The 72,089-nt window shown below is 32.5% G+C and overlaps 1 protein-coding gene across 1 annotated transcript; it reads left to right on the top strand.

The window, feature by feature from the left end:
* The first annotated feature begins 36,689 nt into the window (after window positions 1-36,689).
* Window positions 36,690-68,263, top strand: LOC123562523 (endothelin-converting enzyme 1-like). Its single transcript, XM_045355154.2, has 15 exons — window positions 36,690-37,046; window positions 40,733-41,181; window positions 50,294-50,371; window positions 50,903-51,020; window positions 51,508-51,612; window positions 55,064-55,218; window positions 57,110-57,229; window positions 57,792-57,926; window positions 62,304-63,054; window positions 63,396-63,515; window positions 64,039-64,169; window positions 64,982-65,047; window positions 65,350-65,445; window positions 66,126-66,211; window positions 67,436-68,263. The coding sequence occupies exons 2-15, from the start codon at window positions 40,750-40,752 to the stop codon at window positions 67,533-67,535; spliced, it is 2,493 nt and encodes an 830-aa protein (XP_045211089.2). The 5' UTR covers window positions 36,690-37,046; window positions 40,733-40,749; the 3' UTR covers window positions 67,536-68,263.
* The last annotated feature ends 3,826 nt before the right edge of the window (window positions 68,264-72,089 follow it).

Here is a 72,089-nt window from a genome sequence, read left to right as displayed (position 1 = left end):
TGTACCCACAAGCTTTTAGTTTTTCTCCTAGGTCAAATGTATAAATGCATTTTTTTAAATACTTCATCCGCAACATTCAACCTCGCCTAATCCATATTCAAGCCTTGGTACTCTGAAAACTACGAACCTTTTCTACATTGTTAGTACATGTATCCAGTCTGAGTATCATATTCTTATTTGGTTCGATAATATTCTCATCCGGAATCATTATGGTTACTTGTTATATAATGTTAGTAGTAAAACAATGATACGTTTAAATTCAGGACCGGGAACGAAATTACATCACGACGTTCCAATCTTTGAATATACTTAATGTTAAGTTGTAGTTCTTCCAAATGTAATTTTTTATCATATGTTTGACGCCGCGGGATAAAATAAAGTCATTACATAAACATAAAATTAATAATACACTGGTGTAATAAAGCTTTGACGTCGACGTTGGTCAAATGAACTTATTTATGATAGTTAAAGAAAATAGAATTCTTTATGTTTCGGCAGGAAAAGCTGAAATGAGATAAAAGAATATTACATTTGTGACTTTCACATTGAATTTATTCAACTCGTTTAATAAATTTGATAAAATGCTCGCCAGAGCCGCGTATTTTATTATTCAATTCAACTTGTTTCACAAATTTAATGTGAAAGACATTCATGTAATACCCTCTATGTACTGGACTTTGAAAGTGTGGGTCCAAGAACAAGGGTACTTAGTCATGTCTTCCAAGTGATAAATACTAACTTAACAGGCTACTTTTCACGTACCAACGAGAATAGAATAACACATTCTTAATTTTTCTTCTCAAAATATGAAATCACATTATTTGTTTGTCATTTCCTGTACGAAATTTTACGCACGTCAATGGCACGGATTAGAGACGGAAAATGCTCAATTTTTCCAGGCGGAATTCAGTTTTTAAGGTATCTAAATAAAACGAGATTCCGCACGTCATCGGTCAGGAAAATTGACACGGAATATTTAAATTAGCAGGAAAAAATTCCGTGCGGATTCCGTGCGGAGCAGCTTTACGCACGTCATTGGGCAGGAAAATGGGCACGGAATATTTAAATTAGCAGGAAAAAAATTCCGTACGAATTCCTTGCGGAGCAGCTTTACGCAAGTCATTGGGCAGGAAAATAGGCACGGAATATGTAAATGAGACGGAATTCAGAACAAAATTCCGTTTGGATTTCGTGCGGAAGTATTTTACGCACGTCATTTTTCTAGACAATTGGCATGGCCCATAATTATGCTTATTGAACTGACAGTAGGACCTGACCGTGGCCAAGTAGTTAAGTTGCTGGCTTCAAATCACTTGCCTCTCATCGATGTAGGTTCCAGCCTCACTCAGGGCGTATAATTCTTTATATAATATGCTATTTATAATATATTCTAACACGGCAGCCGAATAACCTAAATAAAGGTGGAGCAAAATCTATCTCGAGTTATTTAAGAAATAATTTATAGCAAAGCAGTGCTTTATCACTATTTGTACACGATGGGTGGTTATACGTCGGTCGCAATAATTTCACGAGGGCGTAGCTATAAATTATTTCGATTCTTTGATATGTTTTTTATTGTAAAATTTATATCAAATATGATGGAACTGTTTCATCGCACAAGCATGGCGCCAATAGTAGGTATTTGTTAAAACACGCCAGGACCGGAAACGGTAATACTTCTTGCGGCAGAATTCAGTTCGAGCAAAAATCATTGTGAATTATTCAGCAAAGCGAATAACTAATTTAGTATGAGTATAAATTAAAACATTTGTACAATATGACATTTCGTTTAAAACATGTTATTAAGTAAAATATTTCATGAAATTTGAAAGCGCTATTTCTTGATGTGTACATGGCGCTAAATATCACGCTGACGTGACGTCAACATAACATCGTTGTGATGATTAAAGCATTGTTAGCCATATTAGAATCTGCAATAAACCACTCGCGTACTCCGATCCAGGTGTGTAGCACGGTCGAAAAAAAAATAGTTACCTTTTTTTCTAGAACTGTTGATACTAGAATGTCGTGTTAGAATTGAAATAACAAGTTCCCAAGTGTGATTTATCTTAGAATAACCCTAGTTTTTTGTCCTTATAAATGCGAAACAATATATCACTCAGGCCTACAGGCTTATATATTTTTATGCATTAAAAACTCAAAACACCTGTTATTCTAAGATAAACCACACTTGGGCACTTGTAAGTTCTGCAATCAATGCGGAATGCTGAGTATTGAGCAGAGGAAATCTGCAGCAATTAATCAGAATGTGAAGAAGCTGCGGAAAATTAAGAGAATTTTCATTTCTAAATACGACAAGCTTTAATTAGAATGAAAGTTTGATGACGGACATGGGGTGGTCACAATAGCTTGCCAAAAACATTTCGCTCTAATATGAGCTTATACAATCATATTCCAAAATCTTTAAAATTATGTTTTTTATTCAATTTTAGTTAAATATATTTTCACACACAAGCTCATACAGTGACGCATATTAATGCCTGAAATTTAATTAATTAAAACATTAAATGAATTAAAAATAGGCACAATTATGCAAGTGGACATTAATCTGATGATAAATACAGTAGTCTAAATTTAATTTATCTGAAACACAATCTTATTCTAAGCAAACGTTCCAGCTGTATACACTATCAAACTCGGCAAATGCATTCATGCTGCTTTGTAGAACAAACTTCACATCCTATTAATGTCAGAACAATACGAATACCTCCAATAATTAAGTTGTTGTTATTCGTAAAAATGGTTGCATCACTGTTAACATAATTAATAGATGATCGACAAATTGAACTGAAGTACTAAAAGGGTCAAGTTATTTTCACCTTTTAATTATGATGAAGCTGATACCGGTGGACCTACTTCCGATGATTCACCGTTAATTGTCAGATTTATCTTCTTGCATCATGGCAATAGGTTGCATTTCCACTACTGTCCATGAACACTGGCTCAATCAAACCGTACAATTTCGTCTGAGCTTCCTGTGGATTTCAAATTTTCTATTTAAAAATGTCATTGACAACAAGTTTTCTATTGATCTTTGCTGGATTTATGTCGACATGTGGGAATATATCCAGCACTGTGAGTTATCTGAAAAACAAATAAAATTTACATAATCAAAAGTGTTAAATATTCCTTAGAAAGCATTTTAACAAACAGAGTAAGCCTGAAATTGCAGTTACAGATAAGATCATGTTCAGGGTAAATTTAAACTAAATTTGTAAATTTCAATCGTGCTTAAAATTTTGAGAAGAGTTCAAGACTGGGGAAAAGGGACACTTCCAGTTTAGCGGTCCCCGGTCGGAAATACGTCATGACGTCAGGTTACTTTGGGGCTGCCGCCCTCACACCCCTGTTTTTTCCATTAGTGCTACTGGCCCCATACCAACGCTATGTTATTTTAACAAGAATTTAAACACAATCCTCCTAAAATAGTCAAAATCAGTGGGGACCGCTAAAATGGAATCTACCCGGGGAAAATACTCAAAGTTTTGTAGGGGCTACAGCCTGTATTCAGAGGTAAATTCATTAGTAAACAAAATCAATGTGTACTTTAAAGGAAATTAACTAATAAAAAAAGACCTAATTTATCATATTTTGATTTTTTCTTTTTTCAAAACCCAAATACGTTTGAAAATGGGGAACGAAATGACCAGAAATCGCCAAGCGGGACGAAATGACCAAATCGGGGACGAGTTGACTAGGGGAACGTGTTGACTGCAAATGCGTGGTTCTGGGGCTTTGTTTTTTCCAAAGAAGTCTACCCTTACCTATATTCTTTTGCTTCCGGAATTAAGTAGCAGGATTTCTCAACGATTGAATTGTTTGGTCAGCGTGGTATGCTACTACAGAACCACAATTTGGCACAACATAGTCACAGAAAAACATCTCACAAATTTTAAAGATGGCGCAAAAACTGCAACAGCTTTGGAAACCAATAGAAATACTCGAATCATTTGACCCTCGGTCTTACAATAACCAGTCAAATATGCCAATACAAAAATGGTCTCCTGCGATGGCCGACTTTTGAATAATGCGACAGGAAACCAGCAACTTCCCGTAAAAGCTGATTGGCTGAGGTATCTTCGGTAAACAAACATGGCGGCGCATGGGATTTTATTACCAATCGGGAGACTGTACTTTCTCAATATTTAGGCGTTTTCAATTAAAACTGGCAGTAACATATATGAAGTTTCATTTTAAATGGTATAGTTTTACTGGTCTTGATTGTATTTATATGTAAAGTTGACGCAAGTCCGAAAAAAAAATACACGTAAATGTTGTCTTACGGTTCATTCGTCCCCATTCAGCTCGTTCCCATTTTACAATTGGTCCGACTCTCCATGTAGAAATTTACACATACTGCCTTTAAAACATTGTATTTTATACAATGTGTACAAATTAGTTAAAAACAAATACATTGGCAATTTTTATTGACTATCTTAGCTTTTCTACATGATCATTGTTTGTACATTATTATTTAATGTTCATTTATTTTATATTTGACTTTCAGCAGACTATGAATTTGAAGAATAATTAAAGCTAAGTCATACTCACCAAAGCATTGGCATATCACACATAAGTCTGCTTTTTAAAAAAGAGCTTATGAGATTTATAATTAGATGTGCCCCAACATTTACTCCAAATGTTTTTAATATATCTTGTAATATCTAATTGATTTACAAAAAAGTATTATCTGAAGAAATGCCAGATTGTATGCTTTATTAGATTTTTTTTAAGCGAAAACAAATCCTAAGTCAGACTTTTTTCTTGGGGTCTCCGTGGTTAAGGTCGCTGACTTCAAATCATTTGCCCCTCATCGATGTGGGTTTGAGCCTCACTCCCGGCGTTGAATTATTCATATGAGGAAGCCTTAGCTGGCGTACGGAAGGTTGGTGGTTCTACCCAGGTGCCCGCTCGTGATGAGATAATGCACGAAGGGGCAGCTGGGGTCTTTCTCTGCCATTAAAGCTGGAAGGTCACCATATAACCTATCATGATTTGTCAGTGAGGCGTTAAATCCAATAAACTTTTTTTCTGGATTTAGTTAGAAAATTTCAAAGTCAAACTTTCGCCTCTCACAGCTCTGTTTGTCTTACATGAATTGGTTATGCCTGATATTTTAAGGAATATGCCTGATTTTCTTGCGATTTACGTCCATAAGTAAATTAGCATTACCAGTCCTGCACCTTTACGCCTGGTTCTTGTCAAATAACAATCCATTATCGTCACGGCCTGGTTTATGCTTCAAAACCAAGTGTAGTATGTCTCATTATTTCATAAAGGCCACTGGGTCTGATTTAAAAATGATTTGTTGGAGAAAAAATGGATCTTGGAGTAAAATCAATTGAAATATGCCTCTTCTTTGGAGCCTTTCACACAGCACCCATTTGATAAAAACAGCACAATTGCAACAACATCTACACCACACATCAAAAGAAAGTATACGCATTAGAAAAAAACTAGCCTTAAATTACAAGGTATATCTAAATTTTTAGAGAGATCTGTGATATCTAAACAAAGAAAAATATTCAAGTGACAATTTTTTAAATCTTGCTAGCCAGATTTTACAATAATTTACAAATGGTCCTTGTGTGACCCTCTACCAAGATTGTTCAAAACAATTTCATTAGTTAGCATTAACTAGTCAAATTTATGTCACATTTTTTTTAATTTCTGAAAGAAAATTAATGAAACTCTTTTCATTTCTAATTAAGGTATTAGATCACTAATAGAGAACCTCCGTTTTGAAGAGTATTTAATTCCTACCATAAACCTACTTTTACTTCAATTCTTAGGGGGGGGTAGGTTCAAGCCCTACTGGGACCAAATTTTTTTTTCTTAATTTTCCTTTTTTACTAGTATGTTTTTACTTCTTTCAAGACTTATTATTGATGTTTTCTACAAAAATGGAAAAAGATGAATCTTATAAGCGATTTTTTGGTGTTCAAAGAGAATTTACTACTTAAACAGAAGGGGTAGAGTTACACATCTTTAAAAATACTGAGTTACGCACGGTGAAAGTTCTCTATTTTGCTTTCACTCTTAGATTATATATTGTGGAAGAAATTTAGGTAGGTTTTACGTCTTTCCTAAGGTTATTTTTAAATGGAGTAAGCAAAATTCAAAACAGAAACACATCATTTGACCATATTTTTTAAGTATGAATTCTGTCTCATTAAATCTGTTTACTTGAGGCACCATAGAAAAAATAATATTAACATTTTTGCTTTGTGTTTTATAATTGGTTACCAATAGTTTGATGTTTCTTCTATTGAAATTAATGGTAAAATGAGTTCTCTGCAAACGTTTTGGATAGTGGCTATCACTTTGAAATTTATCTCTACTTGAGCTTGAGGAGATACCATAAGTTATTCAAAATTTATAAAAAACGGCACGGTAAAAGTTGTTTAAAATTTGCAAAATAGTGCAAAACAAGGTTACCTTTCAGAATATACCAAGCAAGGGCCATTTTGTAAACATTACTATTAGTGACCTAATACCTTAAAGAGGTCCGCCAACATTTACTGCAAAAATATCTTGTAATATTTAATTTATTTAAAAGAAAAACCAGAAAAAGTCAAATTTACCACTAAGTTTTTTCAAGGTATAATGTCCCTATCATATGAAATAGTCAAGGGTCAAAATTTCCGCAACTGAAAATGTCTAAGTAGCAGTAAAACTTCTCCGCATTATGAAATTGTTAGAGTCAGAATTTCCGCAACTGAGAAATGTAGTGTCATTATTTTGCATGTTTTCCGTAAAAACAAATATCATTTTCTGCAGAAACTGAAGGTGTGCGGAAATCTGAGCTAAGTGCGATCAAATATAGACTAAAACTTTACTAGATTTCAAAGTAATGTTTTTCATCATTCCTTTGTATCCATACTTCGTTTTACTCTTGTTTTGGGGCTTGTAGGAGTGTAAAAATTTCTAAGTGGAAAAAGTCCGTGTTGTAAAAATTACTAAGCGCCAAAATTCCGCCTACAAAATTTGACTAAGTCGAAAAAGTCCGTGTCTACCAAAATGACGTGTGGGTTGCAGCAGAAAATAATGAGGTTCACACGGAAACTAAATTTATCCGCACGGAAAAATGAAAGTCTCCGTACGGACTCCAGAAAAAATCCGTTGTCCGTGTCAATTTCAACGGAATACTGCAATTCCTGCTCAATTCCTGCCCAATGACGTGCCTTTTCCAGGCGGATTCCGTCTGGAATTTTCGTACAGGTTATTACAAGCAAGCTGATATCACAAACATGTATTCAAAAAGACATTAATTACTAAACGTGGTTCTATCATAGCATTCTTAGAGGACCCGCTTGTTAATTGTTTTTCTACAATATACAGATTCACTGCTCGGAATTTGCCCGAAATATCGCTCTTTTTGAGCCAGGTAACCTCAAGGGCATGCATATTAATAAATGATTATTAGTTACATGCATTCTGCTCTGTGGCAGAAAAAAAATCAGCACGATAGTAAGCATGATTTAGATAATGATCTGTAGACTGTTTATGATAAGGAGAACAAATTTCTTTTATATGAGTTTGCAATAGAAAATTATTTGTTTTTATAAGATAGTAAAGTAGATAAACATTTTTCTTTTTAAAACAGTTTTATTTTCCATTTTAGTATGATAATAAAAATATTATTAAGAACTGAGTAATAAATTGAAACAAAGTTTTATCTACATAGAAATGATTTAAAAAACTATTTATTAGAAAACAATTGGTTAATGCCTAGATAAAGAAAAGACTTATTCTTAAGCATGAAATGCATGAATACATGTAGTTAATATAAGAAGACACATTTTTTAAAATGAAAAATGATAAGAATTTCTTATAAGAATTTCATTTCAATTGCTAAAAGTAAGATATGTGACATGTGTATGGCATCGATAAATACATATAAAATATTACAAATTTTAAACACCCGGACCTATATGTCACCTTTCATAAATATTCAACATTATTTACTTTATACTAATTTGTTTTAGCTCGATTGTGATGAAAGCTTCAAGCTTATTTGAACCACTTTTGAGTCCGCTTCTGGAAAAACCAGTACTGGTGTCATATGAGAAATCATGGTCGTGACCCTAGTGGGGCTCGAACCCACGACCCTGGATTGAGAGGCCGACACATTATGCACTAGATCATCGCTCCCCTTTTTGTTAACTGAAAACATGATTTCACTGATACACACTACTTAACAAAATTTACAATAGTGAGCAAGGGCATTTCAAATTAAAGTGCTTAAATAATTGTTAGTTATTTCGTATTCTATATTATCTGATGAAGAATGTAATGATATCTGTTAAGAAAGCAGGGTATAAATGTTCTTTTAACATGATATTTTGGTACACCCTGAAAACAGCTTTGTAAGTTTAGCGAAGAGTATTACAATATATTCTAATTATTCTCCAGTTAAAAGTTTTAAAATGATGTACTTTATGCTGTACTTTAGGATTACAAACTTAGTAAATAATGTACAATTAATCATGCCACTCGTTGAATACATTACGAGAATACTGTATTAATTTACACCCTCTTCTTAGAATACAAAATAATAAACAAGACAACATAAACAAGAATAGTCAATTGCATTGCAGAATTTTGTTAACTGAAAAGTGCGTTGTGTAATACTACAGAATAATTAAACCTGAGGTATAAAATCAAGGTAACAGAAAATCAACTTATATAGAGCAAAAAATTATATCTTGTCACTTTGCAATAATTTTGAAATATTTTCAATCTCAAAATATGTTTATATTAAATTAGTTTTGGCCGTGTGATTTTTATATAAAGTCTAATCTTTTTCATTCGCTGATGGTGGTTATTGATACATAAACAGAATAAAGGCCAGCCTGACAATAATGTGATATCATAAGATAAGATTTAATTGTATAGTTGCCGAGGTGCTGACTTTATAATCTACTAATTGCTAGCAATCATATGCCTCAGTAAGAACCTAATTAAAACCTTGGTGTAAGAGGAAAGAAATTTTGTAGTATTTTTGCTTTCCCTGGGCATATTCCATGTACTGGATTGTTGTTGTTCATTACTCACGTCTCATTACTAGGTATTATACTCTAAAACGGTCGATATATTTGAATAACGAAATCTGAAATAATTTTTTTTCTAAAAACACTGATATAGATGAACACTAGACCCGTGAGACTTTGTCAATGCTCGATATTTAATCGCTTAAAGGATTGCAATGTCTGTAACATCACATGATCAAATAACATTAGTTGTGGTTCTGTATTCAATTTAAAGACAAGTTACGTCTTATATTCTATGCAATTTATTAGAATTAATGAATCTTAAATTTCCCTTTTCCCCCAAGGACTTGATTTGCCTTTTAGCTAATTTTTAAAAGCGCTAGACCTTGCAATGCCTTTATTTAAGCCTACGAAAAAATAGTAGACTAATCAGTATTATTGTAACTATTGCCTGTTTAAATGTCGTTGGATTAAGCCTTCAATATTACAATAAGTCACACCAGTTGCACTTGCGTAATCAAATAAGCCAAAGTAGAGCTAGTGCTTGTTTGACTAAGCCGTTTACAAATGACATATATCGCAGCGCAGGTTTTACTCTACTCTGCTTAAAGCGACAGAAATGACACTCATTTTCTTGTAAGTTATGTTGGTTTCTTCAGTATTATTAACTTACTTAAAAATCATTTTCTTTCTTATGTGTAAATCATGTGTATTAATACAATGGTGCTAAAGGATAAACAGTAGGCCTCTGAGCAGTCTTTCTTTCTTTAATATGACAAATATGTGATAGTTACGCGAACAGAACAATAAACCATATTCACTTCAATGTTACGCACTGTTTTCCAAGTTCCAGAGTAATACAAACAAATAAATTATAAAAATGAAACAAAACATAGCAAAATCCAAAAATATCACCTGTATTGCCAGGTAAAACGCAAATGGCCGTATGTCATATCAAACAGTTTATTCACACGTATAGTCAAACGTGCATATTTTATTTTATACTAAATTGTTGTAACACTGTGCGTAAACGTCCATATAGAATAAAAAAGTCACGTCATCATATATTTGGCCAGGGTTCTGCCCGTTCGGTAGATGTATATTTTTTTGTAATGATCATCAATATATGCATATATTTGATTATTTATTCGTTCCTGATGGAAACAAAACATTAATGTTCCACTTTGTATTAGTTCGACCAGATGTAAACACTTTGTATTAGTTCGACCAGATGTAAACATCATTTTTTGTTTTACCAATATACTCTAAATCGCTCTTAAGAGAAACGGACATATTTTTCAAAAGCATGTCCAGTATTTTGTTTCTCTTAGACAACCGCTATCATAATCAGAGTATATTAGTAATACACCCGAAGGAAATTACCCCCATCTTGAGGGTAAGTTTATAAGACTTTTTATCATTACAAATGATATGATTAGTTTGATACTAAGCTCTAAGGAAATCGCCCCATCTTGATGATAAGCTTACGAGATTTTACTTTCATGACAATTTATATTATTACCTTCATGTTACACCCATAGGGAATTACTTCAGCTAGACTGGTAGCTTATGGGGCTTTATTTCCGTGGCAAACAATATTCCAAAAAACTTTCTCTGATGTGTTTATGAAACTTACTTGCATTAGAAAAAAAAATCTGACTGTATCAATTATTTGGTAGTGTCCAGGACAGTAGCAGTTCTTAACATATACACTGTAGAGATAAGACTTTTTTCGACAAAAGTACATCAAAATTCCATGTATAATCAGTGTTATATCCAATGGTAGCCATACAGGATATAATTTATTGTTATCATTTTTATAATACGCCATTTCTACGTAAGCATGTGTTTAAAGATTTTATTCTGTGTTACTCAGTGATTTATAAATATTCACTGAGCATAGTTATTTTCCTGTGAAATAAATTATAGTAGACAAAATGTTTATATTTCTGATACTCATTGCAGAAACGATTAACTTATACGTGAAACTAAATACGGATGATTTGTTTATATCATTAAAACTTGGAGCATATTTAAAACACTGTGTATCTAATCCCTTAAAGCGTTACAAAATTAACTTATTTAATAAACGTCTTTTACGTCTGGCGATCAATTATCATCACTAACTTATTTTCAGTTTCTGTCAGTTTTAAGGGAAAATGCACTTGATATTTGATACAATGATTTAATGTTAAATTAAACTCCAGAATTGCTAATTTCCCCCGGGGTCGCGATGCCGCGTCTAATTGCGCTTGATTTGATGTCAGAATTTGCATATTACAAAATTGTAATAAAACGTGGTAACTATTCAGCAGACTGACAAATACTGCAAGTTGTAATATTCTAACCAATCATTGATCTCACACTTATTCACAATAAGCCAACTGCCTTAAGAAGATTGACTGAATACACCATTTAGCAAAGTCTTACTTAAGTGAGATTCCTTCGGAAATCAAATTTATTTTCTAACAGTCTGATTCCAAAGTAGTTCCCTTTGTTAACTCCTAAAAGTGTCATTTTCATTGTTTTATGATTATTTACTTTATATATGTTCAAGTGTAGTTTCTGTCAAAATACTATCAATACTGATAATAAAATACATTTATTAGAATTTCAGGAAATCTACCGCAGCGAGTAAAAAGTGCTCGCTTAAGCTTTGTCTGACAAAATCGAATTATGTTTTTAACCTGTCTCAATGTTAATATGACAAATTTTGAGTAACTCACGACAATAGTTCCATCTTTTAAGGCGTTCATCTGAAGCACTTGTGCTTTCAGTCAAGAATATCGCTAGAGTTTTGCTCTTTAAAAGTGGCAGCCCATTGAGGGAGAACTAGATGCATGCTTCCACAGAAACTTTTTGGGCGCTTTATTTGAGAAAGTAACATCGAGGTAAAGAACACAGAAAGCACTTCTTCGGTGTGTCTCAATGTAGCTAAGCCACATATTATAATAATTAACTTATGTCTGGCACTAGATCTAACTGATTAGTCATGTAAATGATTATTAAAAAATCAGTTTCAACTCGTATTAAAAGACATGTATTACTTATAACATATTCTAACACATATTATGTAAGTCAATAGATATTCAAAGGCAGCTACACTGGTCTTATTTCATTGCTGTGCAGTGCAAATACAGGGCTTATGGTGGGTGTTTATTTCGGTTTTGGTTGTGATAACATACACCTGCCCGTAAAATAATAAAAACATTTCAGACATTACGTAACAAAATAATAAATTGTGAGAATCGTCAAGAAACGCCGTCAACAATCAAGATTATTTGCAAGTTCATAAACATACAAGTAACATTTAATGTACATTTGATTTTGAACAGACATGTTTTAATCACAAATAACTTAAACGCAAGCCTCGCGCCGCATCGGCGATAGAATAATTATATTCCATCAAGGCATGCTGTAATTGCTCAACTGTTTATTCCGAATGCATCAGACTTAGTTCTTCATATATTTTCAGGCCAGCACTCATCTTTATGACCACACGGTATAGACATAAAATGGCCTTAAAGTCACGTTTATAACCTAACAAGATATTATATATTACCCAAGTTCTTTAGATTCTAGACTGATATCGGTATCATTGAACCAAGGAAAACTCATTACGATAAATACGAGTAGAAGATATATCAGAACTAAAGAGACAAATTTTCAGTTGTCGTACACCTTGGCATCTTAAACAAATACAAATAATTTCTAAATTTTTTAAATTCTAAGTAATTTAAGAATAATATTTCAAAACGATTGCGCACAAAATATTTTCCAAGAATGTACGACATATTATCGTGTGCGTTTAGCATATTACATTAAGCTCTCATCTTAATATCTAAAGGATCAATAAATATTCACTTTCAGCGAAATGTATTATATATGTTATCAAAATGAAAAAGAAATAAATGGCATTTGGCACAGAGAGAAAACACCACAATATTCTGAAAAGTCAATAAACGAACACTTCTGTCATGTTATTATATGTAGCAACCCTTCTTCCTTATTAAACCTGATATATTATGTATCGATCATAATGTATGAAAGCCACAAAGTTTAAACATACTGCTAAAAGGCGACTGACCGTCCTTAAACAATGTATTGAATAGGGAATACAATCTGTAATTATCAGCAATGGAAATACAGCGAACGGTAATTAAATATTAATGAATTTCTCAATTAAAGTTTGAATAAAAGTGCCAGTCATATCCATCATGGGTAATTCAGCGCTAATTAAGTACCCAATGTGGCTGTGGCGATTTTTGTCAGTCGTTTGCATGTCTGGGAGGTAGAACCTCTTATTCATTAAGTTGTATATATAGATAAAACTTTAATTTTTCTTAACAATATTGTTTCTGAATTACAGTGTAAACAAAAGCACACACATAACACCGCTTTCACCCATAAACATTGTAAACAAAACCACACACAAAACACCGCTTTCATCCATAAACATTGTAAACAAAACCACACACAAAATACCGCTTTCACCCATAAACAGTGTAAACAAAACCACACACATAACACCGCTTTCACCCATAAACATTGTAAACAAAACCACACAAAAAACACCGCTTTCACCCATAAACACAGTAAACAAAACCACACACAAAACACCGCTTTCGCCCATAAACACTGTAAACAAAACCACACAAAAAACACCGCTTTAACCCATAAACATTGTAAACAAAGCCACACACAAAACACCGCTTTCATCCATAAACACTGTAAACAAAACCACACACAAAATACCGCTTTCACCCATAAACATTGTAAACAAAACCACACACAAAACACCGCTTTCACCCATAAACATTGTAAACAAAACCACACACAAAACACCGATTTCACCCATAAACATTGTGTAACAATATTTTGGTACTTACCTATTATCAAACAGGTCTAACGTAAACTTAAGGTCATCAAATGTAAAAAAATAACGTTAATTTCATAATTATGTTTTTCACATTCATGCCACAAAATGGTTTAAGTGATATGATTAGTTCTTTAAATTTGGCTTATTCTGCTAGACGTCTGGTCTTTTTTTTTATTATTATATTTTTATATTCAATTTTATATGACTAAAAAAACAAGACGAATGTTAAATACAACATAACGTATATGCATGTCGATTGACAATACCACTATTATATAGATTGGAAGATAAGCGTTCCTTGCTGTTACGACCCGGAATCAAACTGTTTGATTCTTTTAACAAATTCACGCAAGCTTACAAATGTTTTGAAACAAACTGTTAAATCTGTACATAGTAAGGGTAATAAAATGTTGCCTGGGAAAACTTTACTAAGTCTTACTGGTTTGTTTACCTTACTTTGAAATGATATTATTTTGGATGCCACCAGTATGCCACTTAATGTACATTCTAACGCAACACCTACGTTTCTGCAAATACTTTTGAAATTATTTTATTAAAACATTTAAAATGTTACACACATTTAGAAAACTATATTGTTATTTAGTTTTGAAAGATTTTTCATTAACTATTCAACTACTACTACATTTTTCACGCTATCGCCTTGTTTTAATTAACACAAACTGAGAACTTTTTGCTGGTACAGCAATCGTGCATTTATTTGAATCCTACATGATTATGGGCATATCTCCAAATTGATATAGGCGCTGTTGGAACCAGGTAGAACTTAACTTTAAAATTTATTTCGTACTATAATTGGGATGCAGAAAAGATGAAATAAATTTGAAAAAGGGTGGAACAATGGTGCTGGGATAACTGTCTAGAAGTGTTATATAGTCAGTGTTCTGTAAATGTTACATCGTAGACATTCGTTGATAGCTTTTCTCCCCAATCAAAGCATTGTCTGTAATATGAAAGATACTGAATAAGATTTCGTTGACAACATTAAGTAGAAAGCTTTAACATACGTGCATATAAATACCTTTTATAAATACAACAGTGACTTGAAGATGAATAGGAGTATATAGTTGATCTACAACACGTCAATATAGATATGTGCAGCTACATTAAGATTAATTGCTATAATTTGTAACTCTCATGTAACAAATGTTAGTAATTCTTACTATTTTTATTTAAATCATAAAACTAAAGTCAATCCGTTGAAATTGTACTGTCACATGTGAATATTTAGCATTTACTTCACATTGGCTCATTATAGATGTACCTGTATTTAATTCCCTGAAACTAGATCTAGTACTAGTAGATCTTAATGTAGTTTTTCGACGTAGCTGTCTAAGCCAACTTTTGACCTACTTAAAGAACCAATAAAACTTATCAATTTATAATTCTTCAACCAATACAAACATGCATACTTTTAATTGGTTGAAATTAATACACTGTTAATGTACTGTTTCACAAAACGTTTCATTATAATTATATCAAGTATTACATAGATACAGCAGATACTGTCTATAATGAAGGTTATCGGAGAAGCAGAAAAGATCACTGTAGGCAGAAGGTATTATTACACGTAATATTGGAGTTTTACTTTACTTGAATGACGATTGGTTTTTAGTACAAGAACCTTGGAACTCCAAATTATTTATGTGTAGTGTAGTTGACGGTAGTGGTGACTTCGGCTATCTCCGTAAACGCGGATTGATATGACTTTGAATTTCAAAATGCAACCATTTCCTGGTAAGCATCATAATTTTGTTTTCCTTATGTAAATAACACAATCCCCACCAACGTCGATTATCTTTTTTATAGATATTTCTTGTTCATCATTTGTGAAATGTACGCATTGAAATTTTTTTTTCCGAATAATAAAACAATTTCACATTGCTCTACATTTGAAACAAATAGTTCTTATACTCGGAGAAAAGCTGTCAGCCTCGACTCCACCTCGGTTAAAACTATTCTCATCATTTGACTAAATTTACTATCAATTTAAAAGCAATATGTTATTTATGTGTAACTGTTTTTGCTGTTTTACTTCTAAAATTAATGTTTAGTTTTTGATATTTTTATCAAATGTGCATGTATTATCTGAGTCATGTTTATGGCAAGAAATTGATGTAAAGGCCCAAATTTCATATTTATAACATACAGTATTTGGTTTGATAACCTGCATCCTTTTCAATGGAAAGATGTACGAAATGGCATATCGCATTACATCCCGAGGAAATACCTTAAATTCTGTAGTTATATTTTTCTGTGCACGACAGTAGTCGTTTTAAATTCTGCGAAATTTTATCAATTATTTATAAATCTATAATGTGCGCGAACAGATGCTCTTGTTCTTGCTAAATTGTTACATGTAGTTGTCTGCTATTGTAGTGTTCAAAAAGGAACACTTCACGTTTTATTTTTTCTATTTCTTCTCCTATTGCTTTATAATTTTCATTAAGTTTAAGAATTACTTCAGCTAAATCATCAACTCGTTTTGTTGTAGCAACATTAGAAGCAGACAAATTGTCAACAGTATTTTTTTGTTCTGGCTAATCGTGTTTCTTGTTTTAAAAAAAAACATTTTTTACTTTTGTAATTTCTTCAGCATTAGTGGTAATTGCTTTAGCATTAGAGGTAATTGATTCTCATTGTTTAAGTTTAACTGATTTTTCAACTACAAAGTCCAGATCATTTTCAATTTTTTCAATTTTAGCATTAAGCTGCGCTATATCCTTTTTTAATAGACCTGTAAGTGTAATTAATTCCGCGTACTTTAAATTGTGACGTGTGTCGACAGTACTAACCAAGTCCCGAAGTTGTTTATCAATTTTTTCTAAGTTAGAATTAAACTCTTTTCTAAGGTTAGTTAATGTTGTATCATGGTGATCACCTCTTTGTGAAGCTGCCTGTTCAAGTTCAGATTTATATTCTGCAAGTTTATTTGAAAATGTGTCAAGTAAATCTTGATTCTTTTTTGTAAGGTCAGTATTTAGTTTATTTATTTCTGTTTTGATTTCTTACTAATACATATTTTGTAACTTTTTCTCAGCTTCAGTAATCTTGTCTTTTAGTTCTTCATGTTTAATCATACTATCTCTTAATTTCTGAGTTTGCTCATGTAAAATTTTTTAATTAACCCGAAATACTTCTTTCAACTGACTATCTGTCAAATTTAATTTCTTTTCAAGTTCTTCCATTGCATCAGACATAGCTTTCATTTCTTTTTCAATTTTATACTGTAACTCAACCATTAATGTTTCATTGATTTTTAAGTCTTTTGTTAATTCTTCAATATTCTTTACTTCTGCTTCTAGTATCTGTTTAATAGATTTGATGTCTTCAAGATTATAGTCTTCTATTACACTTTGAATTTTTTTAAACACAAACCGTCTTGAAACTGCATCACTGGGTTTATCTGGATTTCCTAGGTTGATTATTTCATTACCTCCCATATCTAATGGTCTGTTCATAGTGTTATCAAGTTCCTTATTTTTATGAAGAACGAGTCCATGGCCTTTTTAAGCTTTTTTTGAATTGTTTTTAGTGGCATAATCACTTAATCAATATCAAATTTAACTTTACTTATACTGTCGGGTTCACTTATTGTTTTACTATCATTAAAAACTCCCTTTTTATAATTATTATACAATTCCCGTAAAGTTTTTTCTTAAAAACTTCCTTGGTTTGTCAACATATAAGAAATCATATTTTTGTTTTGTTGCATTAGCAAAAGAATCGTAATCTATATTTTGTTCATTACAAATCATATTATTTTCCTTTTTACCTGGACTTTCAAATAAAATATAATATGAACAGTTAATTCGAATATCTTTTGGTGTTTTATAGTAAAAAACAAAGACAAATATCAAACAGGGAATGCCACGCACCAAAAACGCAGCCTCCTCAAAACGAAACCCATAGCACGCAGACGCATGCACCACACACACACACACAGCCAACACATTAGGACAAAACGAACAAACAAAGGAACACACACACACACAAAAGGCCAACACATCAGGACAAAACGAACAAACAAAGGAACACAGTGGGGCACCGCCTTGGAACGGTCAGTGGCAAAAACACCACTGGGGAGCTTAGTAAGACTGACTTAAATAAATAACAGACCAGTTTTTGTGACGTCCTTGAATGAAATTATTTTGTTATTTTTGTTATAATTTATCATAATATATAAGAGGTTGTCGAAGCATATGCATTATTTTTTTGTTTTTCCTGATCCGGAAGATCCGCATATTAACATTCTAAAACATGAATCTGGCATAAAAGGATAAAATTGCTTAAAGTTATTAGATATATCGTTTTTTGTATCATAATTAGGAATTTCCATTACATTATCTTACATTATCTTACATTATGATATAAATGCAATCAAAACTTAATGAAAAAAGAATAAGAAAAAACTTAGTCGGACAAAAGGTAAAAGCTAAGAGAGATGAAATAATGAGAAAAAATATCAGAAAAGCTACCGGTCGGGAAATGTATACTGAAATTTATAAACCAATTACAGAAGGAATAGAAAGTCAAAAAGAAAAATTATCAAGACAATTAAAAGCATTACCTGGAATCGAAGAGCAATTAGAGTCACTCGGTGATGAAATAAAAGACATACAAACATATCAAGGTTTACCACAGTTATTTCAAGAACCGCAACCAATTACAGGGTCTCCTGGGGAAGTTGAAAAATCCAAAAGACAACAAAAATATATATCAGTAGATTGGGGGGATGAACCTGTTAGATGGATATCTGGAGATAAATTAAAAGAATTAGAAGATTATGGAAGAGAAAAGATGGGAATAACCGAAAAACCGGTTCCGACAATTGATATAATAAAAGAATCTTTACCATACGAAACAACTGAAGAATCAGAAGAAGAATTGGATGTAAGACCAAAAGAATTTAAAGTTAATTATGATAAAGGTATTAATTAAGAACTTTTAGATGCAGAAGAATATAACACACCACAAGAAGTGCTTAACTTTTTTCACAGTAAATCTAAAAATCCTGATAAAAAATGACTAGGAAAGAAGTAGAGTATATCATAGAAAATGTATCAAAGGATATTATAAAATTAGGTCAAGATTCTGGCGCAATAACCAGAACGAAAAAACCCAAAGAACTCGATTTGAAGCAAAAGGAAACAACTGTAGCCAAGTCAGATAATTATAAAAAATATTGAGAAGTGCTCAATGATATTCTTAAGCAAAAAAAAAGTATATGGGAAAAGGAATAAAGTTTCACAATCGAAAACAATGTTTTCTTAAAAAACCAAAGGTTCTGAATCTATATAAAGTTTCATCAAATGGACAATATGGTAATTTATTGATTGATCTTAATAAACTTTATGGTCAAAATAAACTGATTGCTGAGGATCGAACAACTGAAAAAGAAGTTATTAACGTTAAGGTAGATAATGATTTAATTGATTTAATTAATGAAAGATATAACAATAATAAAAAACATTCAATACTTTCTCGAAAAATATTTTAAGAATTAACAGAAAAATCAGGATTACCTATCAATAAAAGATCTATGAAATTTAAAAAAGTAATTAGGGGATAAGGTTATGACGTTTGTCCATGTAATCCAGAAGAATTTCTTAATGACGTGGAGCTTATTTGTGGTAATATTGAAGCTGGAAATAATAATGAAAAACTAAAAAATGAAGGTATTAACATAATTGATGAACTATTAAAAAAGAATAAATTGTTACCAGAACAACATGAAATGCTATATAAAAATATTTTTCTTGAATATAAATGGAACAAAAAATAGTGTTAAGTTCTGAAGCAGTTAAAAACGATGATAAAATACTCCAAGCGATTTTACATTCAGATTCAGTCGTCCTTTAATTTTAGATAAAAATAAAACTTCTTGTTGGTTTGGATAGTATTAACACTATGACTTACTCTTGGCATAATATTAATGATGAATACGATAATAAAAGAATTCGTTATAATAATGGTAAAGAATGAAAAGATATCATATTTACACGTGGTTCTTACAGTTATACGGACATCAATAATTATATCGAAGAAACATTAATAAGTAATAATGATTTTGAATTTAGTGAATCAAAAATTGCTCCAATAAGTTTGGAATTTGATTTAAGTAGTTTTAAAATCCTAATTTCAGTTCATAATAATTTTATGTTGGATTTAAGAATATCAAATTTTCATACATTGCTTGGATTTGAGAACAAAGCTTTGAGAAATACCGAATGGGGAACTACAGCACCAAATATAACTAACTCTGTAGATACAATTTACATTCATTGTGATCTTATTGATAATTCACTTGTTGATGGTAATTTTAGTGATATTATCTATGCTTTAAGTACTGCAGATTTAACAAGAGCTTATCCATTTACAACCGCAAAGAGTTGGATATTCTGATATTGACAAAAATATTATCAATTCAATTAGAAGATATACATTATATATATTACAGATGTGTTTGGTAGAATAATCAATTTTAATGAAGTTGAAATAAGTTTTACACTAATTTTGAAAGAAGATATAAACATATAATGTATAAAAAAAAGTTTATGACAAAAATAAAGGAATATTTATTTATGTTGGTCCTTGGAACGGAGAAGAAATTATACAAGGCTCAGGTATCTTTGACACTTTAACAAATTTGTTTTCATCGTCTGTTCACCTTCAATTGGTAGTGCTGGAAAAAAGCTCTGGAAACTGCAGGAAAAACTGCGCTTGAAAGTAGAACAAAAAAGATTGGAACGAAGTCGGGAATTTAGCTGCTAATAAAATACAGAAAAAATCAAAAGTTTTAAAAAGGCTGTAACACCTGCTGTTGGTAATTTAATTGCTAAGGAATTACAAAAAACAAATTCAAGTAATGAGGAGGATATTGATATAATAATAAATAAAATATTGTCGGGATCTTGAACGCGTAAACGTATTAATAGATTAATTTATAAAAAAAATAAAAATATATATAATAAACATGTTTAGAACAAAACAGTATTGTGAAAGATACGAACTAACTCATATTCAATTAGATACACCTTTAATATCCGCCCTGGGAAATAATGTTAAACAGCAAAAAAGTGGATATCATTTTACAATTAATGATAGAAGTTCATATTTTGATTGGTTTAATGAGTTTTAAAGTTAATAAACTTGCTAATGGTAATAATTATGCTGATGGAGATCAAATTGCTTTCATTAATAATGCAGCTTCAATAATTGATCAGCTAATAGTTAAACAAAATGAAAATATTGTCTATGATTGTAACAATTTATATAACGTAATAAATGTAAAACAATTAGTTGAACTATCTAAGGATTATGCGAATCAACTGGAACAAATGAATTTATTTATTTAGATAAAAATGCTGTTGCTGAAAGCAGGAAAGACCAAGATACATATAATTCAGGTTTTGCTGCTAGGAAGTTATCAATCCAGGATGGTAATAATGTAAATGCTAAAATTCCGTTAAATTATTATTAATTTTTTCAGGGTTTGGAACAAAACATGTTACCCCCAAGTCAAATACAAATAACACTCCAATTAACAAATGATGATGAGTTAATTTACAGAGCTAATGCTGCCGATGCAGGTAGGGTAATTCTAACTGATTCAATTGTGTGGGTTCCACGTTTAATTTTCAATGATTATGGACTTAATTTAATTTCTGAAAGATATACGAAAGCAAGGTGGAAATACCTCCGAGAAATGATAAAACAGTCAACAGATACACAACAAAATAATATTACTTTTAGAATAACTGCTGGTGTAACAAAACGTGAACTTGTGTTTGTTTATTTACAACGACCTGATAAAAGTAATTCACAAGAACATAATCCACATTTATTAGATACATTTAGAATTAATGTAGCAAATAATAATTGCAGGTTGGAATCTAGCCGTCTTGAAGTTGATAATGGTGTTTTTTTATCCTGAAACGGAATATACAAGTATATCAAGAATTTACGACGATCTTATTAAATATTCTTATAAACAAATTAATAAAACTACGGAAGTCTCTTAAATGTTAAACATTTTCAAAGTTTGTTTGGATTTGTTCATTTTAACTTAGAATTTAAAAAGGAAGGAATTGCAGAAGATCCTAAGCAGATAACATTAACAGTTAAATTAAATATTCCGCCAGCAGCTAATATCCGTTTCTACGCAATTGTATTGTATGAAGAAACAGTTGAAATAAATACTGTTAGAAATGAACTTGTTATTGTTTAAATAAGATATATATAAAATATATAATGACATCAAATAATATTGAATATAATGTAAATTTAACAGACGGACAGAAAAACAAATTGGCAAAAGCTTACAATGATAAAATCCTATATACTTTTAGATTGAAATATGAACAATTGCGTGGAAACTTTCCTTTACTTTTAACAAAAACACAAATTAATCAAATTGAAAAGTCTATTAGGAATAAGAAGGGATAAGAAATTACAATTTCAAAAAATAACAAATGTCCAGTCAAGGCCAAAATGGCGGATTTTTGTGAGTTTTGGCTGGTCTGCTAGGTCGAACAGTACTTCCGGTAGCTGCAAAAATAGCTCCAAAAATATTAGGACCGTTAGGCGTTGCTTTGTCTGGACTTGCCAGTACTGGTGTCAGTAAGTTTCTTGGAAATGGTATGATTTCGGTAGCTAATAATAAGAGAAACCCGTCGTTTATATGACTGAAAAATTATTGAAAAAGACGTTAAACCCGAACACACAAACACACAATAAGAGAAACATTATATCGCCATATCTTACACCTAATCAAAGAAAACAATTAATTGGGACTGGTGTAATTAAATTAACACAAAAACAAAAACAAGATGGTGGATTCTTAGGTATGTTGGCTGCTAGTCCCGAAGTACCTTTGATAACATCCCTTCTTAGTGGAAAAGGTATACAAATTAATTCTCAACGGAGACCTTACAGACGAATTCCTATTGTAAAAATATATATAATTTATACACAAACCAATATCTAATATATAATTTATACACAAACCAATATCTAACTTTGAAATTGAGCCCGCCCGCTTAGCTCAGTAGGTAAGAGCGTTGGTCTACGGATCGCGGGGTCGCGAGTTCGATCCTCGGGCGGGGCGTATGTTCTCCGTGACTATTTGATAAACGACATTGTGTCTGAAATCATTAGTCCTCCACCTCTGATTCATGTGGGGAAGTTGGCAGTTACTTGCGGAGAACAGTTTTGTACTGGTACAGAATCCAGGAACACTGGTTAGGTTAACTGCCCGCCGTTATATAACTGAAATACTGTTGAAAAACGGCGTTAAACCCAAAACAAACAAACAAAACAAAACTTTGAAATTGAACAATGTGTAAAACAATTAAAAATTAAAAACTTTAGGGGTGTATTTAGTAGAAATAATTTACCAAAAACAAAAGGACCAAAGACAAAGTCTTCGGAAAGTTACACTTTACCAAAGGTCGAATGTGGAACAATCAATTTGGACGACTCTGTTGGACCTGGAACACATTAGGTTTGTTATGTAAATAAAATATACTTTGACCCATTCGGTTTACCACCACCAAAAGAAGTAATTAATTATATTCCGGATGTAAAATACAATAACATACAATATCAAGACAAAACAAGTGTATTATGCGGTTACTATTGTTTACTTTTCATTAAAATGTTACAAGTCAAAGTACTGTTGTATGATTTACTGTACAAAATACTAAATATTCATAATCAAAGAAAAAATGAACAAACAATTATGAATTATTTTCATCAATAAGGACAAAACTATTGTAAATTGTTTTTCAGTGTGGAGTTTAAAGTTTTCTTCCGGGTTTTTAATGAAATATATTTTAAATAAAAATATATTTTCATTTTTAAATATATGTTTCTTCACTTTGTTAAAACCTGCGGTTAAACCAAAGGTTTTCATCCGGTTAAATCAGAGGTTTTCACAGTATTTTGTAAAAACCTGTGGTTTTTTAGTTTGCCAGCATTGGTCAGTTTAGGTCCAGGGTAAGTGTCAAATGAGGTCAAACTGTTCTCGCACCATCATAATATAAACTACTGGAAGTTACCCCCATCTTGAAGGTAGGTTTAAAATGATATGATTAGTTTGATAATAAGCCCTAAGGAAATCGTCCCATCTTGATGATAAGCTTACGGGATTTTACTTTCATGACAATTTATATTATTAGCTTCATATTACATCTATAGGGAATTACTTCAGCTAGACCGGTAGCTTATGGGGCTTTTTTCCGTCGCAAACAATATTTAAAAAAACGTTCTCTGATGAGTTTATCAAACGGATTAGCATTAGAAATAAATCTGAGTGTATCAATTAATTGGTAGTGTTAAGGACAGCAGCAGTTTTTCTGGCGGCAAGTGATTCTGCTTTTGCGGCCGGTGAAGACAAAGATCAGCCTGTACATCCGTCTGATCATGGTCTGCACTGTTCACCATTCAGTCAGTATCGTTAAGGTAAGCTCCCCGTACTGTCCAAATTGGGAGATGGATAAGTTCATTATAGAAATTTAGGGTTAAATATATGCATAAATGGGATACTTCTTTGTGTTTCTCAAAAATATTTGACTTTGAATGATAAAACATTCAGGATTGTTAGATAGCATGTGAAGTTGTGCAGGCGGTGTCACCCAGCCAGAGAATCGGCAAAAATACGTGATAGTTTCATGTATAATCAGTGTCATATTCCATTGATAGCCATACAGGATAAAAATCATTTCTAAAATACGACATTTCTACGTAAGCATGTGTTTAAAAATTATAAGCTGTATTTCTCAGTGATTTACAATTTTCAAAAAAGATATTTACTGAGCCTAGTTATTTCCCTGCAAATTATATTATAGCTGATGTTTCTGATACTCTTTGGAGAAACGATACATTTATACGTGAAAGTGAATACCGTTGATTTGTTTATACCATTAAAATCATGGAGCATCTTAGAGCAATATCACTGTGTATCTAGTCCCTTAAAGCGTTACAAAATTAACTTATTTAATGGACGTCTTTTGCGTCTGGCGATCAATTATCATCAATAACGTATTTTCAGTTTCTGTCAGTTTTAAGGAAAAATGCACTTGATATATGATACAATGATTTAATGTTAAATTAAACTGCAGAAAGGCTAATTTCCCCCGGGGTCGCGATGCCGCGTCTAATGTCTAATTGCGCTTGATTTGATGTCGGAATTTGCATTTAACTAAATTGTAATAAAATGTGGTAACTAGTCAGCATACTGACAAATAATGCAAGTTGTAAAGTTCTTTCTATTAATTGATCTCACACTTATATACAATAAACCAACTGCCTTAACAATATTGACTGGATATACCATTTAGCAAAGTCATACTTAAATCCTTCAGAATTTTTTTTTCTAACAATTTAATTCCGAGGTAGTTGCCTTCGTTAACTCCTAAGAGACTCATTTCCATTATTTAACGATTATTTACTATGTGGTTTGTGTCTAAATAGTATCAATACTGTTGATAAAATACATTTACTAGAATTACGCACCGCAGTGGTGAGTAAGAAGTGCTCCCTTAAGCTTTGTCTAGCAAAATCAAATTATGTTTTTTACCTTTCTCAATGTTAATTTGACAACTTTTAAGTAACTCACGATAATAGTTCCATCACTTAAGACATTCATCATAAGCATTTTTGTTTTCAGATAAGAATATCGCTAGAGTTTTTTCAAAGTGGCAGCCCTTTGAGGAGGAACTAGATTCATGCTTCCACAGAAATTTTCGGAGCGCCTTATTTGGAAAACAAATAACATCGATGTAAAAAAACACCAAAACCACTTAAAAATATAACTTGAATGGGAAGATGAACAAACCATGCTTTTATTACCTGGAATCTGTCATCAATCATCAGGAAATAACAATTGTATGAAAAGTTATTTATAAGGAAAACATAACGCTAAAAACGCCATTATTGTCTTATTTCACTAAACTGCGAATTAAATATTTCTACACAGACCTGCATCATGTAAAATAATAAAAACACTTAAGATATTACGTAATATAACTATAAATTGTGGGAAACGTCAAGTGGCAAAATATCAACAATCAAAATTATTTGCAAGTTCATAAACATACAAGTAACATGTTATGTACATATGATTTTTGTACATTGTCAAAAATGTTTCAATACAAATATTTTAAAGCCATTACTCGGGCTAGATCGGTTTTTCTGAGAGAACAATTATATTTCATCAAGGTTTGCCATACTTGATTAACTGTTCATATTCAGAATGCATCAGAAATAGACCTTCATATTTTTCAGGCCAGCACTCATCTTAATGACCTTACTATATAGATATAAAATGGCCAAAAAAGTCACGTTTATGACGTAACAAGACATTATATACTGCCAAAACTCTTTAGAAGCTAGACTGATAGCGGTATCAATGAACCAAAATACAAATCATTACAATAAATACGAGTAATATTAAAGATGGTTTATATGTCAAGATGAAAGATACAATTTATGTGTTGTCGCACATCTTCATATATCTAACAAAGGGAAATAAAAACAAGAGCTAAGAAACAAAATCTATTTCTGCATAAATTTCAGTAGTGACCTTGACCTACAAGCATAAATTATTTAAGCGACACATTGTCTCAACATGGGGAATTTTTGCGATTGCACTAAAATAATCCATCAATGTACATAAAAGTTTTGGGGCTAAAACAATATTACTTAAAAACAAATTTTGCAATAACCACATGTGAAGTTTACTTCAACAATGTTCGAAGAAAATGGATTTTATTTTGCACTCTTCTGAAATTATTTTCAACACATATTACAGCACAAACCAATTAACATACATTGTTCGGATGGGTTCGTGGTATGTGGCTTTTACTGCTGGACTTCTGGTCTTATTCTTTTCTGATTATACTTGGCTGTTTCTCGCCTACGCTGGATCTCTTTTTGGTGTAATTCCAAAATTCATATCTGTCTACGGTTTTGCTGATGATCATATAGCAAACAAAAGCCTTCGTCCTACATCTGTTTCCGTAGAATCACAAGCGATCGTAGACCTTGAAATGTGCGCAGTTATAATCAATGACTGGATGAATAGAAACAAACTAAAAATGGCCACTTCCAAAATTGAATTTATTTTGTTTGGTAGCAAACCTCAATTTAACAAATGTTTTACAAATTCCATTAACATTGCTGGTGATGATTTCAAACGTGAAAGCACAATTGGATATCTCGGTGCATTTCTTGACGGAACCTTGAACTTCAAAGATCATGTAAATCGCAAATGTTGTACAGCCATTTTGAATTACCTACTATTTAAGAACATCCGAAAATTCTTTATAAAAGCAGCCACAGAAAGTTTAGTTTTGTCTCTAGTTATTTCACAGTTGGACTATTGCAATGTCATACTGTATGGTGTAACTAACTGTGAGGTGCGTAAGATGCAACGTATTCAACACATGTGCGCAAAACTTGTTTTTAACAGGACGAAATTTGACAGTTCTAAACAAGCATTATATCACTAACATTGGCTGCCACTGAAAGCAAGAACTGAGTTCAAAATACTTTCTTTTATGTATAGCTGTCACACTGGCAGAACACCTCTGTATTTAACAGAATTGCTTACAGAGTATATTCCTAGTAGACAAGGTTTGATATCGTCTGAAAATTCTGAATGTCGTTATGTTGTTCCATGCAACAAGTGCAAAACATTAAATGATAGAGGTTTTTGTACTATTGGTCCAAAACTTTGGAATGATCTGCCGTTAGAACTACGCAAAAGTAAATCGCTTGACACATTCAAAAAAAATCTTTAGACTCTGTATTTCAGAGATTTCGCGGTATTGTTTTACATTTTTGATAACTGTTTATTATGTGAAAACAGCAGGTGACAGTTTTTTTAATTTTTTGTAAAAGGTTTCACATTTCAAAATTTATATTTCCAAGGTTTGTTTAATTAAAGGCGCTTGTTGGTAAGGCTGTTTTGATATTTGTCTTCTGGCTTGTTTCGTCGGGCCCTTAAGGGTGTTTCTCTTGTTGCTCTGTCTTCTGAAAAGGCATTGAGTACATACGTTTTTGGTTCTTAAGGTTTGCTTTTTATATATTTATACACGAGCATTTTTGTGTTTTACATGCCATGCCTTTTTGTTTCCATTACGTGTGTTAGAGATTCACCTGGAGGGGATTACTTTTATTTACACTATCCCATGTCTTTGGAACATGGTGGCGGTAAGAGTGAGGTTGGGTGCGCACCATAAACCGGTTTAAGCTCCCCAGTGGTGTTTTTGCCACTGACCGTTCCAAGGCGGTGCCCCACTGTGTTCCTTTGTTTGTTCGTTTTGTTCTTGTATGTTGACTTTGTGTGCGCGCGTGTGTGTATGCTTATTGTTCGTCTTGTCCTTATGTGTTGGCTTTGAGTGTGTGTGTGTGTGTGTTGTTCGTTTTGTCCTGATGTGTAAGCTTTTGAGTGTGTGTGTTTGTGTGTGTGTGTGTGTGTGTGTGTGTGTGTGTGTGTGGTGCACGCGTTTGCGTGCTGGGGGTTTGTTTTGAGGAGGCTGCGCTTTTGGTGCGTGGCATTCCCTGTTTGATATTTTTCTATGTTTCTATAGGTAGGTAGGTGTGTAGTATTTCTTTCTTAAATAGTATATGATGGCACCATTAGCCGTGGGGTTTGAATTTCTATATGCAGCTCGTCTCGGCGTTCCAGGTGATGCTTTAAGCACTGGTATTCGCAATAGGTGTCAAATTACCCCAAGGGGAGGGGTGCGGTCATGACTGTTTGTTACAATAAGGCTGTTTTTGTCATTATTAATACTGTTATAATATTAATAATTATTATTATTATTATTATTATTATTATTATTATGTACAACGCCATTGAATATATCATTGTATAAAACTAGGCGTTTAATCAAATTGTTCAGTTTCAGTTTCAGAAATTCAATTTTATATTATACTCATGAAGGAATTTAAAGATAACATCTAGCTAAAACAACCCATAAACAGAAGGAATATACATGCCGATTGACAATTTCTCTATCATATTATTCTAAACCACTATTATTTTATTATTATTTGCTCGTAGGAATTTCAGTTTTAGTTTTATAAAAAAAAATAGGAATAGGAAAGCCATTCAATACTCCGATCAATGATATATATTCGGATGGCATCAGATATGGAATTATACTAAAATCTTGTATCATTAGATATATGTAGGTTAAATTATTTATTATAATGTCCAATTGACTTTGTCACCGTTTAGACAATTTAACAACCCGGACTTAAATTGTTTGATTCTTTCAACAAATTCACGTAAGCTTGCAATTGCTTTGAAACAATTTTCTGTGCATACTTAGGTTAATAAAATGTTGGCTGGAAAACCTTTACAAATCAATTCATTTTTACATTGTCTTTTCAAATAATAATATTTTCGATGCCATCAGTTATGCCTAATAACAGATCTCCCTAGACAACACTTTTGTTTCTGTCAATAACTTTCAAATTACTTTATAAGAACTTTACACACATTTACAAAACTATATTTTCATCCGTTTTTGAAAATTGTAGCAAAAAGTATGTGTTCACATGAATTTATTTATTCTAGTGCCTCAATACATAAATTAGTATCATTTAACAACTCGCAAGCATGTTTATGGAAAATTGAACAGATATTTAACAGCTTTTTGACAGCGACATTCGAGATAATTATTCCAATGAACGTCTCTAAATATTAGTATAAATTTTATTCCTAAACATGTAAAGATTGCTAAATTACACCACGTTTTTACTATGAAAATAAAATGTATCGCATGTATGTATGTGAATAAAATCAGAAAATTACACGGCTTTCTCTTATACCGCTGCTAGGGGCCTCAATGGCCCCTATTAAGGTCACTGACTTGAAATCACTTGCCTTTCACCGATATGGGCTCGAGCCTCACACGGGGCGTTAAATTCTTCATGTGTGGAAGCCATCCAGCTGGCTTACGGAAGATCGGCGATTCTACCCAGGTGCCTGCCCGTGGTTAATTGGTGAAATAATGCACGGAGGGGTACCTGGGGTCTTGACCTATGATTGTGTTGGTGTGGCGTTAATCCCCTCCCCTCCCCGCTACTAATGCAATTGCATGACTGAAGGAACCATATAGTGAAACCGGCTGACCTCTGTTGTGCTACTGAAATAAGAATCTCCTTATTCGCCAACCTAGATCTAGGCATTTCAGTAAGAATATCATACTATATTGTGCAAGACGTTTATGATAGGCTTACTCATATTACAGCATACAACTTTCCTCAAAAGAAAAGTATATGTTAACATATATCTTTTTTCCGTGAGAGTTTGTGATATTAACTCTTTCAATTTCTTTATGAAAAAAACAAAAGCAATGAAACCATATAATTTTAGAGCGAATATTTATCATTATGGCCTACACTATATATGTAAAGTAGTCAGTGAGACACATTAGTGCTCTCGCTAGACATTATGCACTGCCAAATTGCTAGAAACACTAGACAGATAAAAACATTATATTCATAACAATGCATAAAATTCAATTAATATAACCTCATGCACCTTGCACAACAGACATGAATTGAACGATGACACGCATCATGGATTCATCAACTGGCAATTTTCAATTTTCGTCACATGTAGGTTATTATAGAAGACTTTGTACGATTGCTCACACATTAGAAGTAAAACCAGACATCAAATATTTTATTTAATGTAATTTCCTATCATTCATAGAATTAATAAAATACTTATTTCACGTTTAGTTTTCATTTATTGTTGCCTTCATTTTCTGATTGCATTTAATATTTTATTTGTAAATGTGCTGTCTCATGTATTTGTATCAGTTTTGAAAACTAAAAATGTTAGAAATAAAATGTGTTGAATATATGATTTCTATGATAGACATGTTTTCAGAAGCAAAAAAGAAAACGAATACCTGAAACCCTCGCTTCAATGATAACTGCTCTATCGAGAACATAATATTCAATCAAGGTTTGCTTATTTTGTTAATAACAGCCACCAGGATATCTTTGCAAAACCAGGATTTTGGCAAATTTCACTACCATTTCTAAGTGACTTAGAAACTTCTGTTTAGCTTGGATGGTAGTTAAGTAGCCAAGGAGCAATGAGTGATATAGTTCCGCATTATTTTTAATTTCCTTATGTACAAAAAAAGATGATTAAAAAAAATTGTCCAATATATGTTGGAAAAAAATCCCATTGGATTTTTTAAAAATTCGCGGGAGACTGCTAATGGATACACATTACGTTGTTATATACAAAATATACAATAACTTATTGTTTTTACACACTTTGAAAAAAAAAATTCCGCCCGGAAAAAATTCCAGTACGCCAAAATATGGGAAAAAAGTCCGATTAGGCTTTCAAAAATTCCAATTGGACAAATTTTTTAAATCATCATTTTTGTACATAAGGAAATTATAGATAATGCAGAACTTACATCATTTATTGCTCCTTTGCCCCTAAAGAACTATCCAAGCTAAAACAGAAGTTTCTAAGTCACTTAGAAATGGTAGTGAAGTTTGCCAAAATCCTGGTTTTGCAAAGATATCCTGGTGGCTGTCAAATGATAAGTACTTTACTGAGAATTGATCGGAAATAGAACTTCACCAGCCAACATTCATCTTGAAAGCGATCAGGCAGCTCCAAAGGTAGATCATTAGAACAGAATTTACAAAATACAGGTCGGAATCCCTAGTTGTACACTTTTTTCATTCCTGAATGTGTCATATTTGCTTTACTATGCTCGTTTGCGTATAATAATTTCAAAGGATCGTCTTTTATATTTGATTGACCTTGATTGACCTTCATCGCAACTCTTTAAGTGTCGTGTGCTGCCAATAAATGCTGCTATTGTCACACATCATTCTGTGTGGGGAGGGGGAGAGGGGATGTTCCTTTCATTTCCTCTTATGAACAGGTTTAGTCAAACCGAGACTGCTATTATTTTTGTTGCTGGAATGCTATACTCCTAGATATCAGCAGAATGTCAATTCGTTCGTTTGTGGTATGTTAATGTCGATATTTGATTGAGTCAACAAAAACCTGTCAACGACCGGCATTTAATCACATAAATATCAACTCTCTATATCAAATAAACACTTATAAAGCTTTTTAATCAGAAGTTACAAACAAATCTCAGTTTGTCGCCTTTCAGTGGCAATGACCGAAGTTGTGAACCTTTCTTAAATAAAAGTACAAAAAAACAACAGAACAAAATACCGTAAACAACAACGAAAACTATTTAAGTAACACTATAAAACAATAAATGAAGCATTCTCGAAAACATTATGAAGTTACGGTATATATTTCATGTTCTTCTTCAACATTATGATGGGGTTTCATCTTTCATTAAGAAATTCGATTTCATCTCTTAGTCAGTTGTTTAAACATTTTATTGACACTATCTTTGAATATCAAAAACGCCAGGCAATATGTGCATATATATCGAAGCAGGTCTGTTTTCAGAAACAAATAGCGGAACCTCACGCATTTTTCCACTTTCATTGAAAGAAAAATATGCCACCAAGATTTGCGGCGTTGCCTTAATGTCTATACATAGAATGCATCACAATTAGACCTGCACATTTTCCAAGCCAACATTTACGACCACAAGATATAGATTTCAAACTGCCCAAATTCAAATCCATAATCTCACTGCCAAAGTAATATAGATGTTAGACGTATAGCGGCATATTTAACAAAAGTGTTCATGTGACTAAATCTAGAGACACACTTTAATTGATGATATATATCTTGGCACATAAAACAACTTCATTATAGTAAACGATGCTGCACAAATTATAAAAAACAATGTTTTCAATTCTTTGAGTATAAAAATGCACTTGTTTTCTTCGTTTCCAGGTTTCAGAAAAATGCATTTTATGAGACATATTTTTGTTTCTTCCAATAGGAAATAACACCGTTGGAAAAGCTTTCACTGGCGCCAGTCTGTATAATGTTGTAAAAGTGCATGAACTCTAAATTAATTAAAGGACAAACATTTTTTGACTCTTAAAAGTAGAATTTAACTATGATGGCTCTCAACATATTACAAAAACGCATAATATATAAATAAGCTCGAGCAAACGACATATTTAGTTTTGTAAGCTTGAAGTTTTAAATGAAGTACTCAGCTTAATATCTCCAACATTCGACAAATTATGTGAAATTAATATCTCGAGCTCCCGACATATGTATTAGAGAGCTGAACTATATATATATCCTACACATAATATATCGAGATTTGGATATTTTATCCATTATTTGTAGTATTTGTCACATATTGTGACGTAAACCAATAGATTACTGGAACAAAAATATTGAGCACTCGAGATAATATGTCGAGGCATCAAGTCCAAAAGTATAACTCTCGAGACAGTAAATCGCGATCGGGCGTTCGATTTAATAAGTTAACACTTGAGATATCAAACCATCAAAAGTAAGCCTTGTTAAAGCACTCCTGATTTTAGCTTTGTTTATATAGATAAGTATGTGTTATATAATTATGTTGTTCTTTGGAAATTTGTGTATCCATGTTTGGTTGGTTGTGATTTGCTGGCCTTGTTTGTAATGTCAAATTTATTTATTGTATATGGCGGTTTTCTATGAACTGTTTTTTTTCTGGGACAACAATGGAGTTAATGCAACTGACTAATGAATGTATGCGTCAATATTCTTGCGCTTCTCCTCCTTACATATTTAAAGAATTGTTTAGTCTGGCAAATAGATGATATACAAATCACTATGGCAACCGTAGATGGGTCTTTTTAAGGGAGATTTAACATACTAGCAGTACATAATATGTATTTTATTCTTAAATATTGCATCAGTGTACAGTGAGCCCTGCTAACGTACAAAGTATCTCTAGCCCAATACGTCCATTCCGTTCACGATGATGAGGAAAAGTGTTTTGACAATCAATTCAAATCTCATTTGAGTAATGTTAGATATTTTTACATTATTGGCTGCCTTATCTGATCGCCGAACTTAAAGGCAAAGAAAATCTCCTATATAAGTGACCCCCCCCCCCCCCAAATACCAGACTTTTTAATCCCCAATATACAAGATCCTGTCTAGTCCACTCTCATAAGGGTCCATAAAACCCCTGTAGACTTGACATGTAGCCTAATTATTGTCAGAGAATCATAAATTTTATTGCCTACAGGTAAATTGGTTATTTCCTGTGTTTTGCATTTTATTAATTGAAATGCTGTTTTTGTTTTTAGCTCATCTGATTTTTTGAAAAAAAATGATGAGTTATTGTCATCACTTGAGCGGTTGTCGGCGTCGGCGTCGGCGTTGCCTGGTTAAGTTTTATGTTTAGGTCAGCTTTTCTCCTAAACTATCAAAGCTATTGCTTTGAAACTTGGAATACTTGTTCATCATCATAAGCTGACCCTGTATAGCAGAAACTAACTCTTCTTGTTTTTGCAAGATTTATGGCCCCTGTGTACTTATAAAAATATCAGATTTCTGGTTAAGTTTTATGTTAGGTCAACTTTTTCTAAACTATCAAAGCATTGGCTTTGAATGGAATACGTGTTCACCATCAATAGCAGACCGTACATCAAGAAACAACACCCATCTAGCTTTTTGCAAGAATAATTGCCGCCTTTTGGACTTAGAAATCGGTTTTTCTTGGTTATTTTTTATGTTTAGGTCAGCTTTTATCCTAAACTTCAAAGCTATTGCTTTAAATCTTGCTACATTGTTCACCATCATAAGTGACCATGTACAAGCAAGAAACAACTCATCCTGCTTTTTGCAAGATTTATGGCCCCTTTTGGATAGAAAAAATCCAGATTTCTTGGTTAATGTTTTATGTTTAGGTCAACTTTTTCTCTTAAACTATCAAAGCTATGCTTTAACTTGCAACACTTATTCACATCATAAGCTGACCCTGTACAGCAAAACATAACTCCTCCTGCTTTTTGCAATAATTATTGCCCTTTTGGACTTAGAAAATATTTCTTGTTGAGTATTATGTTTAAGGCAACTTTTTCATAAACTATCAAGCTATGCTTTAAAACTTGCAACAATTTTTCACCATCATAAGTGGACATGTACATCAAGAAACATAACTCTATCTGCTTTTTGCAAGATGATGGCTCTTTTTAGACTTAAAATCATGGGTAGGACAATTTTTATTTTACAAAAAAATAATCAGTGAAGCGTCACGCCGCAAGGGCGTGTTTGTTTTAGGCTTTTTCAGAATGTACACAAATTATTTAATTGATAGATACTATTTTGATTGCTTAGTCAGTTGGTTATGTCTGGCCATTAAAATTATAACTCTTATAGCAAAGCAATCTCACATAAAATATTTATTCAAACTTAATTAAGAGACATTACAAGTTTGTTTACTCAATGATTTTGACTGTTTATCAAAGTACCAAAATAAAAACGAAAAAAATATAATTGCTGGATTTTTTAGAAATTAATGAAGCGTTCAGTTGCATTTTTAATAGATAAAGAAGGTATTAGATCAGAAAGAGGATGTTATATATTAAAAATGCTTAATTCCCTTGTGTGTTCAAATAATGTTAACTTTCTTATGTATAATAAAATCAGCAATAATGTATATCATTCGTTCATAAATACACAATCATTTATTACTCTACAGCTATGTGCTGAATGCCATTTTTTATATTTTTGGTAATAAAAAACAGCTATAATGCGATGTATTGTTAAAAAACTTATTTTATTAAACAATAGATTAAACACTGTTGTACTTATCACTTTGTTTATTTAGCCCTAATTCAATCAGCTTTCTAACTCGTTTAAAGGTGAGACTGTTTGCTATAAAGGTGAAAATATCACATGCAATTTTTAAATTTACTGCACAGTAGCTATATAGTATCTTATTATGATAACAGAAGCAAGTTCTACCAATGGTCCCCGACTGTGTATTGGCCCTTATCGCCAATACGCAGACCTTATCATCTCCATAGGCCACATACCAGGCATACCAGAATCAGTGTCTTTAACATAGAATTTTCAAGTGTAAGTATAATACAGTTAACGTATACTGAATAAATAAGTTTAAGAATATGTTTTTAAAATCTGTATAACTTCTCACATATTCGCAAACAGAATGAACATTCTTTTGCAACTGTTTCAAAAGAAAGGAATGTTTAAAGTCAAATTTCCATCCTATTGGTTACTCTGATGAATGAAATATAACTGAATCCTGATGCAAAAACAACTATAGTATATATGTATACGATTAGATTGGAACTGCAGACTGTATTGGGTAAAATCAAAATCTAAATTTACGTTTACAAAGATTTTCCTAAACAAAAAGATAAAATCAGAACTCGTTGAAGGTAAATGAAACATAACTTTTAATATATATTTGATTATATGAAGCAATCCCTCATATTTATTAAACAATATTCCAACATTATGTATGAAATATATATGATGTCGAGAAGATATTCTCAAAAAATGACTGACCATCTTGAAAAAAAAAACACTGTTTTGATTAAGGAATACAATCTGTAATAATAAGCAACGAAAATACACCGAAACGTAATTATCTAACAAAGTACGTAGGAATTCATCAAATTAATCTTGATACGCGATCATAAGACTGCCAGCCCATATGCATTATAGAATTTTAGCGCAAATAAGCACCCGAGGTGGTATGTTGGTGATAATTAGACAATCGATTTACATTGTCTGAGAAACTGTGCGCCACAATTTCGCTGGAGTTCTTTTTTTTTCTCTGATAGAGCCAGGAAAGGTTGATGGATCTGATTAACGGATCCTTTTGCCAATAACTTGATGGAAAGAAGCTAGGACCACAGAGAACGTAACTGTACACATTTATTGGAATACTACCATATTGATAAAGTTTTGTGAAACTTTGTATTAAAATAATTTGAGAGGGGGAAGAGTAGCTCAGTCCAAAGTGAAAACTCCTGGACATGAAATTATCGGAAAACAGTGTTCAAACTTTTTTGAAACTTTGTAAAATTTTGTATTTAAACAAGCTTAATAGGGAGGGGTAACGGCAACATTAAAAGTTATTTAAGACGTGTTTTTGGAATTTATAGTATAAAAGTTGTGACACTTCCAGCCAATATACGATGATCTCTGCTGGCTTACTGTAAGTTTCAAACTATTGACCTCTCTTATGAAATAAACGACATTGTAATATGAAGTAAGAGAGTAGCTAAGTTTACTAAGAAATCAACTCAGTATAATATATAAATTAGTTTGAAATATCTGATTTCAGTTAATCTGGAAATGCATGTGTATTTAGTTTTTAGAAATAAAATGACCAATTATAACATTTATATATATTACATATATTATATATAATTTATTACTATTTAATTTGATACTATAGTAAATTGTGTCCTTGGCGTGGAAGAAGTAAGACGAATATCAAGTAAGTCAGACATATCGACTGTTTGGATATCTTTATCATTTTGTCAGTCGTAAATTAGAGGTCAATGAGAATATGATGTTACGTCAAATACTAAAGTTGAATGAACATTCACTGTACATGTAGCATGCCTAGTCAGTCCGGTATTTTTATATCCATTCGGATCGTTAAAGTTTTATTCTGCTCTATTGATGGCACGATCTTACAATGTTGGAAACAGTTTGTCTTGCAATTTGATGGTTGACTTTCATTTTTTTTAAATGTATTATTGTTACAGATTATACAGATTACATAAAGATCATAATGACACCTCTGATCGGAAAATAAATTGAATGATATAAATGATAAATTCAAAATACCTAGGTTGTGAGTCGAGTTTCATTTCAAGAACACATGTAGGTAAAGTGTTGACTTCCATTATGTTGGAGTTAGTTAAATGTCTGTTGAAAGTCGTTCTTTAATGCATTTCTCCTGAATCATAAAAATAACTGAATCAAATACTTTCTTCCGATGACTAATTTAATTATTAAAGCCATTAAAATGATAATGATTTTAAAAAAAATCATTGCAAATCACCATAATATGCCTGATATAGCTCAAGGTTGCTAGAAAAAGATGTAATCTGCAAAAATATAACGATGGCTTATCGTATCTTCCTCCGTTAACATCAGTGCAGGCAAGATACTAACGTATTATAATGAAAAATTTGTAGATATTTTTCAATATGCCCAACTTCAAAATATAACCGTAAGCTGTTATAGCTTTCTGTCCAATTCCTTAATTAATGTTTTGTAAATGTTAACTGAATTTCTAAAATAAAATTTAAAAAGTTTAAACTAATTCAAAATATAACATCAAAATCCGTTTCATCATTTGGCCAAATATGTTTGATGGAAGGTACTTTCATATGTCAAAATATATCTAATATATAATCATACTGAGTAAATTAATCAACGTTTTTCACCCAATATTGCAAGCTGCAGCCGGTAATTTCTGTACAATTTCTCCAATCTGACTTTTTCTTAACGTTCAAGCGCAGCCCTGAAAATAATGTGTTAGAACAGCTTGCAACTTTATTAGAATCTCGGAACTGTTTATGTAATCTTGGACGTAATTTCGGTAACATCACTAAAGTATATCGATCCACGCCAAATTTGGAACATAATATGTCTGCACTTACAATTTACAACACCTCTTTCAGTGACAAATGTACTGTCCAGACAAGGAAAGCTGGTCAAGCCAGTAAAGTAGACAAAGGGGTAATAATTATGGCTCATAGTATCAGCTGTGCTACATGTCTGCAAATTTTTCAAACATCTTAAAATTGTATCTCTGCGGGGCATTTTTTGTCTATGATAAATACTAAGATATTGTAGTAAAAAACACAAAACCATTGAGCTAGATAATTTTTCTACTTTATTTTACAGGAGACCATAAATAACCATACAAGAGCTATTATTCGTATTAAAGTAGTTTCTCAATAATAAATTATAAGAAAAGCATTCTGGCATATTTGTCGATCGTAGGATTTTTCTAAACAAATCTCTTGCTCGCATATATAACCTCTGTTAAGTATGTTTGTGAATTACTGAAAAGTTTAAATAGTTTTGTGGAATCAAAGTTAAATAAACCATTAAGGATTTTCTTCAGTCATCAATAATAGTTGAGGTCGGCTTTTTTTTAATGAACCTTAAGGTTTGTATGTTGCCGGCAAATGTCGCTCCGTAATTTGGTACAGTTTTGTCGTTATTTCTGGTCCTTTGTGCATTCAATTTACCGTATACCGATACTAGATGGCATGAGGGTTATTATACTTTTCATTACCTCTCATTAAAGAATCTACTACTTGTAATATGCGCCTCAAAAGGGTCTGTGTGTAGACAAAGAATGTAAACAAAATAGGTTTTTGGTATTTTAGCGATTAAATAAATACAAAACGTAGACTCTAACTGTCCTTATCATAATATGTTAAGAAATGTCAAAAAATCATTATATCAGTGCCTCGGAGAGTTTTATCCCAGCACTTAAAAGCTGCGATGAGATAGTTTAAATCGCACTTGCATGGGTTTTCTGAATTACACAACACAAGCGCATACGTTCACAATGACTGTATTTTCCATTTAACAGATTTGTCGATTAATTGTATACTATGACTATTAGGCAAATTGGAAAGAGTTCATTCAAATACTACAGTAATAAACATATATTGTAGTAATAATATATCCTTTTCTAATGTCTAAGTGCAGTATTTCCTAAAGCATTTGATGGTTCGACATCAATATCAATACAATTTACTAATGACCACTATTTAATTGTTTGTAGTAATTAAGAGTTTCCATTTTTTAAATAAAACTTCAACCGTGGCCTCAGATATTTACCTTGATGATAAGTTTGTCAGATAAAAATATTGGGAAATCACATATTCTTCTACTAACATGATAGTTATTCAAAAATATATGAGCCGTGCCATGGGAAAACCAACATAGTGGCTTTGCGACCAGCATGGATCCAGACCAGCCTGCGCATCCGCGCAGTCTGGTCAGGATCCATGCTGTTCGCTAACGGTTTCTCTAATTGCTATAGGCTTTGAAAGCGAACAGCATGGATCCTGACCAGACTGCGCGGATGCGCAGGCTGGTCTGGATCCATGCTGGTCGCATACCCATTATGTTGGTTTTCCCATGGCACGGTTCATATATTATCAATGCCTTTCAGACAAATGTTGTTCATTGTAAGATCCTTTGGTGGGGTTGAATGCAAGCGATCAAAGTAATAGCTGACATAGTTTGACTCAGCATTACATGAGAGGTGTTATGTAATAATTTATGTTAAACAGATCTAAAATTTTAACTGACTGGTTTCTCAGTTTCATTATTAATCATAACAAACTTGACATTTAAGGTTTTATTGACCTAATAAATATAAAATTTGCAATTCAAATAGCGTGACATGTCATTGCCTTGTAGATCATATCATGCTTTTTGATTATATGAAATGGCAAAATGATATGAAAACCAGTAATTACTAACCATCTTGATGTAATCATACGTCAATCACGTGTCTATATTGTCTGATTTCATTTTGTTTCTGCTTGAAACAGTATCAAATAACGAATATTTTCGTGATATACAGATGCTTTTCTTCTAGCATTCAGGAAATGTGTTAGTTTGTAGACAAGCAATTGTATGAACACGTGGCAAATTTTCTACGAACTACAGGATAAACACCAAATACAGATATTTATGAAATAATACGTTTAGCACCCCTCCCCCGCACCGCCCAAACTCTCTCTCTCTCCCTCTCTCTCTCTCTCTCTCTCTCTCTCTCTCTCTCTCTCGCTCTCTCTCTCTCTCAATTGTATTAATGTAAGTTTCATATGATAAAGTAATTGTTTTAATTTTCAGCCAGGACCTGACACTAGATGTTCAGAATGCCAGCTGAAGTGATAACTACAGAAAGGTACGCCGTTTATTCTACTGACGGTTCCAATGACGACAAATCCATTTGTTCGGAGAGAAACAGCTTCATTTATCGTGATCCAGATTGTACCGATTTAACTGACCTCAAACACTTAAATGGTAAGATACCATCAAGTTCCCCAGCCCTCTCCACAACAACCATTGATAAATGGGGATCATACTGGTCTAAAAGGGAAAGGTGTTGTTGCTTTTGGAACTTTCTACTTACAGTTTCTTTGATAGTTACTGTGACAGTTGTGATATTGGCGACTAAAGGGGTTGTTTTCTCGAGTAATGTCAACAGAAATAAATCTGGAAATGCGCATGAACAGGGATTGCCAGGATATATAGCACCCATCAATGTCCAGTGTACAAACCAGCCACCACTACCAAAGGTAAGTTCAAGAAAAGTTTTACAAATTATTATAACAGCCGATTATCATACTTTACAGACCTGGGGTCAATTACTTTAAAATGTAATTAATTCAATTACAATTACATTGAGAAATCTCCAATTAAGTTACAATTACCAATACATGAAATTTAGCAATGTAATTAATTAAATTACAATTACATTGCAAATTGAAATTAATTACATTCAGTTACAATTCCAAATGTGGTGCTTCTTACAGGAACACTGTAGCAAAGTTCTTAACTTTGTACTACATGTACATGATAATTCACCTGTAAACTGATTTCAATTATTTCAAAATTGAATTTAAGCTCAAAATAAAATCTGTGTTTGCGGGAGAACATCACTCAGTCTTTAATATTATTGCAAAAGGAGCTAAAAGTCAGCCCTAATTAATAGTTAATACATTGTCAAGCAAAATTCGGTTAGAGAAGATGCATGTGAAGTCAGGTATTACTCTGAGGTCTGAATTTCTCTGAATTTTATAGGATCATGACTCTTGTTTCAAATTTAACTAGTATAGTTCAGCATTTAATCATTTAAATTTAAACATATATTTTAAAATTTTATCCTTGACACTACATGTTATCCAAAGGACCACATAGAAAATAAGTTGTAAAACATTCATGAGTCATCCTGGAATAACTATGTCACTAAACCTGTAGAATACTCGTAATGTCTACAATAATAATTACATTTTTATCTTGTTAGAACTGTGGTGTCAAATGTTATGTTGTTTGTATCATTTAATACAACGAATTTTATCACAGATAAAAAATGATAAAACTAAATGCTAAGCATTTCAATTTTTGCTCCGATAAAAAATCTTAATAATAATGATGCAAATGACAATTTCAAATCATAATTTGATCATTTTCTCCTAAACCATAATGACGAACATCATCAAAGATTACCAGTTGGTTCTAATAAAACAGTTATATCAAAACAAAGGAGCTATGTCCGAGGGACTAACACCTACCATAATACCGGTATTCTATTGTTATTTTTCACTGATATGAAATGCAAATTAGCATGTTAAAGTGAAGTGTCACCGGTAATAAGCATATATATACTATTTGTTCAACAGACTGGATTAGCATGTGCCGAGTAATTGGAAAGTAATTGAAATGTAATTGTCAATTACACCCTAAAACTGATAAATGACCCAATTACAAATTACATTCAATTACTTAGGAAATGTAATTTAATTGCTATTAATTACAATTGCATTTTTAATTACCCCAGGTCTGATACTTTAAATTGTAAACTTCCTGAATGGTTATACAATTCATATTAGTATATATAATCGTGTTATCATTAGAAAGGCCCAGTCTTTTTTGTAACGTATCTGAATGGATAAAATTGCATGTCTGTATTTAAAGTAAAACTGCATACCGATCTTATGTCATTTGATATGTGTAATCATCAATGCAAACTTCCAACAGAACTAGAATATAGTTGAGTATTCTTACTATTTCTATCGGAGAAATATTGTTTTAACAAGTATTTGATCTTGGTCTTTCCATAGCAAAATGTTTTCAAAACTGTTGATGATTTTTACTGCCAGTAATACCTCTAAGGTGTGGTTTGTCTGATATTTGTAAAGCAACGCGGCTCGGATGGTAATGACCTTCTTGACTGGAATTGTTATTTCAACATTTTATATCCGTAAAATCAAATACACGTAGGTTTCCGGTTTTCTTAAATTCTTCTGAAATCGCCATATTTTATCGGTGAGTTAATTCAGAAATGATTAACAATGCTGCGATGCTCCTCTGTTATTGCTTAAGGCACCATTCCTGTAAATACACATGATGTTTACGTAATTATATATAGTATTTTTCGGCTGTATTCCTTTAAGATTATAAAAATATTCCGTTAACATAAGTAAACACGCCAAACCTGTAGATAAGACCACAGCAAAAAAAATGACAATGCTTTAAAGACTTAGAATGGTTTATTCTTTTTTATCCGTCATATGCATTTTTACCATAAACTGTTCAGACCCTTATGTTATTACAGGCGTTATTCATAATCTCGTGAACAGAATGTATGCTAAAAGTGCACTTTTACTGAACAAAATAAATGACAATATTTTCCAAAGTTATACAAGAACAAAGAAATAAATCTAAATTTGACACGTATATTGATATGAAATGTCGGAACTGGCTAATGCGACGGCCGTCTTCATTGGCGCTTTTCCATTAATTTGGAAACGATTTACGTTGAAATAGATCTTATTGCATGTGCAGAAACAATATTTTAAGATTAATTTCTAGTTCATTAAATCTCTATAGAATCATACCAGTTACTACAATCCCGTCTGCAACAGACACTGGTGAATCATTTACCAGCAGATCGCTTATTACCGACAAGATGTTATTTTTTAGAATCATTCAAATACGAATGTGAAAGTGACTATAAGGTTACTGAACTGTTCTTGTCATTCCTTTTATATCTTTATCATTAATTATCTGATTTTTGTTTAAATGGTAAACTTATTAATAGCAACAAGGTAGCATGCATTCACATCACTACGTCTTGAAAATGCTTCCCTTTAATTTCGAGGAATAAAGTGATGTTCAACTGTTCAAATGCACAATTTATAACACTTAGACTACATTGACATTCTATCCTGCATTTCTTACAGTGAAATTGCTCATGTTATTACCAATATTTTAGATTAATCATCGGGTTTTCGCCAAAGAGTCTACATATAAACCTATAACTCATCATTCCGGGCCGAACGAATATAATACCTGCTAACACTCTTGCACAAAACTCACTGACGACATTATTTCTTTGACGACTTTATCAGAAAAGCTATGAATGTCTTCAAAAATAAAACACCTCTATTTTGACTGAGGTAAAGTATTGTCGAAATTAATGTACTTTTTTTGCTAAATAATTATAAATGTAGCGCTATATTTTGTAAAATTGTTTGAAGAAAATATTTCCTGTTTAAATGTGCCAACCTCAGATTTCCATATTCATCTAAAACATTTCAATGTTCTGCATTTTGACATTTTAGACGCAAAAAAGCATTTAAAGAAATGCACAGGTAATCAGGTGTCCACGTTCATGTCAAAGTAAACTGCAAATCGATAACTGAACACTATAATGCAAATGGTGATAATTTGGCCATGCTTAAATGAAATATGACTGTCAATGCCAGCGATAAGGTCCAGATTCCAAAAGACAGAATGCAATAATGAATATATAACACCAACATACTCGCTGGACCCGAAAATTAACTACACATCAGTGTGTTGCTGACTTCGGTTTGAAAACTCGCTTATGGTGAACAATTATTTCATTTCCCGCTCGTGCCTGCAAAGAGGGTCATATTGGGTCTTCTTATACCACTAACAGCTGGAAATCACCATATAACCTTAATTTATGTTGTGACATACAGCATAACAAATTTATTGAAAAGGGTTAATCTAATAAATATACTTTTGGCTCACAGTCCACATGTATATATTGGATACACCTTGCTTTAGTTTAAGTAATAAACTTGACTTCTCAATTCGCGCTTTAGAAGCAAGTTCAGCGTGCCAGCAAATCTGTGACAGAGTATCTACCGGTCTGGTAGTGTTGTGCTTAATTACTTCTTTGTTATCGCTATATAATATAATACGATCAGTTTTGTTCTGTAACCTTTGTACTGACTGCAGCATTCTCTTATTTTATAATCTATACATAAATGGAATTAATTTAGAATGTAGTATGTATTATTGTCTGAAGTTACAACGTTGATGTAACTAGATTTGATTGAAATTTAACGTCACGTCGTGTTTCATTAATTTCTTTGGCGTATAGATGGGCATAACAGATTATTATCAGATATCAAAGCAACATTGTTAGTACTTTTGAATTATTCAACAACATTTCATTTAAACAGGCAATTTCTACTATAATATCAACAATTTTGAACGGCGTTGTTTTTCCTTCTTGGAAAAAATCACGATTTAGAATTGTTTTCAGATACTTTAAAAATCTTTTGGAGTCTGTTCAATGTGTCATTTTATTTGAAACATTGATAAGTAAAATATTTTTCAAAATTAATATAAATATTTGACTTTCATATTAAAAATTTTGCAGAATAAACTTCGAACAACCTATACAAATACATGCATACTTAAATATGAAACGTATTTAGTTTAAAGCCAATAGAACAATGTACAATTTAAAAGAAACATTTTTACAAACATTCTACTATACGTATCCTAAGCAATATAACATATCCATTTACAATCTTTGTTGCTTCTTCGACATTCCACATATATTTAATGATCCTTAAAGCCAATAGATTAAAAAATAGAAATAAAATATATTCTGTAAATTGTATGTCGAAGTAAAGCGTATTAGTTTGTACAATTTACATTAAAATATTATCCGAAAGTTATAATTTATCCTTATTGCAGCCCTATAAATTCTAAACGTACAGCTTAAAAGCAATCTCAATATTCTGTTTTAGATGTGGATGGTACATTTTGCTATTGTGTTTGTGCTATTATCAAACCTGTTTAATTATTTACGTTTTCTTCGGCTTTATCATGAAGCACTGACACTGACACATCTTTTTCGGGACTTTTTTCCACACAAACACGTCTTCCTTGAGCAAATTAATACCGCTCTGACAAATAAACCATTTCTGCAAAAGACTTAGTTAATCAAGTACTTCAGTCGTCAGAAAGTGTACAGAAAGCTAAAAGAAATGCTTAATTGAAGAAGACGTATTTGAGATTATATAAATTTCGAAACAAAAGATACGTTTTGCAGCTGATTTTTCTGTTATAAAGAAATATGTGAATAGATCCTTTGGAAGCATAGGGCGCAACCAAGCAACATAATAGCAGATTCGTTTTGATTGACTCTGTTCTTGACAGGTGATGAAATAGGCAACACCCCTCACGCCCCCTAGCACTGGTTTTAGCAGAATTCTATTGTAGAAATCATAAATGTACTCCATGTTCCCAAAGGACCGAAATTATGACAAAACTAAGTCCAAGAACATGTAAACCTTAAATAAAGTAATTTTTTTTTAATTTTTGATAGCTGAATTTTTACATATTAATGTAAAGTTTATATGTTGAGTAACAAAAGCAGAAATTATTATTCAATCCATTGTTAATGACTGTCTTCCTTTATTTAAGTCCCTAACTGTATATATTCATCTGCAATATTTAAGTAGAGTATCTCATTATGCAGGACAACTACTATATCTGTTTTAACGTAAATGAATCAACAGCTTTTACAGGGAAAAAACAAAAGGTATAAGTTAAAGGTATATGCGTATTGCTTTGCGAATTTCATAAAATATATAACATATAGCGTGTGGTAATCATACATAGGATGTGTTACTGTAACAATGCGTTAGCTATGTCTGGAGTACTTTTTCAGGTCTTAAACTTGAACTTATATATAATAATTAATATTTTCTATGATAAAATCCAAATCAATGTCAAAGTTTACCATAAAGATAAGTAACATGGTTGTTGGTAGTCTTTTAAAAAAGTGATCGTCGCAGTTGCAGAAAATTCGTATCTTTTTTTTTTGTTTTAAGCATTGGTAGACCAATATACAATTTAAACATTTTGACAAACATTCTACTATAAGTATCCTGGAAAAGAAATAGCATTTCCATTTCAAATGTTTGTTGCGTCCCCCGGAATGGAAGCCAATTAATCAAAATAAAATAGAAATAAAATTTGTTCTATAAATAGTATGACTATGTAAAGCCTATTTTTTGTACATTTAGCATTAACGTATTGTCTGAAAGTAATATTCTACCCCTAAAAGTTAAAATCATACAGCACGTGTGCGATCTCAATGTTCTTTTTTAGATGTGGATGGTACATTTGCTATTGTGTTCATGCTATTATCAAACTTGTTTAATTATTTACTTTTTTCGAATTTATCATGACGCAATGACACTACAATTCATCTTTTTTGGATTTTTTTCCAAACAAATACGTTTTCCTTAGGCAAATTAAGACACCTCTGACAAATAAACCATTTCTTCAAAAGATTTAGTTAATCAAGTACTTGAGTCATCAGGAAGAAATGACCAATTTGGGATCATGAAAAGTCCAAAACACAAAAGATTCGATTAGATAGAACTTTTTGCAGGTTTGTCAATAATTACCATATATTCTAAAATGTCTTTTGAAAAGGTTGAATTAAAGCTATAATACCTTTGTTATATTATGGTTGCCACGGTTTTTCTGCTATAAACCTAAAATAGAGTAATTTCGTGTTAAATCATACTGTACTGTTTTGATAACTGTTTTATCATATCATCAGTAAAAGGTTTCAGTTTTGAGTAACAAGATAGAAAGTATTATTCAATCTATTGTTTAAGATTACTATCGCCCCCCCCCCCCCCCCCCCCCCTCCCCCCACTTATATCTCTAACGGTGTTAGTTCGTGTGCAATATTGCATATTAGTGTATATCATTATGCAAACTGCTTGTTTGGAAAGCTGCCGTATCTGCTTTTTTAACATGAAATAAACAAGAGCCTTCTGGAACTTTACAGGAAGAATACAATGGATAAGACAAAATCTATATGAAAAGTATCAATGAAACATACAGGCGTATTGCTTTGCTTGCGTATTCCATAAAAAAATAAAATATATAGCGTGTGATAATCTGACACAGGATGTGTTACTATAGTAAGATATGGCTTTAGTACTTTGTTAGGTCATAGTCTTAATCCTGGAATCGTGGAAGATTCTATTTTTTTACCATAACAAACGTTCTTATTTCAGTCATATGATGCTTAAATACAAAAACCTTATAAGCAATCTGGATATTTTTTTTCTTTGTAGCGTTCATGTAATTATCCAACTTGTTTAAATATTCGCGTTGTTCTCCGACGTTTCCATGCCTCACTGACACCTATACCTCATCATGTCTAGTCTTTTTCCCGAACATACACCTTCTCCTTAAGCACTCAAACACCTACATGGCAAAATAAATCATTTCCTCCAAGAGTTTTATCTGATCAACTGAACGTGTTGTTGGGAAATGTGCAAATGTACAAAAAGCAAGACACCCGCAGCCAATTAAACAAGTGGCAACTTGCAACCTTGGTATTGTGATACACAAAATTACATGTAACGTGTTAGTAATTACAGTCCAAATGCATTTCCTTCGGATGAAACTATATACAGCTATTGCATTTAAATTTACTTGAAACATTTGATTTGATTGAACATTCAAGTTGAACGCACAGTAGATCGACTACCTACGATTGTTTGCATACATCATTTCGTTCTATATGAGTTTTTACCAAACGTAGAGCATGGAAAGCATGCATTGTGACGTGGTTCGAGAATTTATGCCATTACAACTACAGACGTCAGTTGATGATATTTAGTAATTTCATCAGTATGGAAGAAATTGGTCAATTAATATGACGTGAATGGACAAAAACATAGAACAACCTTGGTTAAGAAATGTCCATTTGGACATGAAATACATGTAAGCTTCCGATCAAACCTCAACACACTTTAAACACGCCCATGTATGCCGTGACCAACTGGAAACTACTAAACCCTGGGGGTATCTGTGACCGAATGGTAGAGGTCACAGACTTCGGATCACTTGCTCCTAACCGCTGTTGGTTCGAAACCTCGCTTGGCGTGTAGACTTCTTTCACTTGAGTATGTTTCCCGAATGGTTTACAAAAGGTCAATGGTTCGACCCAGGTATTCGCCTGTGTCTGAAACAATGCTCAGGGGGGCACCTAGGGTCTTTCTCCACCATCGAAATCTGGAAATTCGCTGTATGACATATAATTGTTTTCGTGTAACGTCAAACTCAATTAAACGGCGAATTATTTCAAGTTTGAAAGTCTCAAATGACATAAAAATATTTATTTAAATCCGTACACCTTGAATAGAATAGTTTCCGCCACATAAAAACCAACTCAGTCAAGCAAACTGTGTTTTTCCTGAATATCATATCAGACACGTTTTAGAAAAGGGTTAATTAAATAGAACATTCCATGTATTATGTATAGAATTCATTAACATCAATTACATTTCTTTTATGCTGTTTTAACCGTTCGTGTATTTGGTACCAGCATAAGGCTATCGATCACACATATCTTTGTTACATCTTTATTTGCAGGTACTAGACTCAAATTTCATATTGAAAATAGGACATATAGTTAATGTGAACATAAAATAACAAGTTAATGTATCTCAACAGTACTACGTAGCAGGTTTTTAATGACACACACCTAATACAATGAACCTCTATAGCTAGACACGTTATAAATATGTACTCCCAATAAGAAAGGACTGAAAGTTTTTTTCAACAATTGATTGTCACTGCATGAAATTAAATTAAAAATGTGGTACTTGGTTTTCATACACTCTAGTAAAGTTAAATTTATTTGATGAGTATTTTCTACTGAAGTAAATATCTAAAGTAATGATAAGACATTTATTGAAATATGGGCGTTTTATATATTTTACTGTTGAAGACTGGGAGGTAGGTGCGTCATGTAGTTCAGTCGTGTGAAAAAGAAAACGTGAATTATTAAATACGTTCACGCTAGTAATGTATATATGTATGTATACCTGTAGAATTCTATAAAAGAAAAAGATTATGTAGAATACTTTAAGGGCATGCATGTTTACGCGTAATAAAATTGCAATATGTTGCAAGTTAAGGTTGTTTTGCGTGTTTGGATAAAAACATTTTCCCATGTATATAATGAGTTTTCACTGATATTTCAACCCATTACCATAATTACTATATACTAAGTAAATTTAACAAATAAAAACGATAAGGTCATGAATTTGTGTTTTTCCATATTGATTTGTAAAACGTAGACTTCAAGCAAGTTTTCATCATGGGGAAATCACAATTTTGGTGTTATTTTGCGTGTAGGAAATTTCCATCTACACATTTGTAATGAAACTCCTCAAAAGTGTTAATTTTGCTATTTAATACCATAGGGCAAAACAAAATGTATATGTCCATGTGTTTAACACATTATATACACGAAACCCAAATGTGAAGGCGATATTATTTATGAGAAAAAAATGTGCAATTATACTGCATTTTTCATTGAAGACATGTGAAGACGATGTGTGTTTGAAAAGTAGCTTGGACGTTCTTAGCAAAATGAATACAACTATAGATCCCTGCCAGGTGAGAACGATTATCTGTTTCCCACCAAAAATGTCCTATCCAATTAGCATTTCAGACATATAGATGTTAACAGAGGTAAAAGTAACGATTTATAGTGACTACTTAGTTTCACTTTTAAAGATCCTGTTTCAAATATTGCATTAGTTTTCAAAATCTTTGTTAAAACGTCAATCACTATATAATAACGGAGGAATTTAAAAGTGCATTTTCATCGACAGTATAATGTTTAAATTATTTAGCCTCGACATTGATATAATAGATTTGATTTTATTGTCAAAAAAGTATCCTAGTCGCAGTTATTGTCAGAGTTGTTACTTTATTCTTTATTTTTTTATATTATCTAGTTAATATAAAACTCAAAATAGAAGTTCAAAACTTTGTAAAAAAACATAGAGAAGCATTGTAAGACTATCAAATGGTTCAAACTATTCTAGAAATTGGCAATTTTATAATGCTTCTAGGGTTTTACAAAAACCGCTTAAATAAGTTTTTACACATAGCTGTAATATCTTTCTGGTGTTTTTATTACAGGACTTTTATTCCTACGCATGTGGAGGATTTATGGACAAGGTTCGTTTGTCTTGGAACTCACCACGGAAGAGAATGGATCCTGATTTCATTATGGATAAACATGTGCATACATTACTTGGTAAGTTTACTGTATGGATAAGCTTCTCTTTAAAGTATAATTCTTCAGTTTCAAAAACAATACCTGATACTAACCAAGATAATGACATCACCAAGGTCGGTCGTACAGTAAAGACGCCTTAAATGGAACACCTTCAAGACTGGAAAATTGCCCGGTTTCAGGAGACTGCCTTTTTGAAGCATGGGTTTCCCTGTTGGATATTTTATATTCTAGTTTATTAGAGCGGATAGATCATGTCGTGAAATTTTAAAATGGAAAAATAATCAAATAATGCTGTCTAGAATTTCTCGTGAAAAGTAGACCGAAAGTGCATGTAGTCAGTTTTAATGAGACATTTTTACCACTTTGCTGTGTATTTACCTTACCGTGTCACATGACGTCATTTTAAAACAAAATAATATGATCGTAGTTTTGGAAAGGCAGAAACTCAAAACAGAACAGAAGTTATTGCTGTGGTTATACTTTAATACTCATCTTTTTCTATTAGATAGTCTTTCAGAAGATATTCAAAGAGCTGACTCGGGCGAGGTGCGTGTGATTAAGAAAGTGTACAAGTCATGTGTTCAACACAAAGATGCTTCATTATTGCAAGGTAATAGGTTTATTTCGAGCACTGTGTTCTTTAAGCAGTAAAAATATGCTAAAAATAGCCACTTTTCAGAACAAATATATTCACGTTAAGTCAATGAAATGATTCAAACGTATTATATAATGGAAACATGAGGTAAAACAAGAATACACAACACAACTTCTTTGGCAACAGAGTATACATATATATATAAAGTGTTTGTCCAATTCTTGCCATTTAGTCTATCTTTTGTAATCATGTTGAAAATATTTCATAATCGCCTGGAAACGAATGCTTTTTAATTTTGACTATCTGTGGTGACGTCAATACAGGAAAGTAAGATCGTACGCTCAGTAAAAAAAAAATCATTATTTCCAGTAGCCTAAGTATTACTCGCAAGAATATCATCAATAGAATATAGAACAATGGTTTATGTCATACTTCGTTGATTCAATTACTTGGAACGCCGATGAAAGGTAATCCTTGGACAAACTAATCCGTGACGAAGAAGCTACCGCATCAGAGACAGCAATTGTTCTAAACAAATTTCTCTCATATACCTAAGTTTTAATGGAATTTTATGCCGTTTTAGGAAGTATATCAAATTCTAAATTTTATATAATAGTGTTTTAAGCTATACCCCTCCACCCCTCCCGGCGTCTGGAAAAAGACACCTTTTAGTTCGTCGTATGTTGCAGTTCGTTTCTTCTGATTTAAATGACGGCTTTAACTTATTTAAGGTAACAGGAGAGCAGATGTTTCGAATTCCATTTGTATCGTATCGGAAAAAGGTAGCAGCACTTGCGCTTTATTCTGTATTATGGCAGTGACGTGTACTTGAAATTTATCATGTTGGTTTAGACATTTGGGATCACCTCTAGAATTAAGAGGCATTTAAACCTGCCCCCGTCTCACTAAAAATCAAGGACATTTAGGTATTTTTCCTTATTTTAAATGCATGTGATACGCACTTTAAAATAATTTTACCAAATTTTTACATATAGACCAACCTTTAGGGTGCAAAGCCCTGCTCAGCAAAGTGTCTGTCAAGGAGTGAGTTTAAGGAGAGAAAAAACATGCAAAAAACATTTTCTGTCATTTTCCTACAGGAAACGCACTTCTTCGTTCAAATCTGCCTCCAAGAATAAGTCACCAAATTTATGGATCTAGGTGTAACCAAATATTCGCGTATGCTATTTATAGAGACATGCATATACAAATCGATTTCTTTGAAAATTAACTTTCAGTAATTAAAACATTAATATTAATACACTTCGAACTACTGTACCCCACCTATTTTTTTAAAAATCGATCGGGTCCATAAAGGAGCCATACCTCGAATCTGCTCATCTGTCACCTTAAAGAAGTAATATCGACACATACATTTGTAATATTCATTAGATGCTACCTTTCTGGATACAGTTAATCATTCAATTGCAAGACCACAACGCAGATAGTCTACAATAAAATGCATATATACATTTCAGTGAAACCTTGTATATCATGTATTAATTTCATGCTACAGTTACACGATAGTCAAAACTTCACATGACTATTTTACCGACATTCTGTACTACTATAACCTTAGGACGGCCAGCACATATTTATGCAATCTCGCCAGGCATATGTATGTTTTTGACAACACAGAAAATGACGTCACTCGACCTTCAGCTTTTTCCGGAAGTAAATAAAATGAAAGTAGAAATGCTAAACTTGAAAACGAAAGCCGCATTTTGATTCGTAGATAGTCAGGGGTCACGCGCAGGGGTCACCCCGTCTAAATGTATGCGCGTGGGCTTCTTTTTTTTCTTTTTCTTCTTTTGTTTTTGCTATTGGGGAGTCAATTTTCAGCACTTTATTACGAATTGAAATTACCTGGACTTTAGTACAGCATGTCAGCTTTTAATCTATGAAAAAATATTTGAGCTCTGGATAAACAGAAATCCCACAGGGGTCCGTAACGGACCAAGGGTACATTAATAATTTTGGAACTTCATCAAATCGCTCAAAATGTCATTTTTGATGTTGTCTGAGAGTGTCAGTATATGCCTCAGATGTAAGATATAACCGTATTTGAGAGCTGCAGACCTAGACATTTCAGAAATATTTTCAAAATAAGTTTCGTGTAATAAATGTTGTTTCTACGGAAGCGTGAAAGGGCCATCAGACGCTAATACGTTTTAGTACGTTAAGGCTGCGGAAAGGATATGCTGTTACATGTAGTATCAATAGCCAATTTCTTAAAATATCTTTCTTTATATTAATAACATTCTAATTGGCAGTTGTGCTCACAGTTCTTTTTTAAAGGCTGATATGGTTCTTTATGTTGTAATTGGATAGTTTCGCATGATTCGCATGATTAGTAACCAAAACTATTGATATAAGTCGGGAAATATAACCTGGATTTTATTACATAGTACTAGATATATTTTCAGTGGGTGGAATTATGGCAATTTACGGGTTTTAGTAGAAAAAGGGGGCGTCATATTCTTGAATGATTTAGAAATAAGCAGTACACTGCAGTTTCGGTTTGGCAAAACTGATCATGTTTTTATCTATTTACTGAAAAAGTACTGAGAACGGACAAAAAATCATCCGATGTTCATAAGTCACTGCAATTTGCAGGCAATGGTCCTGCAGCTCATACGTGATAGATTTGTCAGAAACTGCCTTTCATCGGTATTTCTAGAAAGTGAAGTAACAGTATATAAATATAAGCATGTTACTCGAATCTGTTTATGATATTCTTGAAGTTACAATATTGCATTTTCTGGAGCATTTTATGGAAAGGCTATTTGAAACAATGTTTTTTATGAGCATACGGCAGTGTTTACCACCATTTGCGCATGTTTTCCCAAAGAAACTGAGAATAGTGCTTAGATGTACAAAAAGATTGGTAACAACGAGAACTGTGAAATGAAGTGAACACATATAGGACTGCATGTTATTCTTGATATCTTGTTTTCTCGTCATATTTTGTAAATTTAATTTCGAATGATTTTTGTACGACTTCATCTTACACTATATAGTCTATCTCTTTATTTTCTACACAAATTGTTATAAAATTGCTAAAACGAAAGCATACTCACATCACTTTATGCTTGAAATATGGCACAATCGCAGTACCTAATGTTACCTCTTATAAGATCATTATTAGATTTTCTGACGCCTTTCTATGCGATCTAACTGAAGTACACAATCTTACTAAATATGAGAAGCGTTAAAGAACAACTTGAATATCAGGTAGAAGTTGCACAGTTGCGTTTGTCATACATTTCATATCTTATCACAAAATCGCAAATGGCAGTGTTCCTAATACGTACATGAATATTTTTGGCTCAGTAGGGCTAGTAATTGATTCTTTGGATGTTTAAAAAATTGGATTGTCTATAAGGACAGACAGTGGCAAAATTATTGTTATGATTGAACTTATCGATTGTGAATATTCTAGATGTGCATGTTATATATTTTCCAGTAAGACGAGTAATTGATTCCCTCGGTGGTTTCGAATTTGGTTCCTCTGTAAGGACAAAGCAGTTAGACTTGACAACGCTGTTGTCAGAGGTGATCTTGAAGTACGGAATATCGCCACTGTTTGATATGGATATAAGGAAAGATGGAAAAATTTGTGTGAGTTGCACCGAAATATAATTGTAGTAAAAGAGCTTAGATGTAAATTTGCTAAGGTCCGATACATGTAGAAGTTTTTAGGTGAATATAATGTTTATCAGGAATTAAATGTGATCATAAATATTAACTGTCTTCCTACTCAGAGATGGAAGAGATTATGAAATATCTTGTTCAGGTAATGTAATTCAGGTCGAGGTATAATAATCTTACTGGTCGAATGGTCAGTCACTGGAAAAAAGACACCGCCTAGAACAGCCGGTAATCGGAAAATAGAAATGACAAACCAACCCCACACTTACCCTAAATCAAATGTGGATGTACTTGGCTTTCTTAGACAGCATTTATACAAATTAATACAAGAAGAAATCTTTTGACATTCCTATATTTAAAAAAAAGGCCTAGCGTTTTGTGTTTTTGTTTTTATTTGATTCAAGATACAATAATATCTTAACAACATGTCAAAAATCCAACAAAATTAAATAATAAAATCAATTTATCTTTTATTATGTTATTTATCTTTTATTATGTAACGAAGTAACACCATTTATAAAAATAAATAATAAGTGCACATATTATCTAAAATATGTGTCAATATTGACTTCTTAAAAGTATGTTAAAACATTAGACGAAAAATAGATGGTTTTTTTTTTTTGTTGTTGTTTTTTTGTCTTTTGAATAGAAAAACAAACACAATGACTGTGTTTTTGTTATGAGTTTCTTTCGTTGCTGTTAAATTCAACCGTTTATCAGGTATATTATCTTTAATTATTTTGGGCAGATATCGGAAAAAGATTCAATATCATGGTTCAGTTTTAATGTATAATCATGCTGTTCAGAAATCTTACACTACAACAAGTCATTGCAAAGATATTAGCAAGGTATCAAGATTCGTTAAGTTTAAATACATTGCAATAACTGATCATCTAAAATTAGGTGGTCAGCATGTTGAAAGTTAAGAAAACTATGTGATACCGTCGACCTCATATAACAGTGTATAGAATAACCCTAATCAACGGTTTCCAAACGTCAATAAAAGTTCATTCTTTCAATCATATCAGATATGCTCATTATTCACTTATTTTTTGATAAATCGGTTCGCTTATTGCTAATAATGGCTTACACATAGGACAAATCGAAGAACAATTCAACACAGCCTAATATCACAGGCAATTAATGTCAATTTTATCATCTATTTAACTGTGTTTATACATCAAGACCCTTCGGGAAACGAACATATTTGAATCTAGATTAACCCTAAATCTCTGTATCAAATGTCAGACGCAGCGTTTATAAAAATACGAGTACAAAAATAACGTTTGTAGCAGACGTTCATCACTAACTAAACTTTGTAATGAAGTCAGCGCTTTAGATAGTGGATCCATAATGGCAATCATTAATATCCGTTTGATTATGTTTCTTCCGTCTGCTAAATTTCTAAAAATGGACTCGTCCATCATTCAATTTGGGCAGTACCACATATTTTTCAAAAGGGTGTTCACTGAAAATTTACTGACTGAATAGCGAACAGTGTAGATCTTGGTCTACACTGGTCGCAAAGGCAGAGTCACTTGCCGCCCAGCAGGCTAAAGGTTAAAATTGCAGTTGTAGTATACACTATGTTTATTAAATAATCACATAAAGGCTGATTTGGATAGTTATAACGTTATTTTTATTTTTATTTCAAACTTTTCATATCTTTATTTTCTTTCAGTAATGATTTTTTTTCTAGAAATATTGCCATGAAGTATGAACCGCTTTATCATGTTTAAGATACAGCGTGTTTTTAGCCGAGAGAAAATGTTCATTTTTGTCTATCGTGTGAGAAAACATTTGATAAAAATATTGTACAGTCACGTGATAATACTGTTAGATGTTACATTATGTTTGATAGATCTACAACCAGTTCGCTGATGAAACTGTGAAAAAGCGATTGAAGTCTGGCAAGCCTATACATAGATATAAATTCCTGAAACCAAGTGATTTTTACTACAGGAACGAGGATACTGATTTGGTACGTGTGATCTGTTATATATTATTAATTTAACTTTGAAGTAGAATTACAGTATGCTCGCGTTCATTCTGTTCTATTGTACATGCTGTTGTTATTATGACTTTGACCATGGTTGTTGTTTAAAACATATGTCAATCTTCCTCAGACATTTCACTTAATAGTGTATGATACAAAAAAAAGGCATCTTCCTCACTATGGGTATGATCAAAGGATCTTCATACGAAAAAGCTATCCTGTAATCAATATTGAAGAAAACATTGCATGGGGCCTCTTCCGACTTGGATGGGCATCTACATGGATAGAATCAATGACTTACCGTAATAATGTGCATGAAAGACATATAAATCCAGCGAGTTGACTTTGAGTCAAAAACTGTTAGGGACATGTGATTCGAAATCAAAGAAATAGTGACGCCGAAGTGTGTGTAAAACAAGCAATATAAAATGTAGTCTAAGAAATTTTCATCACTCTCAAATGACAGAAACTACTACTCCTGCGGCGACTAGACAATCAGTGGAATATCATTTCTAAATATCTCAACAAATCTATGTTTTATTGACAGATTCTCCAAGCGTACAAGAAGTATATCAGCGACTTCCTAGCGTATATAATGGGGATCAATAGCACAGTGATAAGTGACGAACGATTCATGTCCATGGTGGATGACATTTATCATTTAAGCGTGTTTATGAACAGGGTACGTCGGTGCTTTACTCTGAAAGAAACTACAAATTACAAGTTACCATAGGTTAACGGACATTTTAGGAGAAATACGTATGTTTAAAAACATTCCATTCATCTAATATTTATGAGAAAGCCGTATTAGATTTTGTTTGCTAACAGTTTATGTTTGAAGCTGGTTAAGGTATAAAGGTCAATTCTTACAGTAATAAAGAAATGACATTTAAGAAACTACAAACTCATAACATTTTAAATTCAAATGTTTTCAAATTTAAAGCATTACATTACATTATTTTATCTGTGGTCATTATAGTATACCCTTTAAACTTGTTTTAATTAGGGGGTCTTCAAAATATTGCAACATATTTTGGATGGTTGTCTTTTTTTCTAAGTACCAGAACATGAATTAATTGAAAATACTTATACTTTCTTATCTTTGTGAAAATATTTGCTGTTTTTTCTTAGACTATGATTAAAAAAACTGCCCTGATGATTTGAATGAAAACAATTTGAGCCGTGCCATGAGAAAACCAACATAGTGGATATGCGACCAGCATGGATCCAGACCAGCCTGCGCATCCGCGCAGTCTGGTCAGGCTCCGTGCTGTTCGCTTTTAAAGCCTATTGGAATTGGAGAAACTATTAGCGAACAGCATGGATCCTGACCAGACTGCGCGGATGCGCAGGCTGGTCTGAATCCATGCTGGTCGCATACCCACTATGTTGGTTTTCTCATGGCACGGCTCATTTTATGAATCATGTTGGAAGGTTGTTAGTTATTTCTGAAGATTAGAAAACTGTTTGGTAATCAGGGAATGGTCATAAGTTAACTGACCACCGTTACAAAAATTATTAAAACGGAACTCCACTCACATAAACGATACGACACTATGTATTTTCTTAGATGATCTGGTGTAATGGTTTTTCTTGCATACCAGACGGGGATTTCCGGTATTTTTACCGGTGCTGGAAAAATCCATCTTACACCCCGGGGTGTAAGATGACTCTCGTGCTTTAAATGACGTATTACGAACTACATATATGTAGAAGATTTATGTAGTTATTTATATTTTATTTCGAAAACCGGAATAAAAATCCAATACCTTGAGAGTTCCTCTTTGTTCCTGACAGTATATTTCCCGATTCAAAACATGTTATTTTATTAAAAATTCATAACGTTACGCTGCAACTGATAAAACACAACCGGAACTAAACATTGTTATTTGTCTTTGAAACGTGATGACGTCTTTCCTGTTTACTGACGTTGGTTTCCCGCGCTTTGTTTGAATACCCTGCTATAAGAAATAGTTCTAAAAAGAAAGCCGTTCGATTGAATTTATTTTTATTATTATATCTTGATATCGGTATGCAAGAAAAAGATTCTGTCACTGGTTATAGGTGCAGATGGGAATTTCCGGCTCTCGGGTAACTGTTTAGGCGGTAACTCGGTAGGAACCTCGTTACCGCCTAAACAGTTACCCTCGAGGCCGGAAATTCCCATCTGCACCTACAGCTAGTGAAAGAATCTTATAATCTGTTTCAATGAAATGTATGACACCGGACCCTGTCATAAATAGACAACTCGCTGGAACATTTGGAATACATTTCCACCATTAGTATAATTACCTGTCAAAACATTTGTTTTATTGGTTGTCAGATAATAAAATACAGGATTAATCAAATTTTGATGGTCAAGAAATTTGCGTGTACTGTCTAGACGTGATGACAGAAGTGAATTTGATTTCAACATGGAACAATATTGTGTCATTCTTACAAAAAAATGTCTCTTTTGTGTATCTCTTTTTTCGGGGGGATGGGGGTTGGGGAGGGCACTACAGTTGCCTTTGTCCGTCCGTCTGTCCTAATTTGTGTCGTGCATATCTCAAAAAGTATTGAGAAATTAAACCTCATATGATTGTTACCCAGCATTGAAAGTTGTGCACCAGGGGTTTTAATCTTGATCTCTCACAAGAGTTATGGCCCTTGACTTAGTCAAAATAGAAAGGCACAAGTTTGTGTCGCGCGTATCTCAAAAAGTATTTGACCCAGGATTAAGAAATATCAAACATGTAAAGTTGTACACCTGAGGTTTTGTTAGCGATATTACTCAAGAAACACATATTACGCATATTATCTCAAAAAGTATTGACAAATCAAACCTCAAATGATTGTTGTCCAGCAAGGGCTTTTAATTTGGATTTCATACAGCCAGACCAGAATTTTGGCCATAGACTTTGTTAAAAATATGCAAAAAGGCATAAAAGTTCTTGTTGCACATATCTCAAAAAGTATTTCACCTAGGCTCATGAAATATTATAGAAATAGTATTCAGTATGTGGAGTTGTGCATCTGGGATTTAATTGGATTTCTATGAGTCAGATTAGTGTAATGGCCCTTAATTTTCAAAAATATGCATGCATCTCAAAAAGTATTTGAATTAATGTCATAAAACATTAAAGGATTGTAATATAGCATCTGAAGTTGTGCGCCTGGTGTTCTGTTTGGGATTTCACTCTACCAGACCAGAGTTATGATCCCTTACTTTGTGAAAAATAAATATAGAATGCTTTAAGGTTTATGCAGCATATATCCGAAAAATAGTTCACTTAGAGTCCTAAAACCATGTGGGAATATTGCTCAGCATGTGAACATGTGCACATGTTTTCTATTTCATTATACTAGACAAGAGTTATGGCCCTTGACCTAGTCCAAACAAAATGAAAATTTCTGCCCCATGTATCTCAAAATGAACATAACCTAGAGTCAATAAAACATTGTTATATATTATTGTGTTAACTTCGGGATTTCATTCAGCTAGGCCAGAATTATGGTCCTTCACTTAGTGAAAAATACACATAAATTGCTTAAAAGTTTATGTCGCATAGATCTTAATAACACTTCACTTTAGAAAGAATTCAAAATTTCGATTGATATATTCATATGATGATGTCAGTGTCTTATAATTTAGTCACCAAACGATTTGTGATCAATGTTTTCCTGCGTATTTTCATCGAACTTTTTTTATAATGTTTATAGACATTAAACACGTCATTCAAAATGCATCGAAATCAGATGTCATTTTCATTAAACATTATTTGCAATAATACTGAGCAACATAATTTGATTTATGAATTTGATGGCTCTGATAGGTATAATTACTTTTTCCACTGGTCTTTAAATATCGTTAGCGATACTTTCATGGCCACTTCTAAGCTTTATAAAATGTTGCTTTCTTCAGGGCGTTGACCTTTTAGCCTCATGCAGCATAGCATTTTTCTATGTGAAAAATATAAAATGTTATCAACGCTCATTTTGGGCGTGGGCCAACACAATGTTCCTGTAAAACATTGTAATGATTAATAAAGTCTGTGGAAATAATTTTGGTAGTACAGAACGCAACCAAGCAACGTAATAGCAGACTCGGTTTGATTTAGTCTGTTCATGAGAGGTAGTGAAATGTGCAACACCCCTCACGCACCCTGGCATCGGCTTAGTCATGTTTACAATTTGACTTACTGACGAAACGCTTACATTTCAAGTAAATATTAGCCCACTTAAGAAAAATGTATGTTTCGAAATAAAAACTGGTAGTTATTAGCCAATGCTAAAAAAGGAAAAAGAGACAAAGCTGGGCAAAGAAAAACGTCACCTTACGTTGCCATGGGGACTAGTCCATACTGATTATTTGACATAAGAAAAACATATATATATATATACAGTATATATATCTAACTGGTACAATTTACTCTGGACAATGTTTTATATACAATATTGTAACAGAATGGGCAATTATACTATAGAGAAAATGAGCTTCTTCAAGGGATAAAGTTGTAAAGTGTTGGATCCAAATACAAATACAAATTGATATCGCCCAGGAGGTCCATTGTAAAGACATCCCATTTATCGGTCGTTTACACAGCAATGACATATAGTGTAAATAATTCACATTTTGACATTTCTTGAATTCCCTGTGAGACAACGGAGTAATTGATATCGGATCATTGACAAATCATTACTGACCCTCAGGTGCATCAAATGATATGATCCGCGATGAAGATAAAGTATTTAAAGGAGAGTTGGATAATTTTTTGACACATTAGAAGGGTATTAAAGACATCTGTCTTTGCGAAACGTGTGATGAAAACATAATGTAACGATGTCTATCAATTTTATCAATTACAAAAGGAGAGAATTATATTGATTAACTAAATGAAGGTGACGGAATTTATTTAGCCGTCTCAAGTTTTGCAAACTATATGTGATAGAATCGTATTTCTATGTACAAATATCATGCGTGTTTCACTTTTTTCTGCGAAAACAATGTCATCATCCTTGTAACTTCCAAATTAAATCAACCATACACGATCCTGATCTTTAATGATATATTTTATAGGTGTTCTATACGGAAGATGTTACCATTTCATCAGATGAGATGTCAAGATGCAAGAGTTCATTAAATGCTGACGAGCTGCAGGCCAAGTACAACTACAATATTTCATGGAACGACTTACTTTCTTCACTATTCAAAAACACGCCGTTTTTCCATAACTATACAATATGCAAAGTGTCTCTAACGACTTCTCTATCTGACGTTCTATCTGGATTTACTTTCACAACCCTTAAGCGATATATAATTCTCCAGGTTTTAACCGACAGCGATATTTCTCTTTTATTGCCGACCCAAACACCAAAGTTTAAAAATATCTCCTGGAATCACGGTGCCTTATTTGGAAAAAACTATGCTCAGCTGACAGATTACGACTGTCTGAGACAAATTTCCAAACATTTACCCATGTATTATGTGATACTTAACCATTTATCGGACCAATTAAATGACACCCTGATGAGATTATTTACAGACTTGATCTCAAGTATTGAAGGAATAATTAGAGATCTATACTGGATACCAATTAAGCAGAAACAATATTTGCTAACAGAACTTAAAGGCTTGACTATGCATCTCGAGTGGCAAAACACTGCCTATGAATCTCTTATAACATATATGCAAAACGTAACCGATGATTATTTCGACAATATACATCTGATGATAAATTACAGAATGAAAAGGTATTTAAGTGGACATGCACCACGAGTATTTATGACTGAGGATTCTTCTATATTTTCTTTGACAGATAAAGAGTTGGGTAAGTGTATCAGAGAGGAGAGATTCTGACTGATTTGAGATAAAATAGATTGTAAAAAATGTTTATTTATTTAAATAATTACTAGTAGAAAACAATATTTGATAGTATACACATATCAGTTGTAGCTCTTTAACAAGTCATTTGTCTAAAATTATTCCTAAAACGAAACAATAATACCTTGTTCGAGAATATCTTGAAAATAACACCAGTTTTGTATATAATACAGTGTATTACATATTCACATAAGCTTAGCTACATTCTATATAATATCTATTTTCTATATTTGGTTAATAAATTTAGCTTTTGACAGGTTTATATAATTTATAACTAATATTTTTCAGAGATACCAGCTTCTGTGATGCAAGTGCCCTTTATATATGCTTCAGCTATTCCCAGTTTGTGGCTCGGCTCCGCGGGAACCTACATTTCACAAGCAATATCACAATTGTTTGACATTGAAGGTAACTAGATAGTCCTACAGTAATAAACGTCTTCATTATATCGTCGCAAGCACAACGATAGCTAATAAAAGAACAATTTGATTGTAAATCATTCCTGGTCTCCAGGAAAATAGATTTCCTTTACAAATAGGTTGATGAATAATTGTCAATAAATTTCCTGTTCTAATGATTGTTCACATTTAAGTCTTTTATACTGTTTACTCATTTCATTTCTGTTTGTCTTGATATGCTTTTCTCCAGAGAGTTCCGTGGTTCTTGTGAGCAAAATGAAAAGACAAACTGCTATTTTAGATTTTTTACTTGCGTTTATGACATAAGTTGGTAATCCTTTTATTACATAAGTAGTATTTGTAATGCAGCTGGCTTTAAATGGACGATGTATATATTCAATATTTAAGAGAAGTATTAAAATTCTTTTAAAGATAACAAAAAGAAGTACTGTGTTAAAAAAATAAAACACCTTAATTCCCACCCGCTAGCTATTCAGTCAATGTGTATTAACTAGTATCAAACATTATTCCAGCCCTCTTACGATTTCTGACGGAGGACAAAATAGATCACAAGGTGGCGCTAACTATAGCTTTCCGATTGCAATGTCTTCTAGACGAGTATAATAAATATCATTTACCTACAGAGAATGGTGACCAAGAACATGTAAGGTGTCCCTTGTCATGATACAGATAAAATATTAGGTGGTGATTTTAACGGTAAAAAATAAATTCTTACCCAGTATTAGGGATCTGGAAATTTGTGGTACTTCATAATGAAGAAAAAACCTGTCTTCGATATCACTGATCATGTAATCAAAAGTGTCAAACTGGAAATCAAACTTTATCGAAGAACCTCACAGACAATGTTTCCGAAGTAAAACCTTACACATTGTCTAAAAGAGCATTTTAATCAGGTGAATGAATAAATTTAAGATCAATTTGTTCAGAGTGGTTGTTTTACACTTTTATAGATCTGTTTTAAACTGGAGCATTTTAATGGATAAGTTACATATTCTACGTCACGGTAAAGAATAACATTTTTCTCATATTCTATATGCTAAAATCAAATCATTTTGTAAAAACGCATATATCATACCGCAAGTGTGACAAACGCTTTGCTGACAGTTTAGAATTAATATGTACCATTCAATCAAAATATCTGGAGTCGAAAAATTGACGACTCCATAGCATGTATACCATACAGATATTTTTCTTGTAAACTTTTTTGACATGTATATTTTTCAAATTTTCTTTTATCAGATTAAATTCACTTCAATATTATAGTATTTACACAATATTTCTGTATGATGCTCTCTATACATGTATCGACGAAACGTTCAGGAGTTTGTCTCTTGCTTTAAATTTTCAACAGCATAACTGAAAAAATTTAAGGTTTTCGTAAACTTATACCTAGACTTGTGTGGATTTTTCTAATTTTCAGATTTGACCATTTAACGTTACATATGTATCTTGCAGATTCGAGGAGATCTGACAAAAAGTGCCAATTTTAAAGACAGCCTTGCTCTTCGAGTGGTGTATGATGTAAGTATTATTTAACCAAGCATTTTTCATTCTTTATACATTACATACAATAATTGCATTAATAATGCAAACATGTCTAAACATTAGACTTTAGGCTTTTAGCCTCAAGATCGCCATTTCAAAATCTAATTATGACGATTAAGTTAATATGTTTTATCTCACTAAACACGGCATCAGCTCGAAACATTGAAATTAAAGAGAGTATACGGACCTGCTTGAATACTGGCTTTTTATTGAAGCTTATTTATTTGGAATAGTATGTTACATTACTTTCTACAAGGTGTAGATCTTTGTTTTTGTAGACGTATTCCAAAATATCAGAAGGCAAAGACATAAATCTAAACATTCCAGGTGTCAAGTTTACCCACGACCAGTTATTCTTTCTTTCGTATGCGCAGGTAAGCAAACTGACATTGTGTCAAATTTTAGCCTTACGCTTAATGTGTCGACTTTAAAATAACTAAGACCTTGATAATTTGCCTTTGCAGAGTCTTTTCTAAATTAGTTTAGCTTGAACAATTTGTCATTTAATGCTATTTACGAGAGTCCATTTATCATTTAACCAATATTAATCTCCTATGGGTTTTAAATATCCCGAACAGACGAAAAAGTAATCCGTTTACATTTTTCTATATTTGATATAATTACACATGCTTGAATATAATAAAGATGATGCTATAGACTATCGCATATATCAAAGGCGTTCATACTTGATCAATTTAACAGTTTGCTCTCTTGCATGTCTCAGAAAAAAAAAAAAGCACGTGTTCGAAATATTCACCATCTTCAAAACAATTTAAGAGATGAAACTACTTAATTATAAATAAAGAGTATGTAAACCGAAGTAGCGTCGCCACGCTGGAATCTGCAGCCAATTTGAGAGTATTTTCTGAGCAAGTGGCAATTTGCTATGACCACGAAACTTGTACCTTGTTTGTGTTAATAAAACTGTTACTTGCACATAATAAAGACTCTGTGTAGGCTAGTATAATCGTGTTTATTTTTATAACCTCGAAAAACTAATATGGTAAGAGTTAGCTAAACTTTATTGTTGCATGTCAGTTGATCTTTTGTACAGAGTATGTGTGAAAAGACAAGTATACGAGGAACGAGACTTTACTATATTGATACTGCCTCTACACACCATTCACCGGGAAAATACAGGTAATACAGAAGTGATATTGCATTAAATGGACATATGCTGAGTCCAAGATTCTCCAATATACTCAAAAGCTTGTTCAGAAATTTCGTGTTTGAATGTAGGTTCAGCTTTCGTTAACAGGGTTGGAACAGAAATAAAACTACACAAAAACTGTCGTTTATATAAATCGCGGATTGAGTATGAAAATGCATGGTTGTTTCTAAATTATACTCGTAAATCTTTCGCTTTCATATACTTTCGACTCGCCGATGTGTTCAATGCACATATGAAAACTACAAAACAGCGTATCATTTCTTTAATGCTTAACGACAGTGTATGTATTGTTCATATGATCTTCCTTCCACTCCCGTCCTCTCTATGTCTCAGCGGTTTAAGATTCAGTAAACTTTGAGATTGAATGAGCATCCCAGTATTTACCGTGTATCCCGGCATTGATGTTTAGCTTCAACGTAATTGTACACTGCCTGTTGCATTCTTTGAACATGACTTTTCTTGCTAGATATTTTTCATTATTATACCTTATGTAAAGCTTAATACAAATTCTTGATTGGTCCACCTTTAATATTATTTGTTTTCTGCGCATATGCTATGATCATAGATTTAATATCTCATGCGCAAAAGCACTTATAGGGTTTTCTGCGCATGTGATATTATTTTTCCTATCTCCTACTATCAAAACTGGCTAGGCTTTTGTAACGCATTCGTCTAACAATTTGGATTGACGATGATCTCTGTCCAGTTTTTACCTACCAAACGAGACTCCAAATACTAGTATATGTCTTTATTTTAATTGTGTTGAAGTACCATATTTTATTGATTATTTCAATATAGTTATTTAACCGGTAATGTTGATGTTTTAAAATAAATGTTAGACTCTACATATGTTTTTTTTTTCTTTTTTAGTATAATTGAATAAGCATTGCATTACTGAGAGGGTAATATAAAAATGTTCACCCCTTCAAGTTAAAATATCAACATCGGCTGACCCCTCGGTCGGTATTCATTTTTCTCCATGTGAAAATGTGTATCACACTTTAAAATGCAATATTTATATATTGCTGTTTGTTATGTCTGAATAAGAAAACTCTTGTTTCACTTAAAAATCATAGATTAGGTTAAACAGCCTTACATACATCCTGAAAAGGTAAAAACCGATACATCAATTAATATATTTAAAGAATTATGTGAGATCTGTCATGTTAAAATTGTGATATATCTTTTTTCAGAGTTATTGGTACATTGTCGCACTTCAAGAAATTTGCAGAGGCTTTCAGGTGTCCACCAAGTTCAGAGATGAATCCAAAGAATAAATGTACATTTTTCTAAAATAAATGTGTTATATGCAAAAGCATTTCTGATTTAAAACTCTGTTGGACAAAGCAAAAGATTTCAGGGAGCGTACAGAACTTCCATGTCGAAATCAAACTTTGGCGTGTGATATTTGAATGAAATAAATCGCCCACATGGCTGTGTACCTACATGCAGCTGGATTTCAACAAAACAAGACACAACATCATCAATTGTCTATAACGTCTGATACGTACTGAATACTTATCACTTGCTTTCAGTGGCAGAATGAACATATGCAAATACTGAGCCTGTACGAATGAGGTTGTTTATATTAAGCAGCATCGAAACTTATCGTATCTTGTTAGTGAATATGCTGTGAAATGTGCACGCTCGTTTGTACTGCTAGGCACTTTGCCGTAATTGGGCTGGTACTGGTATATTGTGGTGGTGATCTGTCCGTAAAAATTCTCTCTACCTAAAGTAATTCATAATTTGAACTATATCCTAGTGGATCTTATGTGTGGAAAAATTAAGTCTTCTGAATTTAATTATATCAACAATGTATAATATTATACATCTGATTGAAGATACATACTTTGACAGCATGCGTATACTTTCATGAAAATTATTTAATGAAATATACTATCCTGTATATAATAGTCATTTGTAAGTCAGATGAATTGTTGAATAAAAACATTTAAATTACTTTGTTAAAATCTTTTAGCTTATCACTGAGACCTATTGATGCATGATAACAATTGAGTTTCGCGGCAGAAACAATACTGTGATATCAATACTGTCCGGCTAAAATGGAAATTAGTAAACATTCTCAGAAAATTGTAGCTATGTGTAGCTAACTGCATCATGGTAAACAGTCCGAAAACATATTTACAATATCATTTTCTGAAAAATAGTTTGAGCTGAAAAAAAATGGAGACAACTCAGCTAAAACTTTCATGAAAATTATTTGATGAAATATACTATCCTGTATATAATAGTCATTTGTAAGTCAGATGAATTGTTGAATAAAAACATTTAAATTACTTTGTTAAAATCTTTTAGCTTATCACTGAGACCTATTGATGCATGATAACAATTGAGTTTCGCGGCAGAAACAATACTGAGATATCAATACTGTCCGGCTAAAATGGAAATTAGTAAACATTCTCAGAAAATTGTAGCTATGTGTAGCTAACTGCATCATGGTAAACAGTCCGAAAACATATTAACAATATCATTTTCTGAAAAATAGTTTGAGCTGAAAAAAATGGAGACAACTCAGCTAAAACTTTATTGTAGGCTTAGGTGACTATTTACATATTATCTCATGCAAACCACGAACTTTTGACCTTTAAGCATGAAAACAATCATACATAATTACTGCAATGGTCATCATAACGTTGTACAGAAAACACGTAAAATCAAATATTTAAATGCCCTAAGGAAAGGGTGATATTTTTGTTGTGAAATTTGTCAACAAACAACGTTTTTTTTATAAAGTTAAAACCCACAGAATTTCACCAGATAAAATATGTTGAGAGAGCTATTGCTGGAAAGAGAACAATCTCTGCTACCAATATATATGCGTCAAAGTATGGAAAAATATATAGAAATATGAGAAAGTCAAAGAAAACAATTTTAGGACTGTTAGATGCATGAGTATGTTATCTAAATAGCAGTTAACAAAGAAAGCTCTCTGTTCCATTACATTGATATAGCATGGACAGGACTATGATTGACAAACGGTGTCCACTCAACAATTTCACTCTTCCCTTGTGACAAGAGGGCTTATGGAAAGCCTCTGTGATATATTTATAAATACAGTCTGTATACAAAATAGCTTGAGGAAGCATTTAACGCGACAGAGCAAAATGGTTCGGCTAATAATCAAAGCCTTGACATGTCTGATGGTTGCGGGTTTTTGGTAGATTTATTTTCTGTTTAAAGTTCAGTCTACGAATATACATGAATGAGAAACAAATACAAACTTAATGTGCCTCATATCTAAGATGAACTCTGCCTGACCCAGCTTGTGATGTAACCATGGGCTGGAATACCTTATCATTGATCTTATATAATCTAAATGGCCAGTGTGAGTAGATACAGGTTGAATAAGAACTGCTTGTTCATTGATAATTCATCCGCATTCATCATGAATGGGACTTTTTGTGTAGCACACGAACATCGTTTGGATGTGATCTGGAATAAAATAAAGATGCTATGATTGTCAGACATACACTTTAACTTTGGTAGCGGGATAAACCAGCAACCAAAAATTGCATCCTAGAATTGGCTATTGTACGGATTCTATGATTCCAATGGAACATAAATACTTATCACATTTAATCCAAGTACGGGAAGACATTTTACGACCGTCACGCAGCATTTACAGTGTGCCTTTTATAATTGTTACATAGCATCATAGAAGGCAAACAAGCAAAATATTAGCATAATATGCATGAGTGATTCTATCCGTTAAATGTAAAGGAAAGTGCAACAAAACTCACGCCCCTTGCATCGACTTATGCGGAGCTCTATTGAAAATGAACAGTAACTGGACGCACTAGAAGAAGAAAACCTAGAGCTAAAACATCCAAATCCAAACACTTCTAGATAAACTTCTATTTGATAAAAATAACATGTTGGAAAGTACTTATATTCATATTGGAACACATGTATAATAACCGTCTTGAAATTGTCAGAACGTAGTCCAGAATATTCTTAAAAGTTATTAACATAAAATATCAGTTAATGCCAGTGGCTGATCCAAAATGTTTCCTATTCCTGTCCTTATATATTTTGATTATAACAAAATGATATAAATGTTACATAATGAGGTACCTAGCCAGTAGTAATTTGCTTACATGAAAAAAACTTTGCTTATATTGTAATTGTATTTGTGTTATTAGATCTTACATGATTAACAGTATTTTGTAACCAGTTTCTAAGACGAGACTACCAAGGAAAAACGAAAACGATAGGTTTGAATACTGCCATAAACACATTAATTTCATATTTAGCATTTGGACATGAAATATGATCCAGAGAAGATAATCAAGTAAATGAGAAGGCGATGAACACCGAGAAAGGTAAATAACAGAAGGTCGCCAATATTATAAACTACGCTTTTAGAAATCAACACACAAAAAAGACAGTTTTCCACAGAATATCAAATATGCACAAAAGCCAACAGTGTATGTCAGAGCACCTTCCTCAGAATATACATCAATTATTGTAATACGTGAGTGAATATTCTAGAAGTAATATAATTCTTTCAGTACGGCTGGTAATTTATTTCACAGGTGCCTTGCTGACTTTCGTTAGGACTAACTAAGAATAATCTTTGAAAAGATGTGAAACGAAATGTGAGGAACCCAAAAGGTTATTGCTTTAATGTACTACAAACAATAGTTTGACAATTATTTATTGTACAAAATTTAGTGGTCGATATTCCTCGTTAAAATGTGTATCGGAATTGAACGAAAATGAAGTCATAAAATAAATAAATGTTTTCCGGAATAAGTTTACTGAGAAGAAAATTTGAACAGCTTTTAGCAAGTAAGCTGAGCTTAAATATTTAACATTAATCAATTTATCAAATGTTACTACCACGCATTTGACGTATCAGAAACATTAGTTATGAAGACTGAAATCCTTTGAGCGATAAATGTAAAAAAAAACCCCCGTACTTAGACTCAGTGATGTTATATTTTTGGTCCTTTGGAATAGTGGAGAACATACAATACTATAATACATAATATATAATATTTACTATAATACAATCCTGGTTATACCGGTACTAGGGTTGAGGGGGAAAGGGATGCACGAGGGGTGTTGCACATTTCATTGCCTGTCGTGGAGAATCTCAATCAAACTGAGTCTGTTATTATATTGCTGTGTTACTTGGTATTCTTCGCAAACTTTATAAATCATAATAAATAAATCAGGACAAACCTCTTTATCTAATTTCTATTTATTGAACTAAGCAATAAAACAACACTGAGCAAAATATATCATGTCATTTACAGATACATTTTATTTGAAATCTCATAGAAAAGCAAAATAATAGTAAACTCGGTTTGAGTGAGTCATTTCACAAGAAATAATGATTTTGCAATATCCCCTATGTCCGCTAATACCGGCTTAAGAGTAATTATATTATGCATAAACATTGAATTGCCGGACGGACCGGGAAAAACAACACAAGACATAATTTTTACAGATAGACTGACCTTTTTATTTAAGCATACCGATACACTAAAGACTTGCACATTCCACAAGTCAGGTTTCTCACAAAAGGAATTGCGCGCCAATAGAGATCGCTCAAACCCACCGAAATAAAGGCCAGTGTTTCAAATTACCCATCCGGCCACGGAGACCAGCTTTTGAAACGATGGAATTTGGCTTTTTATTTAAAGCTAACATACATATGCATGTTACAGAATGTGTTTTTCTTACCGTAAACTTTTTCGTAGTTAACCATTTCAAAACGATTAAGCATCATTTTCTTCAGAACAAAAAAAACTTGATCTCAGATAACACACTGGTGTAAATATGCGTTTAAAAGACATTCGATGGATCCTGCTTAAA

This window comes from Mercenaria mercenaria, chromosome 2 (assembly GCF_021730395.1).
Source record: "Mercenaria mercenaria strain notata chromosome 2, MADL_Memer_1, whole genome shotgun sequence".
In the NCBI taxonomy this organism is placed as follows: Eukaryota; Metazoa; Mollusca; class Bivalvia; order Venerida; family Veneridae; genus Mercenaria; species Mercenaria mercenaria.
The sequence above is the reverse complement of the archived record's forward strand: the minus strand, read 5'-3'. Positions and strand labels throughout refer to the sequence as shown.

What these genes read in the sequence shown, in the direction of transcription:
- LOC123562523 (XM_045355154.2), top strand. Translation starts at nt 40,750, where the DNA reads ATGTTCAGAATGCCAGCTGAAGTGATAACTACAGAAAGGTACGCCGTT. An exon ending in CTCTTCGAGTGGTGTATGAT is followed by an intron (nt 65,048 to 65,349) that starts GTAAGTATTATT and finishes TTGTTTTTGTAG; the next exon opens with ACGTATTCCAAAATATCAGA. An exon ending in CATTCACCGGGAAAATACAG is followed by an intron (nt 66,212 to 67,435) that starts GTAATACAGAAG and finishes ATCTTTTTTCAG; the next exon opens with AGTTATTGGTACATTGTCGC.